Here is a 71410-nt window from a genome sequence, read left to right as displayed (position 1 = left end):
AATACTGGTCTCATAGAATGAGTTGAGACGTGTTCCTTTCCTTTTCAATTTTTTGGAATAGTTTGAGAAGGATGAGCATTTAATTCTTCTTCAAATGTTTGGCAGAATTCACCAGTGAAGCCATCTAATCCTGGACTTTTGTTTGTTGGGAGGTTTTTTTCTTTTATTACTAATTCAATTTCATTACTGATAATTGGTCCACTCATATTTTCTATTTCTTCCTGATTCAGTCTTGGGAGATTGTACATTTCTAGGAATTTATCTGTTTCTTCTTGGTTGTCCATTTTATTGGCATATAATTATTCATAGTAATCTCTTATGATACTTTGTATTTCTATGGTGTCAATTATATCTTCTCCTTTTTCATTTCTGATTTTATTTGGGCCCTCTCTCCTTTTCTTTTTTTTTTTTTTTTTTTTTTTGGCAGTATGCGGGCCTCTCACTGTTGTGGCCTCTCCCGTTGTGCAACACAGGCTCTGGACGTGCAGGCTCAGTGGCCATGGCTCATGGGCCCAGCTGCTCCATGGCATGTGGGATCTTCCCGGACCGGGGCACAAACCCGTGTCCCCTGCATCAACAGGCGGACCCTCAACCACTGCGCCACCAGGGAAGCCCTCTCTTCTTTTCTTGATGCGTCCAGCTATAGGTTTATCAATTTTGTTTATCTCTCCTACTGTATTATTTCTTTTCTTCTACTACCTTTGGGTTTTGTTTGTTCTTCTTTTCCTAGTTCCTCTAGGTGTGAGGCTGGGTTATTATTTGAGAGTTTTCCTGTTCCCTGAGGTAGGCTTGTATCACTATAAACTTCCCTATTAGAACTGCTTTTGCTGTGTCCCACAGATTTTGCTGGGTTTTTTTTAAATATTTATTTATTTGGCTGCACCAGGTCTTAGTTGCAGCACGCAGGATCTTCATTGTGGCATGTGGGATCTTTAGTTGCGGCATGCGGGATCTAGTTCCCTGACCAGGGATCGAACCTGGGCCCCCTGCATTCGGAGCAGAGTCTTAACCACTGGACAACCAGGGAAGTCCCTTTGTCCCATACCTTTTGGATCCTTGTGTTTCCATTTTCATCTTTTCATTTGTCTCCAGATAGTTTTTTATTTCCTCTTTGATGTTTTACTTTTTAATCCAACAATTTTAACCCTTTGGGGGGGGGGGGAATTTGTTTCTCTCCATGTTAAATCACAATCTAAAAATAGTTCTTTTGTAGGGGGGGAAGGGGGTGGGATGAATTGGGAGATTGGGACTGACATATACATGCCACTGGGTACGACATTAACTAGTGAGGATCTGCTGTATAGCATGGGGAACTCTACTCAGTGCTCTGTGGTGACCTGGATGGGAGGAAAATCCAAAAGGAGGGGATACGCGTATACACATGGCTGATTCACTTTGCTGTGCAGCAGGAGCTAGCACAACATTGTAAAGCAAGTGTACCCCGTTAAAAAAGTAAATTTTTAAAAAATAGTTCTTTTGAAACACCAGATTATGATTTAGTTTCTTCACTCTATTTGTGAATATATAATGTAGTTCGAAGGTACTGCATGCATTTGTACTAGTTGTTGAGAAAGAAAAACAGAATTTTCAAATTTGTTCTTTTAAAAAAGGATTATTTTCTGACTTGTTTTCCCTTGGTCAGAGTGACAGAGCAGCAAGGATGATGGGATTGGGCAGAGGCAGGAAATGGAGATCTTGTAGGACAGGATAACCACGCTATGGAGAAGCTGACAATCAGGACCACAGTAGCACACTGGTCAGTGTTAACAGTGAAGAAAGAAAATGGTGCTGGATGGACAATCCTGTTGGGACTTGTAGTTCTGACGTCAGTCCTAAGTACCTTCTCTTCAAAACTCTATGTACCAAGAACTTACAGTACTTTGTTTCCACAAAGAATGCTTTCTAAGCATGACAATTACAAACACACATACACACACACACACACACACACACATCACTGTTAAAATACTATATATTTTTATAAGGACTCAATAATCCATTTTATGGCTTTCTTCAAATTAGTTTAGTTTTTAAAATCTCATTTTAAAATGTGTGAAAATAGAGCATACAACAAAGTTAAAAGGAATATAACTATTTTAAATAGCTGTTCCCTTTACCTTACTTACTTTTGTTTTTCTTTAAGGATAAATTTGCTTCAGGGAGGACGAAGTATTGGTTCTTCTGATGAAATGCAAGAAGATGGGAATAGGAATGCAAAGCAACGTTTCTTTTTTTTACATTTTTATTGGAGTATAGTTGTTTTACAATAGTGTGTTAGTTTCTACTGTAGAGCAAAGTCAATCAGCTATATGTATACATATATCCCCTATTTTTGGATTTCCTTCCCATTTAGGTCACCATAGAGCATTGAGTAGAGTTCCCTGCAAGGTTGCTGTAAGTTTTCTGTCTTAAAAATCTTTTAACTATCTTCTTATCAAGCAAGAGGAATGTGGTAAGCTTCACAAAAAGTTCACTGTTTCAGGAAGCAAACTCCATTTTGTAGGAAGGATGTGAAAAAAAAAAAGGCAGCTTTAGAGAATTATAATTCAGTCAAGGAAAAAAATAAAGGGTATTTTATGTTATGTGAACTATATTTCAGTAAAGCTATTTTTAATGTAAATTGTATCATCTCATTCTCCAGCTTACAAATAATAGTTTCTCAGTGTTTAGAATAAAAATCAAATTCCTTACCAAAAAAAAAAAAAAAAGGAGGAGGGGAGAAAAGATGAATCCACAAACTCAGATTCTAGTCCAAGCTGCTCAACTAACAGATTGAGTGTCACTCAAGGTCTCTGTGCCTCAGTTTCCCCTGCTCTAAGGGACATTTTATGGGTATGTGCTTCCCTGGATGGGTTCATCAGCTAGTGGGTGTGTGCGTTCAGAGAATACAGCCAGGGAGTCATTTGTCACTCTGTTCCCCCGACACCTGGCTCTAACATGAACTCTGTTCTGAGCTGGGTTCCTTTTAAATCCACTCATCAAGCTGAGGCTGTCATGGGCTCAAAGCCCTGCAAGCTAAGCCTGCATGGAGACCACTGAAAACACAGCCAGGACCCAATGACTGAACCATCAGTCCTTGTCATGCTCATCAGAAAGGGCCTTTGGGCATTTCCTGGAGTTTTCTTCCTTTTCCCATCAAACTGGCAAAGACTCCAGGAGATTACTGCTTATTAACCTGTGGTCCACTAATTCCACTCCCATCCTTCCACCAACTTATCCATCAAAATCAGGTAGGAGGAAGAAGACTCACTTTCCCAGAGGCCTTGTCAAAGGCCTGGTCCACCTGCCTCTCCTTTCCCTCCCTACAGACCTCTGGACACAGCATTCCAGAAGCTACCATGCCTTCCCTGACCACTGACCATGACTATCTGGGTCAGGATTGAACAGAGAACTGCAATAGCAGCCACTGACGATAGGCACTTGCTATATAACAGGGACTTCTCAAACATGATCTCATTCAAGCTATTAGCCCTATCGTTATCCTCATTTTGCAGATGAGAAAACTGGGGTTCACAGATTGTTAAAATCAGGTGACCAAAGTCTTACAGCTCTTAACAGTGAACTTCACTGTCTCAGGCGAAGTCTAGAAGGACAGCAGCCCAGAGGGACCCTCCTTGGAGACAGCCCCATGAGGATCCCAGGGTACATCCTTGCCAGGATCCTCTGCCCAAAGCAGGAAGGCACTGAGACTCCTGCAAATCCCTCCCTGGAGAGCATCAGGCAGTGATGAGGGGCAGTGAAGGGCAGCACTCAGAGGAGAGAACTGGTGTACACTTTGCAGAAAGCTTTTATGGCTGGGAAGGAGTAAGTCATAGGCACACAGACTCTGGAACAATACAAGAAACTAGCCATCATATTTCCTTGAGCTGCATGACTCTGTGCAAATCCATCCCCCTCTATGGACCTCACTATCCCCATCTGTCAAATGGGCAGGTGTCAGACTAGATCTCCAAGGGCCCTCCCAGCTCTATCCCTTGAGGCTGAAGCTGGGAAACATCCGTGACACGCCAGAGTAGAGGGTGAAGAATGCATGGGAAAGAGCAAAAGGGGTAGGAGAAGTGGAAAGAAAAGCAATGCCCCCTGACAAACTCCTTCTCAGCCTGACACTCCCAGGAAGCCTTCCCCGAACCCCACCCCCGTGGCCTTCTTCCAGACTCCCCTTTAGCCCTCAGCCTGGACATAAAGCAAGGCCCGGCCCTGACTGAGGGCAGGTTGGCGAACTGAAGAAGCAAACTCCTGAGAGAGAGAATATGTGAACAAGGTGAGCCGTCTCCCCTGTGGGGCCAGCAGGTGCAGGAAAGCCCCGCAGAAATGAGCTGACATGGGATGTGAACCAAAGACGTGTGAGTACATCAGAGAGTGAGTTGGTGAAAGAAGGACCAAGACTGGGCAGCTGCCTCCCCAGAAGGGGGCTTGGGAAGGGACGGACCAGCTGGCTGGTTCTGAGCATGATACCAGGAACTGAGGCCCAGAGGCAGTTTGCAGAAATGGAGTTTTAAACACATGCTAAACGCCCCTGGGGCCTGAGTCAGGAGCTCAGTTTTGGAGGGAGGCATGAAGAAGGTGAACAGCCAAAGCGAGTGGAGGAATTCGTGAAGACACTCCTTGATTCCCCAGCTCTGCACCTTGCTAATAACTCCGCTCAGCCTCCAGCGGTCAGCTTCCTGGCCTCTGCCTGCCAGCCTCCAACGGTCAGCTTCCTAGCCTCTGCCTGCCAGCACAAACCGCATCCTCCCATTAAACACTCCCAACCCGCAACGTGGCCCTCGCCTTCCTTCCATCACAGCTTTACCTAAATGACTATTCAGCATCTGACTGGTCTCTCCGCAGGGTCTATTAGCTCTGTAAGGGCACGGACAGTGCCCTGTTCACCACTAAATGGCCGGCCCCAGCCCCGAGGTACTCGTGAGAGGTACTCAGGAAGTACGTGTTGAATGCAAGGATGAGTGAAAGAGAGCAGGGGCTCAGGGGGAGGGGGGGGGGGGCTCTGGAAGGCCTCGAGAGACTAGACAGTCCTCTCGGGGCCCCGGTGGCAGCCAGCCTGCTCGGGACGGATGGGTGAGGAGGGGCGCGCAGGCTGGCACTCACTGCCACACTGGCCGTGTAGTTTGGCCTCACATCCACTGAGAGAGGGTGAAACCAGGCTGACAGACAGCTGTCTGCAACCATTCAGTGTGTCACTGATTCCTTACCCTGGCTTGAGGGCCGCGTTAAAGGAAGCTCAGGAAATTGTTTCAACCAGCTTGCCTCTCTGGGGCCTGACATCATGCGGCCTGACATCATGCGGCCCTCTACTGTGGTTTGGTGATTAGGGAGCTTGCCTGTCGCCCATTCTGCATCACACAAGCCCAAATCAGGCATGTCTTCCTCTAGTTCACGCATGGAACCAAAACATCCTGGCCCTGGTTTTACTTTCCCTCGTAAGCCCTTGTGCTTCCCTGACTGAGGGTCCTTCTGAAATCCTAGAGGTTTGTTCCCAAGTGGTGTATTCCATACATAGCCTGAAGTGGGATTACAGTAGAGATAAATAAAAGATTAGTTTCCGAGTTTCGGGACTAAATAAAGGATCAGATTCTTAGTGATTGGGAGATAAAAGGAATTTCGGGGTTTGTTCATGGATGAACCGATTCAGAAGCAGTTTGGGGCAGTGGGTGGGACCTGGAGCTCAGTTTTCCCTGGGGTTTTTTTGTGGATCTCCCTCACTACCCATCCTAGCCATCTGGTTTCACTTCTGAGACAGGCTGAGGCAGCTAGGGCAGCAGGAAGCCCAAGCGAGGAGGCTGATCAGAGCCTCTGCCCGGGCTGGGTGTCGAATTAGGAATGGCTGAGCATAACTGGCCCTTATGCTGGGTTTGGAGTCTTCCTGGTCCCACTGGAGTATAATGTCCAGGTAACACTTGGCGTCTCTGGAAGATATTCTGCATGACAACCATAACTCTCTAGAACATCACTAACAACTTAAGATTAAGCAAAAGCGGCCCTCAGGCATTGGATATCTTTACTCTTTTCTGTCTTGCTTGTTTCTCTTCAGGGCCTGACAGATTTGGTGCAGCAAGTTAGAAGGGAGAGTAGAGAAGACTCCTGGAAGCAGAGACAGATGAATATCTGAATGGGGAGGGTGCACCACAAAAAAAAGAAAGAGAAAAAGAGAGCAACTCAAGAAGCACTTGCCCTGTACCATGCTGTGGCCTGACAATCACCAGCTGGTGTTCTGAATTCTGAGCCCAGGAGACCAGAGGAAAACCAGGCTGTGTCCGTCGAGCTTTATTTATAAAAGCAAAGGAGTCCAGCATGGCCTCCATGTCCCAGTGACTAAAGGTACAAAGATCTCCTCTTTTAAAGTATAAGAGTTCAGTTAGCTGAGAATTTAATGACTGTAGGACAGAGAATTCCCCACTGGCTTGAAATAATTAAGGGGTTGCTCCTGAAGGATTTATGTTAACAGGATATATCTGTAGTAGTAGTAGTAGTAGTAAAGAAAAATGGGCATCATTTTATGAGAATTTATGGCACAGTTGTAAGCCCATTTCATGTGTTAACTTGTTTAAGCCTTATAAGAAGCACATGAAGTTAACCGAACTTGTTAGCTGTGGGAAGAAGACCCTGGGAGGAAAAGCAAAGGATCATTATTTTTTTTTAACTGGATTTATTTTGAATGTTTAACAAGGGCTCAAAAATCCAACTATCTCTTTATAATTCATGAATTTGGCCTGAATGATCATGATGACGGGGATGAATGTGACTGTGAAGTAAAGTAGTATCATCCAAAGATACGCTGTAACCAGTCACCTACTTGCAAGCGAACTTATCACACCCGGAAACATCAGGATGAAACATTTCAATTTCCATCTAATACATGGGTGTTTGCAAAGATCTCTATGTTTACTAACATGGAGGAAAAAATCCCAAATATCTGATAGTTTTTCACTTTCCACTCAGTTGTTTTGGGAACCATGTAGTGTCTCTCTCTCTCTCTCTCTCTCTCTCTCTCCCCCCACACACACCCCCCTCCCACTTCCCTCTCTCTCCCTCTCTCACTCACACACAAACACACACACACACACACACACACACCACCACCACCACAACCGGGGCACCCTGGCTGAGCCCCAGCCAACCTGCCTCCTGGCTGCCCTTCCTCAAGGATCCTGGCCTGAGGCTTGTGGACAGAGCTGGGTAAAGCGACACATGATCTGAACGGGATACCTGGTGATGAGCAGCCTTGGCAACCTAGACCCCCAACACTCCCACTGTACTTGAGATAAAAGGAGAAGTGCCCCTGACCTGGCTGCTTTCTACGTGGGCCTCGCAGGTCAGAGCGTAGAAGCCTAAAAGCATCATCCAGCTGGGGACTGGGCCTCGCACGGAGGCAGTCAATGAGGAGAGGAGGGAGCCATCCTTCCAGGTGACCCCCTCACAGATGCAGTGGCTCTGGGAACTCCAAAGTGGGGACTCAAATCCCAGAGAACAACTGGCAACAAACTGAGCCCTCTCTATTTACAAATTCTACTCTGAGCCTCTCAGTTCTGGAGGTACATTTCCCACAGAGTGAACGCTGGACCACCTGCAGCAGAATTCCCAGGAAAGCTTGTTGAACCTGTGGATTCCTAGGTCCCACCCCAGGCATCCTGGATCAGCTCCCGGCACTAGGATTCAGGAATCTGCATGTTGAAAGGGCTCCCTAATCAGCCTTATGCTCCATAAAGACTGGGAACCACTTCTTTAGAGATGTATTTCACCATTTCTACAGGTTTCATATTTTACTCTGCTTCAATTCAACAAAAATTCACGGAGAGCCTGCTAACCAGACCCTGTTCCAGGTACAGAGGGTGCAGCACTGACAGGGACCCAGACCCTGCCTTCAGGGAGGCTGCAGTGATTTCGGTCTCACAGCATACCAACAGCCACAGCACATTAGGACTCTTTTTTCACAAATGAGAAAGCAGGACTCAGAGAGTGTAAACAACTTACCCAAGGTCACACAACTGCTAGGTGATATTTCTAGAGCTAGAATCCACTCCCCTCGTTTCAGACCCACATTCTTTGCACTGCCCCTCAGAACGTTAAAGGCTCCGTTGGTAGAGTGAAAGCTGGAAGGACCCTTAGCAGATAACTAACTGTTCCAGGAATATCCAAGAGGTTTTGTCGTTTCAACTCTAACCAGTTGACAGTGATTGCCTCTACTTGTAAGGGAGGGCTCTGCAGCTACATCCAGGATCAGTGACAAAGATGCTGCAATTGACTAATCACGTCTATCACGTCTACAGTGGGTAAAGAACCAGGGAGTGGCTGCACACGGACTACATATGCACATTGGTCCTGTATATGGACAAATCCTCCATTTTATTGATGGGGAAATTGAGGTCCAGAGAGACAAAAGTCATCCAAGTCTCAGACCTGGTACTAGACTAGAACCAAGGTCTCTAAAATTCTAGTCGAGGGCTCTTTACATTATCTAGTGCTGCCTTTCCCATGCAGCCAAGATGACTAAACTGAGAAATGGACCAAAGTGTCAGGAATCAAAGACTTTCTGGTGTTGGTACAAAGGGTCCTGTGGAGCCCAGGGGAAGGAAAGGAGGCTGAAACGGTAGGAGGACTGACTAGGGAGACGGCCCCTCCCATTTCTCCCCTCCCAATGGTGTAAGGAAGAAACCCACATTACTGAGCCCTCATCTGTGCCAGCCACTGTGCTAATTACATCAATTACCCCATTTAATCCTTTCAATCACCCCATGAGGAAGCTTCACGCAGAGGAGGAAACAGGGTGGGAGAGGTTAAGTGACTGAGCCAAGCTCACATAACCCAAGTGGCTGAGCCAGGACAGGCTCCAAGGTCGTTGTGGCTCTACAGCCCACCCATGATCACACAGCGGGGCTTAGAGCACATGCTTTGGGTCAGAAAGACCTTATTTTGAGTCCCAAATTTACCACACGCTGGCTCTGTAACCTTGGGCAAGTGCCTTAACCTCTCCATGCCTTAGTTTTTTCATCTGTAAAATGGAGATAGCAGGGCTTAGCTCAGAGAGTTGTTGTTATAGTATTAAAAGAAATAATATATGGGAAGCACTAAGCCATAGTATATAGTAAATGCTCAATAAATGGTAGCTCTTACTGTTGCCCTCTCCGCTGCCCTGGGCATATCACCTGGACACCTGCCACCCAGTGCTGGCCTGGACATCCCTCTTGGACAAGGTTCCATCCTGAGATCATCATGTTCATTTTTCCTACAGCTGGAGTTAGGACCCCAGAGCCCCATTTGCAAGTATATGCAAGTACTATATAAATCACAGGGAAGCAGATCTTTGGAGAAGTTAGGAAGCCTGTTACCCACAGACAGACTCACCTCAGAACAACTGCCACAAGATGGCAGCCTAAGAAGTAGCCACAAATCAGCAGCGCTCTTCTAAGCCAGGCCACAGCCTGTCAGATGGGGTCTCCCCAGCTGTGTTCACAGTGACCAGAGGGCCTGGCTGTGCGCAAGAACCTCCTTAGGGCACTTCCTGAGGTGGTCACTGCTTTCCTGACCTCATTAGGGACTGTTAGCACACCAAAGAAGGGTGGTTGGAGTTTTAACCTAAGAAAGTGAGGCGTTGTGCTTTTATTTACTCTTAGGTGCCCAAGAACAAGTGACGAGTTTCTTTTAAGCTTTTTTTTTTTTTTGACTGTGTTGGGTCTTCATTGCTACACACAGGCTTTCTCTAGCTGCGGCGTGTGTGGGCTACTCTTCGTTGTGGTGCACGGACTTCTCATTGCGGTGGCTTCTCTTGTTTCGGAGCATGGGCTCTGGTGCGCGGGCTTCAGTAGTTGTGGCGCGCAGCCTCAGTAGTTGTGGTGCGCAGGCTCAGTAGTTGTGGTACATGGGCTTAGTTGCTCCATGGAACATGGGATCTCCCCGGAGCAGGGCTCGAACCCGTGTCCCCTGCGTTGGCAGGCAGATTTTTAACCACTGCGCCACCAGGGAAGCCCCGAGTTTCTTTCAAATGCCTTTTTTCGACAAACTTATGGTCACCAGGGAGGAAAGCGGGAGGGGGGGGGACTAAATTGGGAGATTGGGATTGATATATACACACTGCTATATATAAAATAGATGACTAATAAGGACCTACTGTACAGCACAGGGAACTCTTCTCAATACTCTGTAATGACCTATATGGGAAAAGAATCTGAAAAAGAGTGGATATATGTATAACTGATTCACTTTGCTGTACACCTGAAACTAACACAGCCTTGTAAATCAACTATTGTATACTCCAATTAAAACTTTTTTTTAAGATATAAAGAAAGAAAGAAATATGAGCTTCCTTGGTGGTTAAGAAGCTGCCTTCCAATACAGGGGACATGGGTTCCTGGTCCAGGAAGATCCCACATGCCACGGAGCAACTAAGCCCGTGTGCTACAACTACTGAGCCTGCGTGCCACAACTACTGAAGCCCGCGCACCTAGAGCCCATGCTCTGCAACAAGAGAAGCACTACAATGAGAAGCCCGCACACCACCACGAAGAGAAGCCCCCGCTCGCCACAACTAGAGAAAGCCCGCACACAGCAATGAAGACCCAACACAGCCAAAAATAAATATAAATAAAATAAATTTTAAAATATATGTTTAAAAAAGAAAGAAAGAAATGCCTTTTTTAAATTAAGGGCTCCAAACAATATATCTAAATAAATATGTTACTAAAAGGCACTGGTTTCTATTTTCTATGTTTGGAGGTCAGATCCAAAGGAGTGGTGGACTTAGAGGGCCTGGAGCCCCTGCAATGGGTCCCAGTATGTGCCAGCATCTCCTCTGACTCCCTCATCCAAGGAGGAGGAGCACCCCCAGCTTCATTCATTCCACACACTGGCATTTGTTGTGCTTTATATGCATTATCTGATTGAGTCCTCCTCACAAAACCTTACGTAAGTAAGATAACTACTATTATGGTCCCCATGTTATAGGTGAGAAAACTGAGGCTCAGTGATGTTAAGTGACATGCCCGAAGTTCTCAGCCAGAAAGTGGTAGGTCCAGGAGGCAGACTTAGTCTCTCCTACTCCAGTACTTAATTTCTAACACCTCCAAGGTCAGACCTCTCCTGCTGCTCAAAGAATTCCTAAGCACCCATAAAGGCCCAGACACTGAAGGTGGGGAGTGGAAAAACTATGGTCTCTGCTCTTAAGGGCCGTCCATCTATTTGGGGCAGGAACAACAGAGTTGTCACCGTGTGGCTGGGATAGTTTTCTTGGAGAAGAATCTCAGAAGAGGAGGTTCTGAAACCAAAGCCTGCACCAAAAGCCCAGGTCCTGGGGCTTCTTCCCACGGCCCACTTCCACCAGTATCCCCCAAACTCACCAATTTGACTAGTATTTCACTGGAACAGGCAATGGGGGAGGGCTGGGCCATGCTCTGATGACAGAGCCGGCATGGTGTAACCTTGACTTGACCTTGCTGTCTACCCACGGATGTCCTGGTCCAGAGGTAACACAATCTGTCACCTTAGGCAGGAGCCAATATCAAGAATGGGGTTGAAATCATCGTGTTTCCCCCTGTGAACTGCTGTGACCAAGAGAAGCACTTTCAAAGGGCAGCTGATAAAATTGCTGGTTTGACCCTCCTTTTAGCTGAAAACCAGACACCATCAAAATAGCTTTTCTTTTTATTAGCTACATTATTGGAGAAATAGTGAGGGATTGATTACATAATTGATTCTCCAAATAAAGATAATGTCTGTGGAGTAACAGGCAAGAGCTGACCAAGGATGGATACAGTGTGTGTGTGTGTGTGTGTGTGTGTGTGTGTATTCGCCTGTCCTATTGTATGGCTGTGTCTCATCTCAGAGCATGTGATCCCCTCAGACCCTCTGTTTAGTCTCCATAGACAAGACCTCTTTGCCCCCAGACCTCATAGAATGCAAAGTCATCCAAGCACATCATCCCTGATTTCAGCCTGAAAAGTAGCAAGCTCTAATGGAGCAGCCATTATATCAACAGCCTCCAGAATGAATTAAAAGTTTAAAATAAAAGTTATTCACTTAAGTATTCAACAAATATTCACTGAGGCCAAGGTGCTGGGCACACAAAAGTCATCAAAAAAGCTAGTCCCCCAGCCGCATAGCACAGGGAGATCAGCTCAGTGCTTTGTGACCACCTAGAGGGGTGGGATAGGGAGGGTGGGAGGGAGGGAGACCCAAGAGGGAAGAGATATGGGAACACACGTATATGTATAACTGATTCACTTTGTTATAAAGCAGAAACTAACACACCATTGTAAAGCAATTATACTCCAATAAAGATGTTAAAAAAAAAAAGCTAGTCCCCACCTCTGTATAAGCTAGTGAAGGAGGCAGACATAAAACAAATAATTGCGTAAGCAAAAATAAATTACCAATAAGTTAAAAATTAAAAGAATAAATTACCATAGATGATGGGAGCTTGCCTAAAGGGGTGGCAATGGAGATGAAAGGAGAGGACAGGATGGACGGGTACTAAGAAGGTTCGACCAAGAATGTTGCTACTGCACAGGGCCAGTGGGGGAGGGAGGAGTCCAGCATGACTGCCGCTGCCATTCGCTGGGCTTGGGCCCCTGCAGAAGGACCAGGCTGCGGGTAGAGGTGGTTGTGAGTTTAGTCTTGGGCATGTGAAACCCTGAGTGCCATGGAGTCATCCAAGGCAGATGTCAGATGACTCACTGCAGTATAGGTTTGAGGCTCCAAGAAACAGTCTGGTCTGAAAATAGAAATTCGCAAGTCAGGTGATGATGGAAGCCCTGGGCGTGGATAAGGCTGACTGGGTAGAAAGGATGGATTGAGAAGAGAATCGGATGCAGAATTAGGTCTTGAGAAGCTCTACCACTGAGCTACCCTTGGGGCCTCCGCAGTAACAAGAGATTCCAATCACATTGCCACCACTTCAGTGGCATGACTTCCAGCTCTGCCAGGTACCTCGTGTGCACCCTGAATCCAGTTACTTAACCTGTCTGAGCCTCCGTGTCCCACACCCCACACATTCTGTGTCAGTCTTTAATCACTCCCCTTTTACTGCTTCCCCACCTATGCCCCATCCCTGCCTCAAAACCTCCTCCACTCCCAGCCCTCGGCCCCAGCCCCTCAGTGGAAGGGAACGAGAGCTACAAGACTAGCTGTTTCCCTTTGGAGAGGTTCTCAGGCCTGGATGTTCTTTGGAGTCACTGGGGAACTTCACAGGATACCAATGCCCAGTCCAACCCAGAGACGCTGATGTCATTGATCTGGGTGGTCTGCGCAGTGTGGACTTTTCAAAGCTCCCCAGGTGGTATTAATGTGCAGCCAGGGTTGAGAATCACTAGTTTAGAACCAAGAAAGCTGGACTGCCAGCACTTGCGAAATCATCCCCTTGCCTTGTACACAACACATGACAGCAAGGGTTTCTCAAGCATCGCAATTGGCAGCTCTGGTTGGGCTCCTGTGTTTCAAGACCACGACCATCTTTGACTTAGGAGGCGGGCACTCCTCACCTCAGCATCAGTGATCTGTGACCCTTAGGGACTAAGAGCCCAGACTTGGGCATCAGACAGCCTGAGCCCCAGCTCCTTCTCTTACAGGCTGTTTCAGTCCATTCAGGCTATAACATAGTATCATAGACTGGGTGGTTTATAAACAACAAACATTTCTTTCTCACAGTTCTGGAGGCTGGGAAGATCAAGGTGCCGGCAGATCTGGTGTCTGATGAGAGCCGGCTTCCTGGTATACAGCCTGTGCCCTCTTGCTGTGTCTTCACATGGTGGGATGGGCAAGGGAGCTTTCTCGGGGCACTTTTATAAGAGCACTAATTCCACTCATGAAAGCTCTGCCCTCATGACCTAACCACCTCCCAAAGGCCCCTCCTAATATCGTCACATTGGGCATTATGTTTTCAACATATGAATTTTGAGAGGACACGAAGATTCAACCTATAGCACAGGCCTTGGGACTGGGCAATCAGCAAAGCTTTCTGAGCTTCAGTTTCCTCCCCTGTAAGACAAGGAACATAGTTATGTGCAGTGTGGGGCTGTCACAGCAGGACTATAACCTCTACACACAGTACCCACTCACAGAAAGCTCTCACTACATTGCTACAGATGGAACTTTTATCAGCAGCAAAGTTCCTCCTACCTTCCGTGGGCTCTCTCTCTTCCTTCTCCCCTCCTTTATTCTCTGGATACCTCCTTGTTTCCCCAAAATGTCGAACAGAGCCAGGGACATAGGACACATCCAATAAATAACAATAGTTACCACTTATTAAATATCAACTCTGTGTTGACCTCTTTACTAGCTCAGACTTTAGCACAGATGCTCCAGGCAACTGCTCTACCCCCTCTCCATGAGGTTCTGGGAATTTAGGCAATGAAGCTGCCCACAGTGACAGGCAGGCGGTGGCAGTACAGGCCTGTCTGACTATAGAGACACAGTTCTCTCCTGTCCCTGTCCTAGAACTGCGACATACTGTGCTTCACAACTTCCTTATTGGTCCACTTGTATATTCAGATTATTTTAAAATCATAGAATCTTAATTTAAATACCTGCAACCTAGGGCTTCCCTGGGGGTGCAGTGGTTAGGAATCCGCCTGCCAATGCAGGGGACACGGGTTCAAGCCCTGGTCCGGGAAGATCCCACATGCCGCGGAGCAGCTAAGCCCATGTGCCACAACTACTGTGCCTGCGCTCTAGAGCCCGTGAGCCAGAACTACCGAGCCTGTGTGCCACAACTACTGAGCCCACGCACCGCATCTACTGAAGCCCCTGTGCTCTAGAACCTGTGCTCCACAACAAGAGAAGCCACCGCAATGAGAAGCCCGCGCACCGCAACAAAGAGTAGCCCCCGCTCACCGCAACTAGAGAAAGCCCGCGCTCAACAATGAAGACCCAATGCAGCCAAAAATAATAAATAAATAAAAACAAATTCTAAAAAATAAATAAATAAATACCTGCAATCTTTAAAATCATGGAATGTTAGTTTAAATGTTAAACTGTGCTCCACAGGGCCTTAGAGTTCCATGGGGTATCGTGCCATGCTTTGGGAATCACGGGGACCAGCTCTGAGACCTCCAGTCCCCACTTTCACGTGTGTAACCCCTCTCCCATCTAAGAGGGAAATCACCAGTTTTACAGATGAGGAAACTCCCAGTTACTCGGGCCGAGGCCCCACTGCCCCCAGAAGGCACATGACTTCCCTAGTCCAGGGCTCACTCCCCCGGCCTACGCCACCATCTTTGCAACCGCAGGGCCCTTCCTCTGCCTGGTGGGCTGCCATTAGGACATGGGGGGTGGGGCCCACCGCATAGGCCATGAGGCCTCACTGCCCTGCTTGTACTCGGTTCCCGGGTCATCCCTATCAACCCCGCTGGCTGTGTTGTCAGAAAGTGCAGGCCTGCACTGAGAGCCGGGTCACCCTGAGCTGCAGGGCCGCCCGCTGGAGCCCCCTGTTTATTTTCCTTCATGAACACATTGGTGACTCAGTGTTTGAAAAGCTCCAATGAGGCTGGAATGAGAGTCCACAGGAGAATGGACAGTCACCTCACAGAGGCCTGCTGGTGATTTGGAATGTCCTTCAGAAGGCTTTTTAATAAACTTTGTTTGTATCTGCCTTGATGAGGAACACATTTGCCTGGGACCGAGCAGGGATGTTTGGTTTCGAGGCTTCCCTTTCTTGGCCTTAGAAGTTCTTGGTGGCAGTGGCTGCCTGCAGGCCCTTGGGACTCCCCTGTGGAGGGGTGACCTGCCTCCGGCTTTGTCCCAGTAACTTTAGTCGTGCTACACTCCTGGCCCCTGGTGTCCCTGATAAACTCCAGAGCTCAAAGTGCAGGGTCAGAAAGGTTTGAAAGTTCAACAGGAAAAAAGGTCCCATCACCTTTTCTAAGGAGCTTCCAGACTCAGCACTGGAATTTGTTTTTTTAATCCATCAAGTAATGTCTCTCTGCCTCCTGCCTCTCTCAGTCCCCTGCTTTTCCAGCCTACATCAATTGTGAGAATTAGTTTCAGTAGCTTACACACACAGCAGTTCCTGGCCAAGAACCCTCACTAGAAAGAGGAAAACATTTAGGGGCCTGTTCCTCCCACTGGGTTTATCTCCTAGGCAGGAGTAGGCAGTGACCAGCTGCTTTCCCAGGCTCCCCACATGTGGTAAGTGCCCTGAAACGCTGTGCTGACCTGTTCTATTTGGCCAGAAAGGGATGAGCATTCAGCCCTAGGTGCTCTGTGGTCTGAGATACATGCACATTGGTCAACCGTCTGGAGAAAGCGTGGCAATGCCACCCTTGCTGGTACTTCTTATTCCCGTTTGACCCTGGTGTGTACAAAGCAGAAAACGGTCCAGGTGAGACAATTAGGTTGGTGCAGTAATTCCAGGTCAGGGGACAGGAAGGAAGCAGCAGGGCCAAGCTCCTGCCCCATTTATTCAGGGTGACCTCCCACCATGTAACAAATACCCACCCTGACTGACCCAACTGGCAAAAATAATAACAGCATGGAGGAGGGGCAGCAAGAAAGAGACCAGGTAAGAAGCACACTACAGTTGACAAAGACCAAAGTCTGTGACCTGCTGGGGGTCAGGGCGGTGCCAAGGAAAAGGGTTTCCTGTCAGTCTCTGGAGTCACACACTACAAACAGTGGGTTTAAAACCCAGCTCTGCTCCTTCCCGGCTGTGTGCCCTGAGGCAAGTTGCTTAGCCTCTCTTGGCTTCAGTTTTCTTCTCTGTGAAATGGGGATCACAGTACTTTCCTTGAAGGGTTGTTTTTATGGTTAGAAAATAATATATGATGTATATGTATATAAACGCATAGAAAAGAATCTGGAAGGATAAAACTCAAAGTTGGGAGATGGGTTAGAGAGTGGGAAGGGGATTGAAGGTGGGAGAGAGAGGGAGGGCCTTCCACTTTCACCAGGCAGATAAAGATAACGGTGAGGGAAGAGAGAGAGAGAGAAGAAAAACTATGTGTGTGATTTATTTTATAATATGCTTAGCACATTGCACACAGTAAATGTTTAATAAATAGTAACTACTGTTACTCATTTTTTTCTCAAAAGTCTTAGATACTTATGGATACTTAAGGACCTGTGACCATCAAAAGTCCCTTGTCGAAGTCCCTTTTGATTCTGATCTAGGACAGAGGAAGGAGTGTCAGTCAAAGGGCCCCTAATCCTTTCTTTATTTTGGTTCAAAACGACCAACAGGAGAGGAAGCTAGATGTGTGGACACTCCGTGGGTCACTTTCTTGTTATGAAATCCAAGTGTGAGCAGTTCCCGCCTGGCTAGCAAGCCTATGGCCTCTCTTCCGGCCTCAGCTGGAGCCCCTCTTGGGCTGTGCTCTCGCCCGGCCCAGGCAGCCTCCCTCCCAATGCCATCCTGGAGGGGCAGCCCAGATATGCAGTACAAAAACACCCCAGCAGCGGCCTATTCCATAACATCACGTGTCCAAATAAATGGAGCTGTTGACTCAGGCTAATTAGATGAGGGGCCTTTCCTAAAGAGCAATCTGTGTGAGGCTAAGAAAAACAGGATTCTCGGCAGACTTAGGCTCCTAATCCCTGGCTTCCCCAGCAGAGCCATGGCCTGGAAGAGCTGGGGGGCCTCCCAGAGATGCCCTGTCAGGAGCCGGCCAGAAGGCTGCATTCTTGTTCTGCTGGCTGCCTCCAGCCTGGTTCATCCCCCTTGGGCAGGAGCATGGGGACCTCAGGGTCTCAGTGGGGCCAGGGCCCAGGCTGAGGGCGTCCCTGGGGCTGCACACCTGAGCTGTGGGCAGCTGGGGTTGCTGAAGGAGCCCCACAATCCCCTCATCGTCACCCCAGATGGGCTTACTGCGACCTCAAGAGGCGGGTACCATTCAAGCTGTGGCCACCCAGGCTCACTTTCCAAGTGGAAATTGATTAAAGGCAGAGATGGGTTTATGGGGAACCCCCCCCTCACACACACACGCACACGTTCACACGCACACACACCACCAGCACACAAAAGAAAAAGCAGAAAAATAAAAGGGGGTGTGTTATAAGGCATCTGCAAAGGGGCCAGCCACCTCGCCAGGCCCATACTATTTTGCATTCACATCTCTTTTGTGAGTGCCTGTGAGCAGGGACCTTGTTCAAGTCACCTCTCCAAGTCACCTTAGGGATAGCCTCACAGGGCTCACCGTGAGGACTAAATCTGGAAATTTGTGCGAAGGGCTTGGCCCCTTGCCCAGCCTATAGCAAATGCTTTATCAGCGGTCTACCACTGTCCGTGAGGCTTGTGGGGCAAGGAGTGGGTTGGAGCTGGGGCTCCTGCCTGAACGTGGGGAGCTTAATGAGACAGACATTAGAAAGGGGCCCAGGACCCCTCAGCTAAAAGCCAGGAGAACTGGAGTTCAGAGGACAGAGAGCAACTACAGCAAAGGTCAGAGAAGGCTTTCCCAGAGGAGCCGAAATTCCCAGCAGGCCATGAAGGGACAGGCAGGATTTGGGTAGGTGGAGAAAAGAGAGGATGACGTTCAGGTGGGGGAACAGCAAATGCCAATGTGGGAAACCAGAAAGGAGCCCAGCAGAAGCAGAATGTCTGCAGGGGGGCAGCGGAAGAGGAGCTTAGCTTGTCAGAGCAGACAGCTGGGCCTCGAGTGGTCAAACAAGGCCCTTGATGGAGGCATGGGGCCCGAAAAGGAAGTTCTGCAAGTTTCACCTCACTGGCTGCCACACAGGGCCAGCCTGGTCCTTCCCGCTTGCCTCTACTCACGAAGTTCCACCACCTCTCATGCCTCCTAGGCTTATCCTCCCATCTGCCCTCATACATACCCAAAACTTGCCTTCCCCAAGAAGCCTTCTGTATGGGTTTGGGAGTCAGACTGGGCTTGAGCAAGTCACTTAACTTCAACAGACCTCCTCTTTATACTCACACCTGCTTATGTGTGAAATGGGAAAAGTATCTACCTCTGTGGCTATACTGAGATGAAATTCGATAAGGTATGTAGAGTGCCTAGTAGGTGTCTGACACACAGTGAGGAGGTTCTCAGTAAACATTTGTGGTATGAACGGATTCAAAGCCATGGAACCTGCAAACCTTCCTCCACTCTACAAAGAAAGGTCTTCTCTCCATGCTGTGAAACCCTAATCCCTTCTTTCCTCCCCACACTTGCTGGTGTAGGCTCCCCACTGGAACGCTTTCCCTTCTCTCAGCCTAACCCGATCCCACGTGGAGGCCCAGCTCGAGGCTCAGCTCAGCATCCTCAGGCCTGCCACCACATGGCCTCCTAAGGGTATACTAGCATTATTCACTATTCTCTCAGAGGGCAGATCTGGCCACCCGCTCCTTGGGGGCAGAGGACAGTCCACCTTCTCACCACAGCACCCAGGACAAAGCTGGGGACAGGCTGCATGCTGCGCAGGGGCTGCCACTCAAATATCTTCAAGGACCGGGAAGGTAACATACGTGAGAGACACAAGCATGGTGACGTACAGCAGGGCATGGCGGGGCGTGTGGCAAGCTGGAGAGCCTTGCTGGGTGCTGAGCGGTCGATCAAGCTGCACAGGGAAGAGGCTCTTTAGAGACAGTCCTAGATCCCTTGGTTGCCAGGTGACTGTAAGCCAGGTGGCTTCCCCCTCTCTGGACCACAGGGACATTGTCTGTCCAAAGAGGCCAATAAACTCTTTCAGGCAGTTCCTAAGCTGTGAAAAAGATCAAATGAGTTGGTGCTTCTGAGAACACTTTGAAAGCCTGAGGCCCTGTGGCGACCTGAGGGACCATGTTTAGAAGTCCTAACGTTTTCCCCAGACCAGGCCCCAAATCTCAGATGATCAGGAACAGGTGTATGGTTAGGGGAGCTTAAAAGGCCCCTGCTGCCCTGCTGGGAGCCGCCTCCTATCTCCCCAGGATCTCTGGCGGCCCTGGCTCCACAAGGGGGTGGTAATTGGGTCCCTCTGGAAAACAGCAGAGGCGGCTTAGGGCAGCTGGAGGCGGCAGAAACCCTATCCCCTCCAGAGCCCTGACATTCTCATCAGCTCCTTTCCCGCCCACCAGCCAGGGCTGCAGCTTCCTGGGGCCACCTGGCTTCCCGCCTGTCCCTGTCCCCACGGCTCCATGCTGCTCCCCTCCACTGCCCTGGCAGAGGCCAGCGACTGGAGATGCCCCATAGCTGTCTTCACTCCAAGGTCTAGCTCCATGCTGCTCCCCTCCACTGCCCTGGCAGAGGCCAGCGACTGGAGATGCCCCATAGCTGTCTTCACTCCAAGGTCTTGGTGGCAGCTGCCAAATAGCACAGTGACCTCCTCAACCCCAGTTCCAGCGTCACTCACCTCCTGAGGCGGGGGGACTGAGCCCCAACCTGTGGCCCAGCCTGACCCCAGGCACTGAGGCCAGCTGTCGCTGGTCACCAGGAGCACAAGCTGCTCGTGAACAAGTATGCTCCTGGCTTTGCATCGAAGATGCTACTATGATAGTTACCAGGGCTCAAGCATCAGCTATTTGCCCAGCACTTTCAAAGTCCTTCCAACAGCTCCAAGAGGCAGTGTTATTGTACCCATTTTTCAGATGGGAAAACTTCAGCTCATAGAGATTAGGTAACTTGCCAAGGTGCAGAAATAAAATTCACCCCAAGTTCTGACAACAAGCTACATGCTTGTGCTATCAAAATGCCACATGTGTTCACTTCACAACCTTTTATTGAGCACCTACTATGTGCCAATCTCAGAGCACAGAGAATATAAGGTTGCACAAAACAGACATGCTCCCTGCTTGCATGACACATAGAGTAAGAGGAGAAATAGACACTAAGGATCAAATCGGAGAAATATATAAGCATAAATAATGATAAATGCTGTAGGAGAACTGTGTGGGGATCAGTCCTGAACGATGAATCAGTGTTAACTAGGAGAAACCAGGGTGCTGAGTGGCAGGTGGGCGGAGGGAGTCTTCCAGATGCAGAGAACAGCATGAGCTGGGAAGGAGAAACACCAGGTGGCTGGAGTGCAGGTAGCCCAGGGAGAGCTCCTCAGAGGAGGCTGGGTGGTCGGCAGGGCCAGACCACTCTGGACTTTATAGGTGAAGGTAAGGATTTACTGCTGCCCCCAAGAATTCCCCCAACAAGTCATGGTGGGAGCAAGAGAATCTGGTTGGCATAATTCAAGACCCACCAGGGCTGCAGCGTGGGTATGGACTGTTCACACACACACACACACACACACACACACACAGACACACACACACACACACACACACACACACACACACACACACACACGCCTCCTGCCCATCCAATCCAATCATCCTCCCTTCTAGAGTCAAGGCTCCTGTGGGCCAAGCTCATCATCAGACGCAATCCAGGACAGGGCCCTTGGCGCGTTCATCTCAGGTCAGGAGCCCAGCAAACTTCTCTGAGCAGAAGCGTCCTAAACGCCAAGCCCCACCTAGGTGGAGCCAAGACTATCACGTCCCAGCAAGGGAGTGCAGCAGGTCCCAAAGACACTGTGATTGAAAGCAGGCTCACTAGAGATTCACAAAGTGTGAAGCTGAAAACCCACAGTGTCAGCAAAGTAACAATCTTGGTTACTGGTTTACTTTTTTCCACAGACTGAAATAAATGTCTCTATCTTCTTCAAATCAATCAACTTTCATCACCATCCAACGTCTGTACTAAACGAGTGCTCATTATCCTATTCTTTTCACTTTTCTCTGTGTTTAAATCTTTCAGAAACTTTTTTTTAAGTTGGGGAGACTTGTATTACCTCTGTGGAGAGCAACTTGGCAATATCTGTCAAAATTACATGTGCATGAACCCTCTAATCTGGCAATTCCACTTCAAAGGCTATACTCACACACGCAAAATTAGATATATATTTTTTTGAAGGACCAGAGGAAGATGCCACTGCCTGCCGTACACACATCTGTTTCTAAATGCATAAAATAGCTCAAAAAGATATACAAGAAGCTGGTATTATTGGATGCCTGTGAAAAGGAACTGACTGGTTACGCAGTGGAGCGCGAAAGACTTGTGTACTTGTTAAATTTTGAACCGTGTGTCTATAATACCTGTTCAGTGAATTAGGATATATATGCACAATGGAATACTACTCAGAAATAAACAGGAGTGAACTATGGATTCACCCAACAACATGGATGAATCTACCAAATATTATGCTGTGTATACAGAAGCCAGATACAAAAGACCACACACAGTATAATTCCACTTATATGAAACTCCAGAAGGACAAATCTAATCTCTAGTGACAGAAAGAAAATCAGTGGTTTGCTGGGGCTGGGAGTGGGGTGGGGGATCGACTAAACGGGGACACAAAGGAACTTTTTAAGGTGATGTAAGTGTTCTATACCTTGACTGAGGTGTTCATTACATGGGTGTTTAAATGTGTCAAAATTCCTCAAAATATACATTTAAAATGGGTGCATTTTATTGTATGAAAATTATACCTCAGCGGAGTTGATTTTTCAAAGAGGAAAATACATGCACGTGGGGACTTCCCTGGTGGTCCAGTGGGTTAAGAATTGGTCTTGCAGTGCAGGGGATACCGGTTCGATCCTTGGTCGGGAAACTAAGATCCCACATGCCGCGGGGCAACTTAGCCCGCGTGCCACAACTAGAGAGCCCACGCGCTCTGGAGCCCGCGAGCCACAACTGGAGAGAAGCCCACACACCGCCACAAAGAGCCTGCCTGCTGCAACTAAAACCCGACGCAGCCAAAGATAAATAAACAAATATTTTTTAAAAAAAGAAAATACATGCGTGTGATATAAACAAATAAAGAGTTCTGAAAGCAACAAAAAGCTAATATTGAGAACCTAATGGTGAAAGCACTTCATAACAAGCCTGGGCACACCCAGAAAGGGGTTAGAAGAATAACTGCAAGAACCCCCGGTCCAATCTGCCTGCCCGCACTCAATTAGGCCCGAGTTAGACTTTCTTCTATCAGTCCAAACAATAATCTTGATAACCAAACACGGACAGAAGCGAATCTGTGAGTTGGCCCCCGCGGGTGACTGCTGTACGTCTGTCAGCAGGTGATCTCTGGCCCAGCAGCTTGAATCAGCAACTGCTCACAAGGGAGGGGTCACCCTTCCCCCCAAGTCACAGTTCCTCAGGCCTGGAAGGAATCTTAGCGGTTCTCCCATGGCAAGGTCCATGCAGGCATCACCACAAGAAGTGGCCCAATTATTCTGAGCAGATTCTTCCCCACTGCCCAAAGCCACATCCCACCTCTCACTGGCACTTGCTGTCCCCCCCCAGAGCATGAAGAGCCTGAGCAAACGGCCAAGACAGAGTTCTGCTGTCCCTTCAATGGTCAGAACTGCTGATGCCATCAGGACCCAAGACTCCACCAAGGGAAGCCAGGGAACAACCATAAGGACCATGGGCTCTGCCCAGAATCTGAGACCCAGGGCCAAAATGAGGGCAGCCACGGGCTGTCCCCAGAAGCCAAGATTCCCATCCCTTCCCTCCCATCCCGTTCCTCTCCCCATGTGAAAACATGTGTGTATTATTCCCACTAACAGAAAAACATATATTTATACTTGTATATACATATGTATGTTTAATTTATATATGTATATATTATATATAAATATATTATTATATTTACTTTATACTAATTATTATGTATTTATACTTTAATGTGTTATACATATTAACCATGCATTTAACTCAAATATATGGTGTATAGATAGATAGATATAGATATAGATATACCATCCCTGACCCATGAACATCCCTCTAGCTACTGCTTTCTCTCCCGACTTTTCATCTACTCACCTTAAGAAAATTATCTGGGGATTTCCCCAGTGGTCCAGTGGTTAGGACTCAGAGCTTTCACTGCCATGGCTCAGGCTCAATTCCTGGTCAGGGAACTAAGATCCCGCAAGCAGCGCAGCACAGCCACAAAAAAGAAAAAGAAAATTGTGCTCATTCTCTGCACTCCCTCATCTCCCTCAACTAACTGCAATCTAGCTGCTACACTGCTCTCTCACCCCCATGTAATAAAATAACAATATTTGTAAAAATGTTCATAGTGGGGCAATATAAACGTAGGGGATTCAGAGGTACAAACTATTATGTATAAAATAAGCTACAAGGATGTATTGTACAACACACAGAATACAACCAGTATTTTATAATAACTATAAGTGGAGTACAAATTTAAAAATTGTAAATCACTTTACTGTACACCTGTAACTTATGTAGTAGTGTACATCAACTACACTTCAATTAAAATAATAATATAAATAAATAAACATTAAAATAACAATAATTTTTAAATGTTCATATCAGCTTCATTGTGATACCTAAAAACTGTATACAGCTCACGTTTCTAACAATAGGAGAATGGATAAACTGTGTTATAGCCAAACAATGAAATACTACTCAGCAATAAAAATGAACAAACTACTGATACACATACCAGCAAAACATGAATGAATCTCAAGATCATTTTGCTGAATGAAAGAATAATTACCCAAAGGAATACACCTGGAAAGAATTTCTAGAACAGGCAAAACTAGTTCATGGGGGAAAACATCAAAAGAGTTGCCTCGGGGCTTCCCTGGTGGCGCAGTGGTTGAGAGTCCGCCTGCCGATGCAGGGGACACAGGTTCGTGCCCCGGTCCGGGAAAATCCCACATGCCGCAGAGCGGCTGGGCCCGTGAGCCATGGCTGCTGAGCCTGCGCGTCCGGAGCCTGTGCTCCGCAACGGGAGAGGCCACAACAGTGAGAGGCCCGCGTACTAAAAAAAAAAAAAAAGAGTTGCCTCTGGGCAGGTACAGGGACTGACTGGGAAGGGGCAGGAGGGAACTTCCTGCAGAGATGATGATGCTCTATATGTTGATATGGATTTGCATTACACAGGTGTGCACATTAGTCAAAACTCATAGATGGTAGAGTTAATACTGGCTCATTTGTATCTAGGGGGGAAAAAGAACCATAAATAAATATTTAACTCTAGCTAATAATATGCATGCTGAACTGTCTAGGGATGAAGTATACTGATGTCTGCAACTTATTTTGAAACGTATCAAAATACAAGATGAATAGATGGATGACTAGAAGGATGGGTAATGGATAGATACAGAATAAAGCAAATATAGCAAAATGACAATTGTAGAATCTGGGTGGATAGGATGTATATGCATTATGTTTGAAGATTTTCATAATGAAGTGATGGGGGTAGGAGATCATTATCAATAACCTCCTAAAGGCTACATTAAATGGAACCAGAGAAAGCTGGGTTCAAATCTTAACAAAGCCATTTCCTACCTGTCTGATCTAGGACAAGACTTAAACTTGCCAAGTTTCAATATCGTAATGCATAAATAGAAGTTGATAAATAACGTCTGTGTCACACAGTTCTTGTGAGAATGATATGAGAGAACATACACAAAGGGCCTGGAAAGGTTCATTGTGACCTGAAGCTATTTAAAAAGAAGAGTCTCCCATTACAAACTCACAGAAACTCTAGATTTTAAAATAACTAATAAAAAAAGATCCATTTTTTTCAACTTCTTGTTCTCAAGAAAGAAAAATCCCTAGACACCAGAAATATAGAGGGAACTGAAAGCCAGAAGAGTAGCACATGAGAAAACATTGAAGAAGTCCTAGATAAGGGGCGGTGGGCTTACAGACTATAAAATATCTCTGAAGGTGGAGTGCTTCAGTTCTAACCTTCTTACAGGTACAGGAGACAGAGCTTTGAGATCACTCAAGTTAAATTAGGAGTTAGAATCCTACAGAAGGTCAGGACTTTTGAAGAGCTGCACCCTAAGCAAAAAGAAGGTTAGAAAATCTTCCCCACCAACCCAGAGACATAGCAATAAAGCTTGTCTCTTCCTGATCTCTCCACGTGATGGTTTAGAGTTGAACTTATACCACCCACATTGTACAGCAATTCCAAGTCAAAAAATTAATAAATAAATAAATAATAGATCCCAAGCTGCTGATGCCTCCAGGGCACCTGGCAAAACCAAAATAAAACCTCTCTGTGGGGTCATTCCTACAACTCAGGCAGTACAGGATTCCCACTGGGAAGGAAATCACCAGTGAAAATGGCAGACCATACAAAGAAAAATTTACCATGAGCAAGTTTTCAGACACAACAAACAGGATAAATGGCATCCCAAGAGCTTCCGATAGACAAACATTCTGAAAGACTATAAAATAAGTATGTTTAAAATAATAAAAGAGAAAAAGATAACAGAAACCATAATGAAATACCAGGCATTTTTTTAAAGAACCAAACAAAACTTCTAGAAATGAAAAAATATAGTCATCAAAACTAAAATTTAAAAAAAAAAAAAACCTAAAATTTTAATGGATGAGTAAAATCTCTTTTCAGGAGCTGAAAAGAAAATTACTGAATTGGAAAATAGCTATGAGGAGATCACCCATAATATTGTACAGAGAGATAAAGCAACAGAAAGTATGAATGATAATTAAGGGAAAAAGAAAAGAGAATGAGAAGGTCCAACAAATTTGTAATGGGAAAGAATAAAAAGAATAGGGAAAAGGTAATATTAAAAGATATAACAGGGACTTCCCTGGTGGTGCAGTGGTTAAGAATCTGCCTGCCAATGCAGGGGACATGGGTTCAATCCCTGGCCCGGGAAGATGCCACATGCTGCAGAGCAACTAAGCCCATGAGCCACAACTACTGAAGGCCACGCGCCTAGAGCCCATGCTCTGCAACAAGAGAAGCCACCTCAATGAGAAGCCCACGCACTGCAACGAAGAGTAGCCCCTGCTCGCCACAACTAGAGAAAGCCCATGTGCAGCAACAAAGACCCAACGCAACAAAAAATTAAATAATTTTTTTAAAAAAAAGATGTAACAGCCAGGAATTCTCAAAATTGATGAAAAATATGAATCTTCATAAGGAAGAATCACTCCAGTCCCCAAGCAGAATATATAAAACTAATTCCACACCTAGACACATCATACTAAAATTGCAAAACATCAAAGTAAAATCTTAAAAGCAACTAGAGAGACTAGACACATTACCTACAAAGGAACAATTAGGCTCACCTCAGACTTCTCAACAGACACCACAGATGCCAGAAAGTAATAGAATATTCCAAGTATCTCCCATGTGCTGAGGAAAAATAACTGTCACCTTTGATGTTCTATATCCAATGATATCAACATTTAAGAGGGAAAATGAAATTCTTAAATTTCATCAAGACTTACTACACACAAACTTTTGGTGAAAGCACTATGAAACCATATGCTGGACTTCCCTGGTGGTACAGTGGTTAGAAATCCTCCTGCCAATGCAGAGAACATGGGTTCGAACCCTGGTCCAGGAGGATCCCACATGCCGCGGAGCAACTAAGCCTGTGCACCACAACTACTGAGCCTGAGCTCCATAGCCCACGAGCCACAACTACTGAACCCATATGCCATAACTACTGAGGCCCGTGTGCTTAGAGCCCGTGCTCTGGAATAAGAGAAGCCACCGCAATGAGGAGCCCGTGCACAGCAATGAAGAGTAGCCCCCGCTTGCCGGAATTAGGGAATGCCCACGCACACCAACGAAGACCCAAGGCAGCCAAAAATAAATAAACGCATAAATAAATTTATTTTTTTAAAAAAGAAAGAAACTATATGCTTCAGGAAGAAGGAAATTAAACTCAAAAGGAAGAAATGGGTGAGCAAAGAAAATGTAAACATGTAAGTGACTCTAAACAAGCATTAACTGTAAAAATACACAGATAAGTGACAAAGCCTTAGCACATAAGTGCTTAACTAATGTTTATTGGTTGGTGATTCTTGATTGCATGCACCTCTTCTGAGACATAATTCTGCATATGTTTTGGGCACAAACTCAGAAGCACTTCAGCTTATGGCTGTCATATCCTAGTCACTTCCTCATTCCAGGAATGTTTTATCCCTTCATAATTTAAGTGCAACTCTGTATTTATTATCTTTTTAATTTTTTCCATATTTTGTTGGTGAGGGAGGGAATTCCAGTTTGATTTCAGTATACCATTTTGAAACTCCACTCAATAAGTATTTATTGAACTGGAAAAACTATTCCCACCCCTCTGGTAGTTCACCCAACAAGAACAATCCTCACTGCCTGCCAAACTCCAGAGTACTTAGATTCTTACCTGGCGACTCAGGGCTCCAAGTACAGATCTTTATCGACTTACAATGGGGTTACCTCCCAATAAACCCATCGTTAAGTTGAAATTTTCAAAAGCCGAAAATGCATTTAATATACCTAATCTACCAAACATCACAGCTTAGCCTAGTCTACCTTAAACACACTCAGAAGACTTAAATTAGCCTACAGTTGGGCAAAATCATCTAACACAAAGCCTATTTTATAAAAAAGGGTTGAACATCTCATGTAATTTATTGAATACTGTACTGAAAGTGGAAACTAGAATGGTTGTATGGGTACAGAATGGTTGTAAGTGTATCAGTTGTTTAATCTCATGGTAGCTGACTGGGAGCTACAGCTTGTTGCCACTGCCCAGCATCATAAGAGTATTGTATCACCAAGAAAAGATCAAAATTCAAAATTCAGTTTGTACTGAATTTGCATCACTTTCACACCATCATAAAGTCGAAAAATCAGAAGTCAGGGACCACCTGTATGTGTTCCGGCAGCCAAAACAAAGCCTGTGAAGTCACAGTGTCACTTCCGCCCTACCATACTGGCCAAGGTAGTCACACGAACACCCAGATGCAAGGGGAGGAGACACAGACCCTACCCCTTAAAAGGAGGAACGCCACAAAATTTGGAGGCCATATTCTAAAACCGTCACCTGCAGCTGGAACACAGCTGAAATTCAGGGCAACTAAAAGTGGGAAGTAAAGAACAAGTAACGACGGGATCTGTAAGTTACTGGGTACATAGTGTGTTCCAGACACTTCCATATTTCACTTACCTTTACACAGAAACTGTGAGATAAATAGGACTGCTACTCCCCATCTTACAGAGGAGGAAGCTGCCCTCACAGGGTCAGCGTGAATGCCCAAGGCCATACAGCTAAAGAGTGGCCAGATTCAAGTCCAGGGTAGCCACACCGCAAGGCCATGCTTCTACCCACTCTGCTGTACTAATTCTCAAAGTGACTGAGCAGGGATAACGTACTCTAGTCCTCCCTCACTGAGGCTGCCTGTGAGGAATTTGAGCTTGGAGCCAGCCATCAGGGGAGGGAGGTGGCACCCCAGAGCAGGGGCTTCCTGTATAAACAGGAGGCGCATGGGAAGCGGCACTGTGGTGCAGGGACAATGGGCAGTGAGCAGGCAGGGCCTCCTGTCTCCGGTGGGCGCTCAGGGCTGCGGGCGGCCGGGCAGGAACAGCTGGGGCCCTGACTCCCTGACGCCTGGCCCAGGAGAGGAACTGCCCCTCTCATGGCTTTCCCAGGAGGAAGTTCCCCACTGATTCTCGGGAAGCCCTTCCCATCCCAGGCCTCGGCTGTGCCTAGACCTCCTCTTTCTTCTTCAGGAGCATGTTGTCTTTAGGGCTAATCTAGGATACAAGCCTCCTCTGAAGTCCCCGTGGCCTGGAGGCTTGGAGGGTGTGGGCAAGCCAGGCCAGGCTCAGATGCCAATCTAGGAGGCAGCCACCTCTGAAACATGCGCTAAGGAAAGCAATTAAAAAAAAAAAAAACTTGGAATATGGAAAGCAAAAAGACCTGACTCTACATCCCAGCTACAGTTCTAACAGCTGTGTGACCTTGGGCAAGACACTTAACCTCTCTGAGCCACAGTTTCCTCACTTGTCAAGGGGTGGGGGAATAATATCTGCCTGAAAAGAGTTGTTTGAAGATTAAATGCGATAATTTGTGTAAAGTTACCAACACCTGTAAGAGCTGCATAAACAGTATCCATGAGTATTTAAAGCACACAAGAGGCCCCCTCCCCAACCTTTGTCCCACAACCAGTCTACTGTAGCATCTAAATTTTCACCATCAGAGAGACTGTGTCACCACTAAAATACCAATCACCCCATAAGGGGCAAGGCACCCCAGGCGTAGGAAGCCAGAGAAGGTGGGTTTGAGGGAGGGTCCTCACCAGGGCCTTCCCAAGGCTCCCATTACACCACACACTCTTCGTCACCCCCACTTCTCTGTCTACTCCCGCTCAGTCATTTTACTGGCTCCCCAACTCTACCCATCTCTTTTCTTTAACGCCCTTCTCTCTCTCTCAATCTCTCTCTCTCAATCTCTCTCTCTCCACACCCTCCTTGGGTGAATTCATCCTGTCCCATCTATAGGTTAGTGACTCCCAAACCTCTCTCAGGAGGCCAGATTCGCACATCCAACTGCCTCCCAGACACCTCCACCTGAACGCCCGTTGGGCACCTCAAATGCAGCGTGTGCCTCACAGATAATCATCTCACCCACCTGTGGGCCCTTCCGGCCATCCTCCTGCTCCTTCCTTGGCGCAGGCCCATCACCCCTCACCTGTGTGCTTCACCCTTGGCACCTCCGGCCATCCTCCACACTGCAGCCAGGATCAGCTTCCTAACAGGCAAACCTTCCCTTTCACTCCCATTTGACAGCCAAACGGCCTCAGGATAAAGTCCAAGTCCCTCAGGAAGGCATCCTTGGCCCTCAGTGATGTGACTTTATCAACCTGTGCGGCTTCATGGCCCACTACCCGCAACCCCTCCCCCACACTGGACACTGCCAAACCCAGATACTGGTGGTCCCCTGAGAGCACCATTGCCTCCCTCAGCTCTGGCCTTTACACACATGCTTATTCTTACTGGAATGCCTTCCCTACATGTCCCCTCAAGACTTAGCCCCAGCGAGAAGACTTCCTCCACCTCCCCCCATCACCGTACTTATCATATTATATTGCATTTGTCTGTTTACCTACTCAACTCACCACTAAACTGCACTTCCCCAAGGTCAAGAACAAGGCCTTCCTCCCCAGATCCCCAGGCCCAGCACAGGGCCAGTATAGACCCAGTGTCTGGATGTGTTCATCTGAATGCAAGAATCAATGAATGACAAATTCTGCCAACCAGGGAGTGCCACCTAAAGGTAGTCCTTGGGGGGCAGCCAGTCGCAAGCAAACCCACATATGCAATAGAAGCTTGCTCCTCCCTGATGGCTCACGTAATTTAAAGTTTGCAAACAATTTTGCCCCACAGTCCCAGAAGCCAAAGAAAATCTGGTGGGATCTTAACAGAAATGCCCTTCCCAGACCTGAAAAATGGAGAAAGCAGACTGCCATATATAATAGGCATTCTATACGGACAGTTTTTTTAAGACACAAACTGGAGAGAAAAGGGGTGGGGTGGGGCACTGTGTGGGTGCAGGGGTGTGCGCGGCCACGCACACACACACCAGTGAGGACACAGGTGAACTACGTGTCATGTGTGGACACACAAAGTGCAGAATGTTTGTGGAGCTGTGAGGGCACACACTCAGCCTCTGTGATTTGTTCTCGATTTACACTCTTTGGATGAAGGACCACCCCGTGACATATAAATAATGTCCCAGAACCTGTGGGCACCCGTTTCTCACAGAAAATTAGAGTCAAGGCAGTCCTGGCTGTCCCGAACGAAACGCCAGCCTCCCCACACAGGTGTTCCCTCCAGCTGGACTTTACCTTGTCTCCAGGGTCGCCCCTACCTAGAGAATGTCTTAGCTACGCCTTCTTGCGGCCACAGGAAGCTGCAGTCGGTCCCGCCGTCTCGGGGCGTATCTTTTATTCCTTTCCCGGGACGGGGCCTCCGAGGCAGGGCTTAGCAGAGGCGGGAGGTGGCGAGGCCAGCGTCTCTGAGGACGTCAAAGAGACATGAAGATGGCAAGGCGGCCGCAGTGCACGACCCCGGCCGACCCCGCCTCCCTGGGCGAGCGCGTCTGCGCTGAGAGCCGAGGGCCACGTACCACGCCCGGGCGGAGGCCCGGCGCCGGGGGCTCGGGTGCGCTCCCCAGGGGCTTCCTGCACCGCCGCGGGGTGGGATAACACGGTACGGCCCCGGCACGGCTCTGAGCCCCACAGCCGGCTGCCGCTTCCGGCGCTACAAACCGAGGAAGACCCCCACGTCGGGCCAGCCCGACTTCCGACTTCCGGCCCGTTGGACGCACCGTGCACCGTCAACGTCCTGCACCCAAGACACGCGGCGGGCCTGGCACACCCGGAAGCTGCCCTTTCTTTCCTCCACTTGAGCGCCTGATGATACCGCCGGCAGCCTTTGCCTTCGAGCCCTCCGGGACCCTCTCCCATCCTGAATTCCCCTCCTCTTCACCCTGGCACCTCACTATCCGAGAACATAACACGTGCGGACCCCTAACTCTTGTCCTAGAGTTCCTCCCATTCCCAGTTTCTACCTCTCACAGAACTATAATGAAACACTGGAATGATTCATACTAAAGTGTCAGTGACTAATAACATTTGAATGCCTCATCTTTTCCCAGACTGAATCTGCGCCTAAGAGAAAGAAGCGCTAAACGTGGAGTCTCAGACATTCATTCAACGAACATTTTCTGCACTACAGATATGTCAGGCACTAAGAATACAAAGATGATGAGAAAACAGCCCCTGTTCTCAGGGGGTTCACGGTCTAGGAGAAGGAGATAAACAAATGAACAAATAATTTACAGCAGAGAGTAATAATTGCTGAGAGAGAAGAAAGCACAGACAGCGTGCCACAGGACCCCAAACACCCAGCCCAGCCTGCTGATGTATCAATAGATTATTGGGCCAGGGAATACCTCCAAGAGGAGATGATCCTTGAGTAGACTTAAAGGATGACCAGCAAGCAACTGAGAAGACACTGATAGGTAAGTCAACTTTACCAAGGCCCACATGACCAAGGATGCACCCCGAGTTTGGGGTGAGAGGAGGGGTGGACAGGAACACAGAGCACCCAAAACACGGACATGCCGAGAAGGCCATACAGCCTGCTGAAGGCAGGAGGCCCTCCTTCTGGCATACCGTAAACACTTCAGAAAAGTTTGTTGAATTACAACCAACGCTTGCTGATCTGTTGTGGATCGAGTGTGTGTTGTTTTTCTTCCCAATCAGACTGAAGAGAACTCTTCATGGGTAGAAACTAGGTCTTTTCTTATGTCCACCATAACACTTGGCACATACCTTGGCACCTGACAGGTACAAAGGTGAAAGCACTCCTTGATTAAGGCAGTAACGTGCTGTCCTCTGGCCCATGCAATGGCATGGCGGGGGGCGGGGCATGGGGGTGAGAAGGGCAGCTCAGCCTCTCCTGGGGGACGAGGCCTTTACCTGCCAGGCCTTCCCAGATTACCCAGCCAGAAATCTCTCCTCTCTTCCTCTTGCCTCCTATGGCACCTGCGTCTTGGGCTGGGGAGATGTGTACAGGCTGTGTACTTGTCACCTGGGGCTCCCTGTGAGCAGAAATCACACATTGCTCCTCACTGCATCCCCACACCTGGAACAGCCAATGCACAGAAAAGGGGTTCAACACCTGTGTGAAGAAACAAATTATGTGATTGGGGGGTTTGTGAATTTGTTCATTCATTCTTTTCTTCCTTTCTTCTTTTGGGTGGAAGACACTCCTAATATCTTTCAGGACCCACAAAATCAGCTATTTCCTAAATGACCACTTACAGCCCCATTGTCACTGTCTTTAAACATAAGAAAAATCCATCATTCATCCTGCCTATCCTTCACAGACATTACCTGCGGGCAATCAAATGGTTGATAAGGAGGAGTTTCTCTTTACGGAAGAATCTCATTAATTATTGAAGAAGGAATGACAGGATTAGAATAAAACCATTTTGCTAATGAACCCTAATGAATAATGGCTCTGGACAGTGATAATCAATGGCTGCTAAAATCCAAAAGAGGAAAAACTAAACATTAGTGTGTCCTGATTGAACTATGCAACACTATTGGTAAAGTGTTCTTGCCAAAATATCAAACCTGATCTAACCAAGCCTCTAGATCTACCAGCACACAGGAAATACAGAGGACAGAGGAGCATGTTAAAGGATGCCATCAGCAAAATCCAGGCTGTGAGAAGCCTGGTCCTAGAGGATGAGTGGCCCACTATCTTACAGATATAATGCAAGAAGGGAAAAAAAGAGGAGCAATATTTATAGGTTAAGAGACTTAAGAGACATCTAAACCAAATGTAATATATGGATCTTGTTTGGATCGTGGCTCAAACCAACTGTAAAGTCCTTTTGAGATTATTGAGAAATTTTCAACATTAACTGTGTATTTGATATACCAAAAAATAATCACCCTCGGGCTTCCCTGGTGGTGCAGTGGTTAAGAATCTGCCTGCCAGGACAGGAATAAAGACGCAGATGTACAGAATGGACTTGAGGACACGGGGAGGGGGAAGGATAAGCTGGGACGAAGTGAAAGAGTGGCATGGACATATATACACTACCAAACGTAAGGTAGATAGCTAGTGGGAAGCAGCCGCATAGCACAGCGAGATCATCTCGGTGCTTTGTGACCACCTAGAGGGGTGAGATAGGGAGGGTGGGAGGGAGATGCAAGAGGGAGGAGATATGGGGATATAGGTATATGTATAACTGATTCACTTTGCTATAAAGCAGAAACTAACACACCATTGTAAAGCAATTATACTCCAATAAAAATGTTTTAAAAAAAAAAAGAATCCGCCTGCCAATGCAGGGGACATGGGTTTGATCCCTGGTCCAGGAAGATCCCACATGCCGTGGAACAACTAAGCCCGTGCGCCACAACTACTGAACCTGCACTCTAGAGCCCGCGAGCCACAACTACTGAAGCCCATGTGCCTAGAGCCCATGCTCTGCAACGAGAGAAGCCACTGCAATGAGAAGCCCGCGCACCACGATGAAGAATAGCCTCCGCTCGCCACAACTAGAGAAAGCCCGTGCGCAGCAACAAAGACCCAACGCAGACAAAAATAAATAAAATAAATACTTTTTTTAAATCACCCTCAATTTTTAGATATGATGATGGTATTGTAGCTATGTTTTTTAAGTGCTTATATTTTAGGAATATGAACTGACATATATACAAATGAAGTAATAGATATGATGCCTGGAATTGACTTCAGAAGAATCTGGTGGGGAAAGGGTGAAGAAACGGGTGGGGATATAGAGGAAACCAGATGGAGGTTCATTGTACTATTCTCTCTCTTAGTTTATAGGCCTGAAATGTGCCACAATAACAGGCTAAAAACAAAGAGATCAAAGACATTATTATTGTTGGTATTATTATCATCATCATCATCACCACTGGGATTTTTTAGTGCTTCCTCTGTGCCAGACCCAGTGCTAAATACTTTTCACACAGTATCTTATTTAGTCTTCTCCAGAATTCTGTAACCTAGATACTATTATCACTGTTTGCAGATGTAGGAACTGAGGCACAGAGAGGCTGGATAACGGCCCAAAGCCACACAGCAAGTAGATCAAAGAGCCAGGATTTAAGTATAGATCTATTGAAATTCAAGCCCACGTTCTCTCCCACTCTACCATCTCACTCACTGATACTGACTTCCCAGGGCACAGGGATCACTCTCTGTTTGACAGATGAAGAAGCTGAGGCTGTGTTCAGCAGTAACTAGTAAAGTTGAAGATATCTGAATCCTTTGATACAGCAGTCTCACTTCTTGGTAAACTGTAGCACATGTGCACTAGCAGACATATACAGGAACGTCCATAGCAGGCCAGTTGGTAACCTTAAAGAATAGGAAATAACCCAACATCCCTCAACAGGAACATGAATAAATAAACCGTGCTGTGTCCATACAATGGAATGGTGCAACCAAGTGAAAATGAATGGAGTTTGTCTTTGTGTATCAACCAGGAGCTTTTCTCAAACATAAGGTTGAATGAAAAAGCAAGCACATGTCTTTCTGCCACAGCAGGATACCATTTATATAAAGTTATGAAACACAAAGCAATACTAAGTATTGCCTAGGAATGGATACCTGTCACACAAGTATTAAAACACCTATGGGAATATTTACCATGGTAATCACCTCAGGTGAGAGGGACAGAGAGGGATCAAGGAAGGATACAGAGGGGTCCTCGACTATATCTGCAAGATTTATTTCATAAAAAGAAATATGTGTGTTAGTGAGACTGTGGAGAAACAGGAATCCCATACACTTTTGGTGGGAGTGTACACTGCTTCAATCTATAAGGAGGGTGATTTGGTAACATCTATCAAAGTTACAAATGCATATACCCTTTGACCCACCTCTATACTTCTAGAAATTTTTGTACAGATACATGCACACGCCTACAAAATTAGGTGTATACAAGATTTTACATTACAGTATTAGTTATAAAAGCAAAGGATTGGAAACAAGCTAATGCTATGCAGCTCTAAAAAGTGAAGGCATTGATATGGAAAGATTTCTAAGGTGCAGAACACTGTGCATTAGATGCTGCCATGTGCAAAAAGTGAGGGAGGGCAGGGAAACAAATGTGGTATGCTTGCATATGTATAAAATATGTCCAGGAGGATATAGAAGAGACTAGGGTCTCTGGCTGCCTGTGAGAAGGGTGACTTGGGGACAGAAGTGGGAGACTTTTCACTGTAAGCCTTCTGTATATTTTTTTAAACACCTTTATTGGAGTATAATCACTTTACAATGGTGTGTTAGTTTCTGCTTTATGTCGAAGTGAATCAGCTATACAAAAATATGGAACGCTTCACGAATTTGCGTGTCATCCTTGCGCAGGGGCCATGCTAATCTCCTCTGTATCGTTCCAATTTTAGTGAATGTGCTGCCGAAGCGAGCACCTTCTATATTTTTTTAAATGTTGGTATATGCAAGTATATTGCCTGTTCAAAGAATGACGAAATGTTAAAACTCTGAAGCTCAGGAAGGTTCCATGATCTCCAAGGCTGATGTAAGAACTGGGACAGAGGTCTGTGTTAACCACTCCCCCACGGTGCCTCCCAGACTGTGGTGGGTGTGCATCGGTGACAGTACCGGGCACCAGCACCTCCATTCCACCTGCACTACCTCTGTGGCCTAGAGCAGGCCTTGTATATTTCTGGACCTGAGTTCCCATCGTCCACGTGAGGGGGCCCTTCCTGTTCGGACGTGCTACTAGTTCCCATTCCTCAGAAGTGCTGCCTCCGAGCAAAAGGCTAGGGCCAGGAGGTACCTGGAACAGAACACACAGGAATCCTGGAAAGGATTCCCACCCAAAGCTCCAAAATCCTGACCACAGTTTCCCCCAACAAAAGCCTTCTTGTACCACCACAGCAGCCTGCCAGCAATTACCCCCAATTACAAACCCAGAGCCCAGCAAGACCTCAATTAGTCTGAAAAGGAGCCTGAGGAGGGGCCCGGTACGCAGTATTGTGCCCACGTATTGTCTCCACCCACAGGGTAGCACACTCCTCTCAGTGAAGCCCAGGGCCTTGGATACCTGGGAACCATGTCCTCAGGATATGGTCCTGAGGAGAAGGCTGTTGGCTCTCCTTCCCAGAGTGACCATTCCCTGCAAGGCTCAGTCAAGTGCTATGTCCTGAAATGCAGCCTTCTCCCTGCACACACCACACACACCCTTCCCACTTACCACTTTTCCAGGCAAGGTGTGACATTTCCAGGCTATCATCCCCATCAACCCCAGACGAAAACATCCCTGGGCGAACCTGCAGAGAGAGGGATGCCCCAGGCTGATGCCTTTAAATCACCACTGTTATGGACTTGGCTCAACGTGTTGGGAAGAGGACAAAATGCCCACCTCTTCCCAGGGAAGGATGGTCTCTGAATTCTTCTCAGAAGCATCCAAAAGCAGACTTGTCCCTAATCTTCTTTGCAGGCCTAATCTTCTCTGCAGGTCTAATCTTCTCCTGCAAATTCCCTGAGAGGAACACCATCAGGTTGCAGAAGCCTGGGTTTGGCAAGCTTTGAGGTTTTCATGAATTGGCCCCCATGCCCGTCTTCTTCACAGTGGGTGCGCATGGCTGTGACGAAGACTGTGTGCATATGTGTGTGTACAGAGATCTCAAGTGGGTGTGACCATGTATGCGGGGAGGACCAGAGGTTATAGGAAATGGGCCTCATAAATAATAGCTTAGATTTGGTCAGATGGAAGGAAGGAGTTCCTGACCTGGAAGCAACAGAGGCACACACTCAGAGGTGAAACTCGGGGTTCCAAAGTCAAACTGCCACTTAGTGGCTGGGGGCCTTCAGCAAGTTACTTAACATCTGTGAGCCTCAGTTTCTTTATCTATCAAATGGGAATAGCACCAACCCCTCAGCTTACCACTGGACCACCAGGGAATTCAGTTGTCATAAAAACGAAATGAGAGGGCTTCCCTGGTGGCGCAGTGGTTGAGAGTCCGCCTGCCGATGCAGGGGACACGGGTTCGTGTCCTGGTCCGGGAAGATCCCACATGCCGCGGAGCGGCTGGGCCCGTGAGCCATGGACGCTGAGCCTGCGCGTCCGGAGCCTGTGCTCCGCAACGGGAGAGGCCACAGCAGTGAGAGGCCTGCGTACTGCAAAAAAAAAAAAAAAAAAAATGAAATGAGACACAGCTTTGGGAAAGATCCCTAGTGTTCTCCTTACTTGCTGCAAGTAATAAATCCTTCCTTCTCTCGAAAAAAAAAAAATGAAATGAGAAAATGCATGTAAAATCCCTGGTTCAAAATAAGCATTTAATAAAGGATAGCTATCTTAACCCTTTATAATGATGACAATAATAATAATAGCTGGAGGTACACAGCGGTCTTTAGAGAATGCTTTCTAGAAGGAAAAGGCCTGTTACAGCATGTCTGTCTGTCTGTATAACACTGTAATTTGTTCTTCCACTTTGGAAAACTGGCAATTTCTACTAAAACTAAACAGATGCCTACTCTCCTACGTAGTCATTCACGAGTAATGAAATGCCCTTCACAAAAAGACATGTAGAAAACGTTGACAGTAGCTTTATTTATGATATCCCAAAACCGGAAACAACACAAATGTCCATCACTAGGTGAACGGATAAGCAAATTGTGGAATATTACACGGCAATAATATCTGATACATGCAACAAGATGCATGGATATCAAAAACATATTACGCAGAAGGAACCACAGTAAAAAGAGTACATGTGGTATGCCCCATTTATATGAAGCTCAAAGCACGCCAAGTTCATCTATGGTGACAGAAATCAGAATACCTGTTACCTTTGGGAGTAAGTATGGATGAGGAAATGATAGGAGGGAACCTTCTGACGTGACAGAAACGTTAAAGCTCTGTATCTTGATCAGAGTGGTGGTTACATGCTATATTATATGTAAAAATACATCAAGCTGTACACTTGAGGTGCATATCGTTTACCATATGTAAGTTAAACGGCACACACACATACACACACCATTTTGGCGTGATGGAAATCTTCTTCGGAAGCCCAGTAATAGGGAACATAAAACTCAGCCCTTCTCCCTTCCTCTGGACTTCATCTAAGCTAGGCATCTAAAACTGCCGTCCTACATGGACGCTCTTTAGATGGTGCCCATTTTTGGAGAGAAATATGAATGAGAACCACGAGGAAGAGCTCTTTCAGGCATCGCCTCATGGGCCTGCTTAGGCTCCAGACAGCAGGCCTTACCTTGCAAGCTAGCTGCCACAGATGCAGAGGCCTCTCTCTTTCTAGTAAAGTTAAGTCTGACTGTTTCAGACACATCCTCGCCGTGATCGGGGGTGGGGGAGGGGTGGGGGAACCAGGAAGATGCCTAAGGTTCAGCAGCACGGCTGTACCACCATAATGAGCAGATAGCCCCAGACGACAGAGGACTCTCAGATCCTGAGCTGGCCCTCTATGGTCCAGCCACTCTTCCCCACCTGCAGCCCCTTTCTTAGAAATTCCAGCTTCATAATAAGGAAAGTGGCATCTCTCAATTCTCTGTGGAGCACAGCCATGTTCCCATTCCACTACAATGCATTAAGCCCACCCTGGTGCGAAGCACTGAGTGAGAGAAGTGGAGGACACAGTCTCTGCCCATCAAGGCTTACAGTTTGGATGTGGAAAAAGGCAACTTTAAACAAGAATACATCACGCTCTCAAGCATGTGTTTGGGCCTACTGTCAGGGTACTCACTGTTCAGAGCTGAAGAAAATGGCTTTGGGCCATGGGAGTCAGAGCCATAGGATACCAGAGGAAGCTGGCCAGCAGCTCCTGCCACCCTAGGCTTCTCTCTCTGAGAGCATTCCAGAGGTCTTTGGAAGGGAGAGGTCCTGACATGGCCCAGGAACCACTCCCTCTGCCTTTTCTTTCTGAATTAGGCTCAACCAGGAAAAAGGTCTGCAACTGCACTGCAGTCTGCCTGCTATAGGGTAGGGCGTACACTCCTTGGGGCAAAGAGGTGCTGATGGACTTGAAGCCCAACACCAGTAAGGTAAGGAGGAACCCAGAACTCTGGCCTGCTGCCTCCCAGCCCAGCCACCCACAGGCCCGGGGGGGGGGGGGGGGGCAGGGGAATTCAGCAAGATACTTACCAACTGGAAACAGCTCTCAGCTCTGGTCTGTGAGTTCTTCCCCAGAATGGGTAATAGCGTCCTCTCTCCCTCTCTCCCTTTATCTCTCCTCTCTCTCTCTCTCTCTCTCTCTCTCTCTCTCTCTCTCTCTCACTACTTCCCTACTCTTTCTCACTCTCTCTCCCAAGCACATATTTGGGTAAGTGACTCTGCTAATCCTAACCAGGCAGAATAATACCGGCTGGCCTGGGGCCTGGCGCCGTGTGGGTGTGTGCATGGGAGAGAACCGTGCAAACTTCTCTGCAGCCTGTCAGTTCGGGCAGCAAGCACAGCTACAAGACAGAGATGAAGCCTGTGTGAGTGGCCTGTGTGTGTTCAAGTGCATCAGGTATATGTTCTGTACCTGAGCTTCTCAAAAGAACTCTGAACAGCAACCTCGCCATGGTGACGTCCAGGTGGCAGCCCAGTCACCCTAACCGCAGGCCAAGGACATCAGAGAATCAGCAGGCTTCTGGGAGTCAGACTTGCAGACATGGAGCCAAGAGATCAGTCTTGAGATAGCTGGGTGTGGGAGTGTGTGAAGAGGCTTAGAGTCCCAGCATCAGACTGACAGGTTTTCCACCAAAATGTGCAGATCTGAACTAGTATATGTGACAGGTGAGTGTGAGAGAGTAGTGGGGGAAAGGAGAACTGGAGGGGATAACGGGGGTTGACTAAGAGAGAGAGGGATGGATGCAGGAATGTGACCTGGGTAGAGAGACCTGGAGTCCGTAGGGTGAGGTGGGCCGGGACGGTGCTGACAGCTGTTGAGGTGTGGAGTCGCGCGGGTATGTACTAATCACCACGCGTATTCAAGCTTCCCTTTTCCTGCCGTGGCGCCGCAGAGCTCCCTCTCGCCCCGCAGGAGCGGGGAGCGGTGGGTGTTCGGGGGCCTCCGCCGCCGGCGGCTCGGGGCCAGCTGAGCGGGGCCAGGGAAGCTCCTCTGCCTGCCTCGGGGCCGCCGGGCGGCTCACCTGGCGGGGGCCGGCCTCCAGGCTCCCAAGGCGCGGGCCGCTCCAGCGCTGTTGCAGGATTCCCGGCCGTGCGAAGAGGAGCGCCTCGCTCCATCAGAGCGGAGAGCACAGCTCGCTCCGGCTGTCGGGGCCTCCGCCGCGCGGGGCGGACGCGGGGCCGGCGGCCGCGCTAGGTCGTAGGGTCTCCACGGCGTCGGCCAGCGGTGCTCGGGCTGGAAGACCGGAGCCGCAGCTGCGGGCCGCCGGGAAACCCGGGCCAAAGAGGCTGGGAGCTCCGCCCGGCCCTTGGACGTGGGCACCGCCCCAAGGTCACTGAGCCGGAGCCCTGCGCGCCGCAACGCCCTGGGGCCCCACACAAGCCTCGGCGCGGTCTGTCTTGCCGGCGGGATCCCGACCTCGCCCAGAAGCAGGGCCCTACCCAGCCTGCCCAAGAGGGCTGAGAAGTAAACCAAGGCGCGCTCCACCGTTTCCTGGAGAGATCGATACCTGGGAGCAGGAACTCCTCTTCCTTCCTACTCAGAAAATCCTTGAGAGCAACCCCTTCCTTTACCCCCAACCCCTACACACACACAGACACAGACACAGACACACACACACACACACACACACACACACACAGAGTCCTTAAAGGCTGAAAAGGGAGCCAAGTTAGGAATTCAGGGAAGTGATGACACACACAACAATGCTGTCACACCTGGCTGCTGCAGGCCAGCAGCGGAAATGCCTGCAAGGGGGAGAGAGGGAGAGGGAGAGGGAGAGAGAGGGGGCGCCAGCCTGGGTGGTCAGAAAAAAACAGAGGAGAGAGCAGCCCCCCACCCCCCAGCTGTATTTTCCCCTGCCAAGGCCCTGGGGGAGGATGGACAGTGAGGTCAATCTGCAGCAGCCCCAAACCCAACTCACACCACTCCCACCCATAGCCTGGGCACTAAGGGGGGTGAGGAAGAAGAAAACACCTTCGCTCTTGCTCAGGAAGCAACCACAGAAGTTTTGAACAAGAGCTGCTTGCCCCAGTGTATGTTGGAAGCAGTGAAAGAAAACAATCAAGCCACTTGGGACCTTTTCCCTCTTACTGTGGTGCTCAGGCCAGGCTGCCCTGCTGAGCTCTCTGGAGTCATCTTCAAGATGCTGAATTCCAAAGAGCCTGATCACCCTGTCCTCCTTTCCTTTAATCTCAGAATGCAGATCAGGGGCCTGAGTGGGAAGAGGCCGCACATGAGGGTGCGGCCTGTGGATGCTGGGGAAAAGGCCCATAGGCCACCAGTGGCCCTTCAGGCTTCCTCAGAGACTGGGCAGCTTGGGAGGAAGAGGTAGTGACAGGCATTGGGCCAGCCACTCCAGACATGCCAACCACTACACACACCCGCGTGACATCCATTCAGTTCACCTTCCTCCACAAAGTACCCTGGCCCCATCAGCGACAAGGGGTGTGGGGCATGAAGACTCAAAACACCGGCCATCTCTCTCACACTTTATGATTGCAGACTTTTTGTTAAGGCTGAGTTAACTGTTAAAAGACACACCTGACTATTTTGCCAACACTGATTTTCCCTGAGACAACCTCCCTGCATGCAACTGGGTCCCAATCAGACTTCTGCTGAAAGTAGGTGAGAATTCACCCCTCAGCCCTGGAGAAAGATTGAACAAATGTCTTGTCAGGAGAGAGATTTGAACAAGTATCTCCCTTACAGCCTGTTGTTTTTCTTCCTAGGCTGTGATAAATTATATACACCAGCAGCGAGAGAGGCAGGAAGAATTGAGAAAGAAAGAAAAGGGGAAATGGGGAAGGGAAGGAAAGAATAAATAAAGGAGAGAGAGGACAGAGAAAAGAGGAAAAAGAAAGAAGATGCGATATTCATGAGCCACATTTACTCTGCTACATGATACACACATACCATTACATATCTATAAGTATAAATGTGTTTTACCCCATAAATATAAATATCACACCTTGTATATGTGCATACCTGTGTTTCTGCACCAGCACACGCACACCCGGACAGCTGGTATCTCACGTGTCACAAGGACAGACCCTCCCCATGACTTCTATTTGTGATGCGGTGCACATACATATACAGTCCCCCAAAGCCCCACGGCAACATCTGCGCCTGTGTCGGCGCAGGGAGCACAGTGGGGTCTACTTGGTTAAAGGGAGTCTCTGTGTGTTAAAGCACACATCCAACCCGTAGGATTACGACGCGGTTACTAAGTAGGGGTCTGGTCCCTAGGTCCAGGAGCGGCGCAAGGAAGGGTGCAGGGGCTTCAGGCGGAGCCCCCGGGCCCCTCTTCCCAGCGATCTTCTTTCCCGGCTCCGTCCCGGCCCAGTCACTCTGAGAGCGCAAGGGACAGGACAGGCCGAGGTTTCTTCGTTCAGTGACACGCGTTTCTGGGCTGAATTTCCCAAAGCCAACGCGCAGCTCTCTGCACCCCACCCTCGTCCGGCCCCCTCGCCGTCCCGCCCCTCCCCCGGACCGGAGCTAGAAGTTTAGCCCCCAGCCAGCAGCGAAGGGCAGAGCAAAGGAGTCGTTTTCTTTCACCTGGAAGCTGCGAGGAGGCTTGGCGCGCCTCTCCCCGCTAGGGCCCGAGCCTCCAGGGCACGGGCCAAATGCGGACGGACCCCGCCGAGGCCCTCGGCATCTCCCGGCCCAGTCCGCAGAGCGAGCACCGGCAGATTCAAGGGCTTGTGAGAGCGTGAGCGCGGCTGTCCGCCGGGCCCCCTAAGCTCGCTGGGAGGGGGCAGGCTGGTCCGGGCTGTGCGGGGCGTTTACAAAAAGTGACTTGGAGATGAACTCTCCCATGCGCTGCTGGCCGCCCCGCTATAGGGGCGAAGGCGCCTGACGCAAGCGGAACTCGGCGGAGCCCATACGAATCAGAACAGAGCGAGGCTCCTGGCGCACTAGGGACTCCAGGAGGCAGCTCCGCCAGAGACGCGGGTCTTGCCTCGGGAAACCGGAGGGTGGGGGGAGGGGAAGAGCGCAGAAAAGAAAACCCACCGAGGCGGGGACTGGCCTGGGCGGGGAGGGGCGGCGGAGCCGGAGCCCCTCTCTGTTGGGCGGACTGCCCATGGCCAGAGGCTGAGTTCCACTCCCGCCGACCTCTCCCTAGGGGAAGGGAAAGAAGAGAGAGGCGCGAGAGGCCGCCAGCGAGAGCGCGGGCGGCATCAGCAGTCTCCAGAAGTTTGAGACTCGGCCGTGAGCGAACTTGTGCGCCGGGACTCTTTGCCGCGCCAGCGCCAGCGGAAAAGAGCAGGGACTACCCGGCCGCGGCGTGCCGGCTTTGTCATGATGGCTAGCTATCCCGAGCCCGAGGACGCCGCGGGGGCCCTGCTGGCCCCGGAGACCGGCCGCGCAGCCAAGGAGCCCGAGGCGCCGCCGCCGCCGAGCCCGGGCAAGGGTGGCGGCGGCGGCGCCGGGACAGCCCCAGAGAAACCGGACCCGGCGCAGAAGCCCCCATACTCGTACGTGGCGCTCATCGCCATGGCGATCCGTGAGAGCGCCGAGAAGAGGCTCACGCTGTCCGGCATCTACCAGTACATTATCGCCAAGTTCCCGTTCTACGAGAAGAACAAGAAGGGCTGGCAGAATAGCATTCGCCACAACCTCAGCCTCAACGAGTGCTTCATCAAGGTGCCGCGCGAGGGCGGCGGCGAGCGCAAGGGCAACTACTGGACGCTGGACCCGGCCTGCGAGGACATGTTCGAGAAGGGCAACTACCGGCGCCGCCGCCGCATGAAACGACCCTTCAGGCCGCCGCCCGCGCATTTCCAGCCGGGCAAGGGGCTCTTTGGGGCCGGAGGTGCCGCGGGTGGCTGCGGCGTGGCAGGCGCGGGGACCGACGGCTACGGCTACCTGGCGCCCCCCAAGTACCTGCAGTCCGGCTTCCTCAACAACTCGTGGCCGCTACCGCAGCCGCCCTCGCCCATGCCCTACGCCTCGTGCCAGATGGCGGCGGCCGCTGCGGCGGCGGCCGCAGCAGCGGCGGCCGCAGGCCCGGGCAGCCCAGGCGCGGCCGCTGTGGTCAAGGGGCTGGCGGGCCCGGCTGCCTCGTACGGGCCGTACTCACGCGTGCAGAGCATGGCGCTGCCTCCCGGCGTAGTGAACTCGTACAACGGCCTGGGAGGCCCGCCCGCCGCGCCCCCGCCGCCGCCGCCTCACCCCCACTCACACCCGCACGCACACCATCTGCACGCGGCTGCCGCACCCCCGCCGGCCCCGCCGCACCACGGGGCCGCCGCACCGCCCCCCGGCCAGCTCAGCCCCGCCAGCCCGGCTACTGCCGCGCCCCCGGCGCCCGCGCCCACCAACGCACCCGGCCTGCAGTTCGCCTGCGCCCGGCAGCCCGAGCTCGCCATGATGCATTGCTCTTACTGGGACCACGACAGCAAGACCGGCGCGCTGCACTCGCGCCTCGATCTCTGAAAGGCCAGGGCCCGCCGGCTGCGAGGATGCAGGAACGCGCGACGCCGGCCTTGGACGCAGCCACCGCCGCCAGCCAGACCGCGCGCCCGCTGGGGCCGCCCCCTGAGCCAGCGCCCACGGCCCCTCTGCGCCTCCGCGCTCCCCTCGGCTCCCCTCGCTCCTCTTTGTCTCCGCTTCTCCTCCTGTGCTCGCCTCCCTGCCCTCTATGCCCTTTCGCTCCTCCGGCCTACAGGCCGCCTCTCCACGCGTTTTCTACAGGCCTAGTCTTCTCCGGGCGCCCCAGCGTCCAAGCTGGACACCGGTTGCCAAAATTCACGGCGGAGAGGAAGTGCCCGGGGCCGAGGTGCAGCCGGGCGTCGGCGGCGCAGACCTCCTGGCCTTCTCTCACAGGTCGGTGCGCTCGCGCTCGGCTCTCTCCGTCCGGCTGCCGCGCCATCCTTGGCTAGAAGCGCCGGCCTGGGCGGGCAACGAGACCCGTGCCGACCGAGGAAGGGACGAAAGTGTATTTGCTCCGCGTACCCTCTTGGAGCTGTTCAGAAGCCCCTTGCTGGGGCCCACTGGGCCGGGCGGGGGTTGGGCCGGAGCAGGGAGCCGGGGCCGCCTCGCTCGGCCGCCTGCGCCCGGGTTTACACCGCATCCGGGCTCGGAGGGAGGCTGCGTTTCCCCTGCTCTCCATCCCGGCGCTTCGGGCCCCTTCAGGCCCGGGCGGCTGGCTAATATTTTGCTAAAAAGATGGGGAGGGCTATTTTAGATGATATCAAAAAATATATTTTTTAAAAGAAAAATCTCACCGGAAAACCGGCGAAGTATTGTGGCCTTGGAGTTTGCTAAAGTAAAACATGAAAATCTTCTCTACAGGAGATTTGAAGTAGAATTCCTGTCGGCCCTTCAAAAAGCTGTGTTCACAGAGGTAGGAGAATATGCCCAGTAACAGACGGTTTCCTCGGCAAACTAGAGGATTTCCCCCCCTCAACCTATCTTTTAAAAAAATACCAAAAAATTTCCCCTATCTTCCGATGCAAACCCCCGAGCGCCGGGAGATCACTGCCTGCCTGGCGGAAGCTGCAGGGACAACTCATCCCCTCCCTGATTTTTGTTTTTCAAACGTCTTGCTTCTCCCACCTTGGGCAGGAGAAATGTGAAACCCGGCAGCAGTCGGACCAGGCGGGCTTGTGGCCCCGAGCCTGCTGGCCCAAAACTCTAGACCTGGTTGTTCTGTAGTGTGTCGTTTGGAGGACCAAATTTTTCTAGAAAGAACTAGAGCACTTTTGTTGTTCGTTTGTTGTTGTTTTGTCTTGTCGATTCCCGAATAAATTTTTTTGTTCTTTCTTTTCACACGGACTTATATTATTTACGTCGCGTCTAAGTTTGTTCAGCAGCTAGTTAAAAGAGGGAGATTTTTAGCAAAAAGTTATCCTTTTTCAGATAAACAAGGGTTGAGGGCAGCCGGAGTGGGGGGCCTTTGTGGTTGTCGCTGCTGCTCTGTTTTCTCGGGGATTGTTTGTTTTCTGTGTCATCGCTGGTCTGTTGAGGCTGTTTCACGTCATCGCAGAGACATTATTTGCCGTGGTTCTTTCACAAGGCGTGACTGTACGTAGGATTTGTTCTATTTTTGCATCCATGCAAGTTTGAACTTTACCTCCTCCACAGCCGTGCTAGGTGTATGGGCTGTGTTTTTATTATATTGTCTTCATGCTTTTCAATTTTTCTAGTTAAATCTAACAGCCAGAAGAGTTTATTCCAAATAGATAAAATCCTGGTTGCGGAAATGCTCTGTAAGCTGAAAACCTCCGTACAAACGTAACGAGTGACTGATTGCCTTATTTTTAATGGTCAGAATTCATTTACCTTGAGATATGTGTAAGAGATTTGGCAATATCAGAGATAGGTGAACATACGGCCTGGCTGTAGAAATGTAATCTTTTCTCTCTCTTTTTCTTTAATGAGACTCTTCGAATAACGAATTCAGACTGGTGCTTCCGCGCAGGCACACGGGAGTTCGACCGGATTACAGGCCGGGGCTGAGAGGAGGATTAGAGGTGGTCAGCTTTCAGTCGTTCGGTGGGATGACAAGTATCAACCAACTCTTGCTGCCACTGCAGCGGCGCAGCTTGAGCTGGACCCCGCTCCCAGCCACGTGTTGCTCACTGCCCCCCACCCAGCCTGTACAGCAGTGGCCACAGGTCCAGGCCGACCAGTAAGCCGGGAGGAGCTGCCCGCGGCAAGGAATGAGCCTGCAGGCCTCCCACTTCAGCCTATACTGGTGGTTACGCCTCGGCAATGTTAGAGTGGGAGCCCTGTTATGTGTGGTTGGCCCCAAGGGGAAGTGGCTCAGGCTCAGAAATCCCACTTCTTCCTCGGGCATCCCGGGGAGGCTGGAAGGTGGAGATTGAAGCCGTGCGGGTTCTGAGGAGCATCACCCCGAGACCGGGACTGGAGCCTGCCAGGGCCAGGGGAACCAGAGCGGGCTGCAGATGAGCTTCAGCCCTGGCAGGCGAGAAACCCAAGAGGCTGGTCAGGCTTGGTGTCTGGGTGCTTCTGGCAACCTGTCGCACCTTTGTCTGGCTGACTAAGGTGAGGTGGGGAAAAGAAAGTAGATGGCTGCGTGCTTGCCCGTGCTTTCTGTGATGTGAACGTGTATCTCATTGGTAGTTGTGTAGTCTATGCCTGCTGCAAATGTGTGTGTACAGTGTAAGTCATGTCCTGGTGACAGGGAGAGAGGTGTGTATATCTGTCATTCACCCTCAGAGAGGGCATATATTTTAGGCATTGTACTAATCATATGGCTAATATTCAGGGAATGGTTACTGGGACCACAGCGTGTGTTGCATTCATAAGTCATTGGTAACATATGCAGTTATGTTCTGGGTATATAATTTTGGTTTGTTGAATGAAAACAGAGAATACATACAGAGCCTTTGCTTCAGCTGGTCGAGGCTCTCTGTTCCAAGCCTGGCTCTCAGCACCCCACAACTGCTATTCCAAGCAGAGGAAGAAGAGAAGGGAAGTCTTCTGGGCAGAGCCTCCGGTGAGGTGGGGAAGTTGGCGTAGGCCAGCGCTGAAGGACAGAGCCTTTCTCTGTCCCCCAAGAACTGAAAGGCGAGAGGCACCCACGACTGGGGAAAGAGCAGTAGCCTCACCCAGTTCGGAGGATGAGATGGAGGAATCGGGGAGGGATTCCTGGTCTACACAGGGATTAGAGGAGTTGAGAGAAGGGAGCCAAGTCATACCCCACTTCCCCATGGATGCCCGCAGAAAGACATCTGTCTCTAATTCCAGCCCCAGGAGGTTCTCCAAATCTCTACAGTTTGGTCATTTCCCCCCAGTGTTACAAGTTCGGGCACTGGTTGATTTTCTTCATCTTTCATTTCCTTTCTTTCCTCTCCCTCTTTGCACTTTTGAGTTTCTGTTAGAGAAGATGGTTTAAGGAATTCCCTAAGCAAGGACAAAAGTATTTAAGAGAGTTCCTGCTATGTAGCAATTATGCCTTAGCGTATACAGTCTGGTCTAGATGGCCAGACCATGTGGGTATATGTATATATGTTTGCCAGAGTGTACTGTAAATACAACGTAAATAGCTTGATATAAATACGTTGCCACTTTCTGCATGTCCTGGGTAATGAGTTGCTACACATGGCGTTGAATGAGGAGTATGTGCGCACTTGGATGCATGTAAACATCCTCACACTCAGCACTGACAAGATGAGCCCCTCTCCTCACGTTTACACACAAATTCTTGGTCATCCCCACCCCCTAGAACTGCCCAGCCAGAGTACTTGGGTTCTGGTGGGGGAGAGTGTCCAGTTCGCAGGGGGACCTGGGAGAAGTCTTTGCCGGTGCAGTACATGCACCAAGGAAGGGACTGTAAAATGGGGACCTAGGAGGTTCTCTGGGATGGCTCTGCACCCTACTCCAGAGGGTGTTCGGGCCTGTTTCCCCCTTGCCTAAGTAAAGCGTTCACTGCCCTCCCTCCTGGCTTTGGGCAGGCAGGAAGCCCAAGACCTTTCGCCTGAGGTTATGTGTCCTTCTGCCCTTGCCTGGGCCTCTCGCTAGCCAAGGCTGGAGCTCCAGGCTGGGAAGAGCCCCCTGGTGGTGGGTGGAAACCAGGGGTGGACCAGGGCTTCTTGCAGCCAGATGGGCAGGAGAGGATGGGCCAGGAAACTGGGTCAGACCCAAGACAATCGGCCCATGAATAAACTCTTCCCTTAATGGAGGTCTGGTGCACCAGAACCGCTGAGCCAGGCTCCTGGTCTCCAGGAGTGGGTCAGGCTCCAGGAAGAGCGGCTTGGTCAGGCTGAGGTTTCCTGCGATGCTCCCACTCTGTGGAGATAAGCCAGCGGTGACTATGCCTTGTCAGTCCCGCTGCCTCTGGAGGGCAGCCCCTGCTTCTGGGAGTAGCCTGTGGAACCTGTATGAAGGGATGGGCCCAGGAGCCCACACCTCTCCTCTGTGGTGGGGACTGGAGGCCTGGAGTGGTTGGGAGCGACCTTCATGCCCCAGAACCACAACCAGAAGTGAAAGATTCTTCACTTCACTTCTGAAGGATTCTTGAAACCAAGTGATCTGATTGGCTTTCTGCTTTCTGGAGAGAGGGCTCCATTCTGTCACAAGAGTGTCTGGGCCCCAGGAACCCCAAATCTTGTTTGGGGTCCTGAGAAGAGAAGGAGCCAGACAGAGGTCACCCAGCTGTCTGTCAGTCAAACAGCCTCAGAAATTTTAAGGAGAGACCTGAGAGTACTGAGCCCAGCTACCCACCTGCCAACTGATGTTCGATGTTGGGGAGCTCAGTGGGTGAAGGGGGAGCCATCCAGAGGAGAAGGAAGCACAGGGCTGGGTCTGAGCTGTGGGCGGATTTTACTCTGGAAACATCTGCTATGCCAGCTGTTTGCTGCTCCCTCCTCGGTGGTAAGCTCTCACAAACTTGTTCTGGGACCATGTCACCCCAGGGAGATGGTTTGTGCAGGAGGGGGCAAGGACAGGGACTGTTCAGCCTGGAAGGACTAGTGTGGAGGCTGGTGACCTCCTTTAATAACTGTGGGACCTTGGGGGGAAAAAAACCCTTCTGAATTTCAGTTTTCTCATCTGTAAAATAGAATTACATATACCTTGCCAGGGTTATTAAAATAATTAAATGTTCTCATGTCAAAATGCCCAGTTTATAATAGATAGTCAATATGGTTTTCCTTCCCCTATTGAAAGAGGAAAGTAAGAAAGAAGGGAGGAAGGGAGGGAGGGATGAAGAGAAGGGGGAGAATGGGGAAAGGAGGGAAAGAGGAAGAAAGGAAAAGCCTTTGATAGTAACTCTGTAGGGTATGACATCCAAATGCAGCGGCTGTGGCCACCCCTGCACGGCCCATGAGCCCAGGCCACTGATCACCTTGGCCGTCCGGGCTCTGGCGATTGCATCCCCCCTGCCTCAGCCCCTTGACCCTGGGGGTGAGGCGCGTTCTGTTGCTGGGAATACCCGATTCGTGGGGGCACAGACGGAGAGCCTGGTCCGGGGCTCCTCCAACGGCCCTCTCGCTTCTCCTAAGCCAGTCTTCACCAATACATGAGGTTTTCCCTGAGAAAGGCCCACTGACCTGCGAAGTGACACCGACTCAGGCGCTTGGGACCAGCAGCAGCCGCCACTCTCAAGCTCTTGGGCCGACGCCCCCACGCCCTCAGGTGCCTCCCTCTGGAACGCGGGGCTGTTAGAACTTTTTCCCCCTTTTTCAGAAAAGCAGTAGGTAGCCCCGAGGTGGGAAGTGGCGGAGGTCAGCTTGTGGGAGAGGCTCTCCCCGGTCTTTGTGGAGAAACGGGAAACCTGAGGGGTAAACGCAGGAAACGGGTTGGCCGAGCTGCGGCGGGCAGAGGCGCAGCCCGCGGGTGACAGCGGAGACCGCATGGGGCCGTGGCTCCGCACAGCCGGGCCCGGGCGCCAGAGCCTCCAGTCCGCGGGCCTGGTGACGGCGCTGCAAGCGCGGATCCCCAGGCGCGGACCCGGTGCCTCCTGGCGGCTCTAAAACTTCGGTGAGAACGACTGGGCCCGTCTGAGCTCAGGGTGCTCCGGACAGCAGGGCGAGCAGGGGAAGCGCAGGAGACCCTGACCGTCCCCGGAGGTGGCGGAGCGCACCGAGCATTGGCCGCCCGAGCCCCCCCCACGCCGGGAGACTGACTCCGCTTCTCCGCGTTGGGAGCTCAACCTGACCTCGTTGTCCTTAGTAATAGCACTATCAAGCTGAATAAAATAAAACCTTTTCTGGATTCTCCACGGAAAGTTTTCTTTAGGCAGGCGAAGCAAAGGAAAGGACAGGATCCCGGGAAACTTCAATCCCTATGGATGAGGAGGGAAGGTGAATGTGCTTTTTGCTTTTTTTTTGTTTGTTTCTAGGGAGAAAGAAGGAAATTCGACACATATTTTTAAAAATCTACCCCCAACAAGTCCCAAAGGCTGTGAGTGTGAGCAGAGTCAGGAAACCGAGCCCCCGCCCGCAGTGACATCGGGCCTTTGTCTTCTTTCCTGAAGCCCCCATGACTGCTGACCGCGCCAAGATAAAGGCCGGGTCAGAGCCCTGTGGAATCCCGAGGGAGGGGGCAGCGGGGCTGTCCATTGGCCGCTTCCAACAGGCCGGCCTTGCCGGAACGGGGCTACCCAGCCAGAGGCTGCTCCCCCAGCCCCAGGCCCAACTGAGGCACGGATCCGCGTTTCTCGACTTGCCCTGAGTCTTCTGCCACTAAGTTCCCTGGACCCAGTCCCCACCAGCGTTACGTTTTCCTATTTAAAGACTCCAGGAGGGGTGAGGGGCCATGCCCGCCGTCTCCCCCCACCTCCCACCCCCGGGACGGACGTCGCCTGATTTGGTCCTCTAGAGTGGAATCGTGAGCAACTTCTGATGCGTCTCTGGCGTTTGCGGCCGCTGGGCTCGGTTGGCCAACAGGATCCGAACCCGTGCCGTGACTTCGCCGCTGCGCCTCTGTGCCTTCTCGCGGCCCTGGAGACCCCTCCAGCTCTTGGCCTCAAATTTTCGGCGTAACGCCCTCCTGTCGGCCGAACGGGTCTGCGGAGGTGGCAGGAGAGCGTTTGTGACCCTATCCTACCGCTTTTTGTGATTTAGAAACGCGCGTCGCCGCGGAGCTCAAGCCTCCGTGCTGTTGCCTTTGCACGGCGGTGTGGAGACCCCAGGGTACGCGTAGGGTCCGTTTCTCCGCAGACACACGCAGGTGATGCGAGTGCTGCGCAGCTCAGACTTCTTCCGAAGAAAGAAGGGGAAGACGAGCCCGGCGACCTGCGCGTGCGGAGATGGAGGGATCTTCAGCAGTCAGGCTGCGCGCCTCCCGCGTACACCAACAAGGTTGTGCGCTGGGGCCCCCAGCCGGCGCTGCAGCCGCACATTTTCCCAAGCCGAGGGCGAATCCTCGGTTCCCTTCCCTTCATGATGGCTTGTGGGGGTAGGGGCCCGGGCCGTTCTCCCTGAGCCTACTGGGAGATCCGGGCCCCTCTTTTATCTTCCATGGGGACGCGACCTGGGGAGGAAAAGGAAAGGCGACAGACCAGGGAAGTGAGGCCCTGCAGCCTCGCGTGCCGGGAGCGCCCTCCACCTCTTCCTCTCTCGCCCCTGGCCCCCACCCGCTGACTCGGGGATCTTGGTCCCCACTGAAACTGGAGCTGCCCACCGGCCATCAGATGAGAGATAAAGGAGCCTGGCGGCGCCGAGGCGCTGACCGGATCCGGGCTTTGCCGCACCCTGGAGCGGCACCTGAGATCCTACTTCCCCAGGTGGCACTGACTCAGTTGGAGAGAAACGGGTCGGCTGAGCAGTGTGCACATTCTGCCTCCAGGCACCAACAGTCGCGTCCGCGTGCGCAGTGTGCCTAGACACCTCTGCACGAGGGTAGCCCGTATCCGTGTGCGTGTACACGCATACGTGTGTGCATCTGTTATCAGTCTAGAAAGACAGGCAGACACATTTACACACGCGTGATACACCTGTGCACACGTTTGAACTCTGTTCTTGCATCTGCCCTGTTCGCGCGCTGCGCAGACGCTGATGGAGCCGGCTGCTCGTGAGTAGTAATTATGCCTCATATTTACATAGGCCTTTACAGTTTCTAATCACGATTTTTACAGCTACCCTGGAGATACTGTCCTTTCGAATTTTAAGTGGGGAAACGAGCCAAGACAAGTTAATGGGTGCCCGTTTGCGTGCAGACTGTGAGAGAGCGGGGCCAGCCAAAGACCTCGCCCGCTGTTGAACGTGGATGTGTTTGCTAGACGCGCTCCGAGGTTGGCCCGTTTACCGCCCTAAGCTACCTCCAGGCCCGGCGGGCCTTGGCCTTTCGCCAGGCTTCCCGGGAAACCCACCGCGCCGGGTGTCTAGTCTCAACTCGTTCGCTGATAAAGTGCGCACTGCTAGAGCTCGGTGACCCTGGTGCCCAGAGCAGGGGAGCTCGGGGCTCGCCGGACTGCCGCGAAAGAGAACCCTAAGAGTCCAGGGCCGTGACCGCCCACGCGCAGCTGGGTCCCAAAAGTCTGGCTGGCCTGCATCCCCAAGGCAGCCACGACAGGCAAATGCGCGATCCTTTCACCCCAGCCGCAAAACCAGGAGCCCTGAGTTGTGCCAGAGCAGAAGCAGTGACGAACGAATTCTGCTGTCTTGAATCTCTAATGACCCTGCAAGAGCCGGAGCTCACCATGCCCATTTTACAGAAGTGATTAGTCAGAGGCAAGAGAGGTACAGTAAGTTGCCCCAAATTCAACAGCCGGGAAGTGACCAGGGTCGGGGTTGGAATCCCCAATTAGCTGAGTCTGGATCCCTAGACCGCGGCTCCGATGCCCCCAGCCGGGATCGCCAGGTCCTTCCTTGCGCCACGTCTCCTGCGCGCGGCTCGAGACATCCGGCTCTTAGCCTCCGACTTCCCTCGCCAAGGACGCGAAAACTATTCTAGCTCTCACCAACATAATTTAAAAAGGTTCCTACACGCTTGGAACCTGTTTCTTATATATATATTCCCTGTGTGTTGGGCTTTGCTTCGTGCTTTTTCTCCTGGGGCATTTGGTTTCCCCCCGCCGCCCCCCCGCCGCTTCCCCGCCCCAAGCCTTCGCACTCGGAGACTAAGGTTGCCCGAGGGCTGCAGCCTGACCACATCTCGCCGGGTGCCCTTGGGTCTCGGCGCCCGGCTCCCGCAGACTGAGGTCGCTGGTCCCCGGGCTCCAAGGCCGCCCCCATCCCGCCGAGCAAGGGCACTGGAAGGGAGCCCGCGGCACGGCGAGGTCGCCTTGCGGCCTCGCTGCCTCCAGGCTGCCCTCTGCTGGCATTAAGCGACATCATCGCAGACTCCCTCAGCGGCCCAGGAGCTGAGCCCACGAGAGGGGCTCGCGCAAGGCAAGGCTACCCCACAGCGCAGAGAGGCTAACACCACTCTTGCTGGATCCCGGGAGTGGCCGACGCGCCTTCAACCACTGCCGATACCCTCTGATATCTCTCAGTTTCTGGTCCCTGCTCCCCGCCGGCCCCGGACTCCGGGTGCTCCAACCAGGGGCTGCTCAGAAAGCCGAAGCTCTGCTCTGGCAGTCCAGCTGCTCTGGGGCTTCCGCCCGGATCACCGTCCCTCGGGGGAAGCGGGGGAAGGGTGGGAAGCCGCAACCCGCTGGCGTCCACCGGTCACGTCACGGCAGGCCATTTGGCGGACTCTGGGGAACCCGAGGAGAACCCCAGTCTGTGCTCAGGCCCCTTTATTTTCAGCACCATGGCACTAGCACCCCTGGGTCAAGACCCAGAAAACCCTGCCCTCCCACTCCGTTCGACTTACAACTCCACTACATAGTCTCCTTGTCGCTTGGCTGCCTCTATTTCTTGCAGAGCACTTGTCTCCTCAACCAAATTAAGGAAGCCCCAAGGATCCGAAAGGACCGGTTCCCGACCCGCACAGTTCCCGACCCGCACGGCACACTCGCTCAGAGTCGGCCTAGTGGCGACCGCGCCTCCGTCGTCACTCTTGAAACAAGCCTTGGGCCATGATGGGAGAAGATGCTTCCGCCTGCTGGAATCCAAGGTGGGATAAAAATTATTCAGTAATCATACCTGTGCCCTTCCAGTGCTACATATTAGGACTTTGCACGTTTTCCCTTTTCCTCTTATTTACAAAGATAATTCAAATTGAAGAAAATTGAGAAAATAGAAAATTGAGAAAAGAAAACAAAAATTACAGGTGATCCCACCCCTCCTCCATGAGGTAACCACGGTGAACATTTTGGTGACTTTCCTCTGATCTTTTATTTATCTATTTTAATAAGTCTAATTTCCACAATTACAAGAATATATTTTATATAGAATTTGCCATTTTGTATCCTGCTTCTTTTAACCTCTCACTATGGGGGTTTCTCCATATCTGATTCTTTGAAAGATGATTTGGAATGACTGCTTAATAATTCATCATATAGGTGAGCCATAATTTTTTAATATAAAAGCACTAATCATATTTTTTTTTTTTTTTTTTTTTTGCGGTATGCGGGCCTCTCCCTGTTGTGGCCTCTCCCGTTGCAGAGCAGAGGCTCCGGACGTGCAGGCTCAGCGGCCATGGCTCACGGGCCCAGCCGCTCTGCGGCATGTGGGATCTTCCTGGACCGGGGCACAAACCCGTGTCCCCTGCATCTGCAGGCGGACTCTCAACCACTGCGCCACCAGGGGAGCCCACTAATCAGCTTTGTTTCAGGTCTAGGAATCACACTCTCCTGGTCATTAAATATGGAATCAGTAGTTGATCAAAAAAGCTTGAGTCCCTTGCTGGCCCAAAAAGGAGTGTTGTGGTCCCACTCTCAGGGCACAAAGGATCCACCCAGAAATTGGGAATTGCCTTGAGCTGGGAGAGGGCCTTCCAGACTCTGCTGACAGCTATTATTTCTCTTTGCTGGAGACCAGTGGAGCTGGGGTGCTGGAAGAAATGTCCTGAAAGAGAGCAGGGACCAGCAACGTGCCTGAAGAGCTGCCCTGGCCTGCCTCTAGGACCAAGCCCTGTATCCCCAGCTGGCACTCAAGACGGTATCTGCAGCCTGGGTTTCTGCATGCAGTATCTTGTAATAGGAGTCAAACATGCATTTATTTGGATCCTGGAGCTTCCCTCAGAGGCTGTGTGACCTCGGAAAAGCTGCTCAACGTCTCTGAACCTCATTCTAAAACTTGGAATAATAATGCTATCACACTGAGCCTTTTTAAAGTATTCAACTTTTATCACACTGAGCCTTTTTAAAGTATTCAGTATTATTACATCACTTAGCCTAGTGCCTGAACAAAGAAATTCTCAATACATGGTAACTACTGCTCCTACTGCCTCTGCAGCTGCTATTGCTATTGCTTCTGGCATTAGCTATGGTCTTGGGGATCACTGCAGTTGCCCTCTCCCTCAACTCCTGACCCCATTGCTACTGTTAAACACAAGCCTGAATCCTGGCACTATGCCGGGTCCAGGTTCTCAGGGCTGAAGGAGTCATTTCCAGCACTCTGGTTGGGCTGCTCAGGACCTACTGACAATCAGGCCTGGGCTTGGGTTGTTTATACTAGAACCGTTAAAACAGGAAAATATGCAAACCCTTCATTCACAGGGATCCGGCTATTGTTGGGTCAGAAATGATATTTTTGTTTCTAAAATAAAAAGTACATTTGCTGCTTTACTCGCACACACATACAAACACTGTTTTGGGGGTGGGGGTTGGATGGGGAGGAGTTGAGTCTATAGGCAAAGTAAATGATCTAATTCATTTGACCAGTTCAACAAGCCTGAACTTCACGGGGCTCTTCTGTATATGTCCACAGACTAGGCTCTTATCCATCTCTCGAACAAAATGCCTTCAAAATCCATCTCCCAGGGACTTCCCTGGTGGTCCAGTGGTTGAGACTCCACGCTTCCAATGCAGGGGGCGTGGGAACTAAGATCCTACATGCTACACGGGGCAGCCAAAAAAAAAAAAGAATCCATCTCCCAGACATGATGGGGGGACACCACCTCCAACTAGAAAAGAGGCTAAAGGGGAATTTCATAAGTTACACTAATTCAGCCAGCCTGATCCCAGTAGACTCAAATGCACATCAAAATCTCAGAGAGAGGACTTCCCTGGTGGTCCAGTGGTTAAGATTCCGTGCTCCCAATGCAGGGGGCACAGGTTTGATCCCTGGTCAGGGAGTTAACATGGTGTGGCCCCCCAAAAAAAGTGTCACAAAGAAAGTTTTTAAAGTGTGGATTTCATGATCCTCTTCATACTGGATAGCTTTTGCCTCTCTGGGGCTAGTGCTTGGCGATCCTTGTATGTGTATCTGTAAGTCAGTTCCTCCAGGTGATTCTGATGAAGCTCATGGAGGCACATTTAGGGAACCACTGCTGTTCCCAATTGAATTGAAAGCTGAGGTTTCTCCAAGTGGACTCCGGAAAATACAGATTCCAAAGAGTCTTCCATTGGGACCACATGGAGTTACAAAAAGCCTGGTTCAAACACCGGATGTGTGTATGAGTGTATGTGTGTCTGTGTGGGGTGGTGAATACACGCTTGTTTTTGTGTGCTTTTGTTGTACTGTTGCCTTTGCATGTGTCAGGCCTCTTCGGTCACAAGTAACGTAAACCCACTAGAGCTGGCTTAAGCCGAACAGTAGGGGCAGGGGGAGATTGTTATAAGGATTTGTGGGTGACCTCTGGCGCTCCTGGCAGGGTGGCAGCCACACTTCCTGAAGGACTGGGACAACAGGGGCTGAGGTGATGGCAGGAACAGAGGTAGCTTCTCTCTGCAGACCAACTTTTTTCTTTTTAATATATATATTTTTCACTTTGTCAATCTTTTTTAAATTTATTTTTGGCTGTGTTGGGTCTTTGTTGCTGCGGGCAGGCTTTCTCTAGTTGCGGCGAGCGGGGGCTACTCTTCAGTGCAGTGTGCGGGTTTCTCATTGCAGTGGCTTCTCTTGTTGCAGAGCACGGGCTCTAGGTGCATGGGCTTCAGTAGTTGTGGCATGTAGGCTCAGTAGTTTTGGCTCACGGGCTCAGTAGTTGTGGCTCACGGGCTCTAGAGCACAGGCTCAGTAGTTGTGGTGCACGGGCTTAGTTGCTCCATGGCATGTGGGATCTTCCCGGACCAGGGCTGAAACCTGTGACCCCTGCACTGGCAGGCTGATTCTTAACCACTGCACCACCAAGGAAGCCCCAGATCAACTTTTCTTGCTGCTCTGACCAGGCCTCTCCTCTGCTCTGTTCCAGGGAAGAGCCCAGTTATAGCTCAAATCTCTGAGTCCCAATTCAATTTTCCTGTGAGAGAGAAACTGACCCACCTGGGTTGGGTCTTGTCAACTGGAGCTGTTGGTGATGGGGAGGGTCTTGTAGTAGTTTCTGACGGTTCCTTCCTGCAGGGAGAGAGCAGTCGTGGCACTCATTGAAGGCTAAGCAGACACCCCAAAAGTCTGATTTGCTTCAGAATGGCCCCTTCAACCACTCAATCAGTAGCTCAGGGGTTCATGATACTAGCTGCACTCCAAAAATCACCCAGGGATCCTCAAAAACTGTTGTGTCCAGGTTCCATATATGGGGTATAACCAGGGCATCAGGATTTTTCAAAGCAACGCTGGTGATCCCAACATACAATAGCAATAACTAAATAGGGAACCTAGAGCAAATTTAGCCATTTCCTCAATATGCAGTGTCAAAGTACAACCAATTAAAAGAAAAAGTTTGAAAACCTAATGGGTTGCACATGGCTTATCTTCATCTTAATTGGAGACTGACATCCTAATCCCAATGTTAAATGCCACGATTTTTCACATTTGACGTTTTCTAAACCTCCTGGTGTAAATGTTCATTTACATTCCTAAAGAAACTTGCCTTTTCTGGAGACCCTGAGCTACTAAAAACAAAGGATGCCTCCCTGTGGCTTTGGTTGACCCCAGCCCACGAAGGACCACCTGCCCCTTCTTTTCCTCGGTCTCCAGCTTGCTGAGACAGTCCCAAAGCTCCCAGCACTGAAGCACGCTGACCTTGCTGGCTCCCACTCCAGGCTGGTGCTTCAAGGTTCCCACCCAGGGGCCTCTGACACAGGAGACCAAAGAGGAGAGACCCTGCCTCCTTAGCCAAGCTGGCAAACGCCTATCAAAACTTTGTCCTAGTCCATGGCAGGCTTGAGGAGAATCTTCATTTTATTCTATTTCCCCTCCTGGCAAGTTTCCCCAAACAGCTAATCAGCCGATCAGCAAGTATCTCATAAATAGCTATGATGTGCAAAGAAGGGAAAAAAAAAAAAAAAGCATCACGCCCAGGACATCCTGTCGCTGGCAGAAGTGCAACAGCGACCCCTCTAGGCCTGGCCTTGCATGAATCTAAAGGAGCACATGAAAGGGATCCCTTCCTCAGGCCTATTCCAACCTGGCCCAGGGCTAGGTCTCAAGCACACCTAGAGGGTGAGGGATGGCAGGAAGGAGAAGGTAGCTATCAGCTGTTCCCTGCCCCAAGAACCAGACAGCACAGACAGCAAGATCAAATTGCCTCTGAAAGCTGGGAAAGGCAGTCAACACAAAGGCCAGTGACCGATGGAGAATGTACAGAGGGTGGGGCTGGGCACACACACCATGACCACTTTGCAGCTACAGTAAGGGCTTAGAGATGCCAAAAAAAGCCTAGGGTAGTGGTTTTCAAAGTGTGGAATCCAGATCATCAGCGTCACCTGGGACCTTACTGAAATGCAAATTCTCAAATGATTCAAACCCACTGAATTAGCAACTCTGGGGGTGGGGACTGCAATTCAAGTCCTCAAGTTGGAGAACCAATGGTCTACTCTAGAGAATGCAGGGAGAGGAGGCACTCTTTCCAGACGTGGTAAGTCTAACTCTTCCAGGTTCTTAGATCTCTAAATGGGTTCCATGAAGCCAAGCAGGACCTCAGAGATGTCACCCCAGCAAGAATTACTGCCCCTGTCTTCCCTAGTACCAAACCACTCACCCACCCAACACACACACGCACGCACACACACACACACACACACAATCACCCACTCACTCCCTGCCAGGAACTTCTGGCACAGGCAGGGCGACACAGAGCCAGGAGACTCTCTAGAGCCAGGGAAGTTGGAACAGAAACATCACCCAGATGCGTTGCCTGGAGTCTTAGAGCTGTTACCAGTTCTTTTCCAAAGGCCTTTGGCAGTCGCCAGCTTACCTGCACAGGCTGCTGGGAAATTCCAGTCCTTGAGCTTCGGAGTGGGACTTGATTGGTTCACTTTTGGACAGAGGTCTTTTAAGCAGTTACTGGATAGTTGACCCCCTGTAGACTGCTGCGAGACTCAGCCCTCTGAATGCCAGGGCCATGTTTGTCAGATGGTTCTCAAAGTGCTGTCCGTAGACCAGCAGTACCAGCAGTACCTGGGACGTGCAAATTCTCAGACCCCACCCTACCTCACCTACAAATCCGAAATTCTGGGGGTGGGGCTCAGCAATGCGCACTTCAACAAGGCCTCCAGGAGCTTCTGAGACTCTCTAGCCCAAGTCTGAGGACCACTGGCCTGGGGGTGATTTCGGCTCAACCGGGAACCAGCCCAGAAGCAGGGTGTTCAAATGACTTAAAGGATTCGGACCCCCGAGGGTCAGGGATCGCCTCTCCCCGCTGTAGCGCAGTGGGCGAGCAGCCCCCCAGTGCTCGGTCCCTGCGAAGCTTCGCGGGGTCGGCAGGTCCCGGGGCCGCCGGTAGTGGCCTTGCGGATTGGAATGACGGCCGTGAGACTCCACTCTGACTTGTTTTGTTCCATTCCGGGAGGAATAATTTGTTTCGTATTGGAATCAAAGCGCCTCTCGCGGCGCTTCCGTTTTATCTCAGAGGCTCTCCGGCCGGGGCGCGGCGGCTGCTTCCCATTAGGACGGGCATGGTCCCCATTACGTGCTGAGCCCGTCCCGCCGACGGGACTGCAGCTGACCCGCCTCTGCGCCGCGATATCCAGAGACCCACCCCTCCCCCCCCCACCCCCCCACCCCCAGTTACAGTTGGCCCCAGAGAGAAGCTGGAGCGGCCCTGGCCGTCCCAAGAGCTGGCCTCCGCTGCTTGGCTGTCCCGTGCCTGCCAATACACCATCAGGGCGCTCCTTGGGGTCAGGCACCGCCCTCCAAAAGGGCACTTACAGGCCGCTAGCTCTTCGGTGGAAGTAAGTTCAAAGAGCGCTCGGATTTAGGACTTGGGCCTACCAAAAACGGCCCCTAAAGAGGAAGGCATCACAGGGATTTTCTAGCCGGAGAAGAAAATGTTTCCAGTTTACCTGTTTACCCAGTACCTGAGCCCAGACCCTTTACAGCTGCTCAGGGAAATCAGGCCGACCTGGTTTTCTCCTACTTTGGTATCCATTTTACAAACAATATAGACAATCAAGGAAGAGAAGATTAAGAAAGAAAAGCCACACCCAGTCCCCCTGACTTAATGCCCCCTGCAGATAAGGGGGACACTGAAGGCTCTCCACCACCTACTGAAGGAGGGGTCTCCACACATGCCAGCCAGATCAAGGAGCTGTGCCTGCCGCATCCTGGCTTCCCCAGGATGGCGAAACGTCTGTGCTGGGGACCTGCCGGGGCTTGGGAACACAGCCAGATATCCCAACAACCCCCAGAGCAAAGCGTAACAAGTGGCCCTCAGGTTCCCGTCAAACTTCACACTTATTTTCTTTGATTTCATTTATTTTTTTATTGCACAAACAATACTCTAATAATCACGACAACTTTAAATTAGGATGGAAAGCCAATAATCATCCTAAGTCTGACCACTAACAAAGCAATTATTTTCATTTTTCCATTTTGCTACACAGTTCACAATATTTAACGAGTGTGTGAGGTTCAGCCATGTGGATGTGGCCTAATTTATTTAACTCTGCCGTTTAGGATGCTCGCAAGTTTTTCACCGTTATAAAATGGAAACATTTGTTGAGGCGTGTGTACTGTATCTTAATCACTTTTATGGGATTAGGCAATGGATTTTTTTGCAGGGAATTTGAAAAATTCATAACATTATAAAAATTAACTATAGGGCTTTCCTGGTGGCTCAGTGGTTGAAAGTCTGCCTGCCGATGCAGGGGACGCGGGTTCATGCCCCAGTCTGGGAAGATCCCACATGCCGCGGAGCGGCTGGGCCCGTGAGCCATGGCCGCTGAGCCTGCGCGTCCGGAGCCTGTGCTCCGCAACGGGAGAGGCCACAACAGTGAGAGGCCCGCGTACCGCAAAAAAAAAAATTAACTATAATCCCAACTCCCCTTTTGTCCATCAGGCTTTCCTCACCTCTGTACTCCTACAGCACGTGTCTCTATACTCTTACGACTTTACTCCCTTTCATCCGTCAGGTTTTGCTTTGTATTTAATGGTGGTTTGTCTTTTCCATACTCTTTGATTAACATTATTGCTTAACATTATTGAAGCAAAGACCATACCCTTTTCATCTCTATAATAATCATAAGAGCTAGTTTTTATTGGGTGCCTAGTCTGTGCCAGACATAATACAACATTATCTCACTGAATTCCCACAGGCTATATTTTATTTCCTTTTACTATATGAGGAAGGTGAGGCTAAGCAAGATTAAATAACTTGTGTGGGGTCACCCAGCTTGTAAGTAGCAGCCAGGGGACAGAAACTGACTTCACATTCATGCCCTTTCCCCTATATGAACTTAGAGTAGAATCGCATTGATAGATGACTTCTAAAAGCTTTACTGGTTCAGAATTATATTAATCTAGTTGTAATTAATAACCTGCTGTATCTTTGCATCAATTACAATGCTTTTGGATTTTTTTAAAGAAAAATTTTAACGATGAGGTCTTCATTATCTCACAAAAGAGAAGACTCAGAGATTAATGGCTCCTGGCTTTGGTTAGTCATTCAAAGATTTGGGTATGAGCCCTCATCATCTTTCTCCTTGGTAGACTGTAGCCAGTCCAAGCATCACATTCAGTTTTTTAAATGTCCGATGGGAAGAGGAACCATTTCTTCCAGGCCCTTTCTTAGGAATCTGGACCACTTTCCCAGAAGCCCTCAGCACACCTCCCCACTCATCTCATGGGCCAGGACTGAGCCACCTGCTTGTTCCTATTTGCTGACAAAAAGATGAGAGCACCATAGCTGGCTCAGACTAACTGTGGTCTGCCCAGGAGAGGGGCCAGGGTCTCTGAAGCATTTGAGTTACCTGCATCACTGAAGAAAATTGGGGTTCTCTGAAGAAGGAAGAGAGGGGGAAAGGGCAGTTAGAGAGGCAGCTAACTCGGTAATCTTAAAGGGCAATGTACCAAAAAATTAATGCGTGTGAGCTAAAGTGAAAGCAATTCGAAAATTTCCTCCCCCAACTTGAAATACTATTATTTGTCTTTAAATCTGTCTATAGCTTTAAGTAAATCAGTTAAATGTAAACTGTCAAATGATTGTGTTTTAGTTAAACCATGAAGTGACGTTGGGGAAAGAAAAGGGGTTCAACTGTATGGCTTTGAGACTGAACTGCTGTTGGGATCCGAGATTGCTCTGCTGTCTGGCCCTGTCTTTCTCCTCAACTGCCTGGTCTCTCCCAGGGCCGCCCTGCTTCCCTTGCACATCCCCCTGCTTCCCCTGTTTTATCAAGTGCTCCCTCAGGCCACTGGCCCCCTCCAGGATTTGGTGGCCACCGAGGCCCCTCCCACCACCACTCCCACTGCAAATTAACAACCTCTCTTGGAAACTCCTAATTCCAGTCTCCAAGAGAGGTGGCTCTGTTTGGGGCTGCTCATCCTGTCAGTACAGCCACTTCAGAGGCTGCTGACCCGGCCAGCATCTGGAGTGGCTGCCCTGGGGTCATGAGCTACCCCAGATCCAACTGGCTGACCAAGGAAGGGAGCAGGTTCACTTGTCACAGAAACTGACTGCTGAGATCGGCCCCTTTGGGAAGGCGCTGGCGCTGGCGGCGGGGTGGTGAGGCTGGGCACCTCCCATTAGAAGGTCTGACACTTGGAGTTCATTTTGCTTTTCTATGGCTGAACTTCCACTCCAGATGAGTCTGCTCCTTATCTCGTTCAACTCTGAGCACACAGTATGGGCTCCATAAATGCAAGCTGGTTGGTCTAGTCATCCTAAGGGGCTGTTATAGGCCAGTGTTTATCCAACTTTAACATGCATGCAAATGACCTGGGTCTTATTAAAAATGCAGATTTTAATTCAGAAGGGATGGGGTGGGGCCTGAGGTCTGCATTTCTAACAGGCTCTGCATCAGGCTCATGGGAGCAGTTGCAGCACATGTGGGGCAAGGTTGTAGGTGACCTTGGGACCTTCTTCCAACCCAGGACATCTGTGGTTTTAAGATTCTATCAGCATGCACGCTCCCCTCCTGCCAGGCTGCCTATGACCTGCCCCCATCAACCAGACACTTCTTCCTCCTTCAGTTCCTCTGCTTAGAATGCCCTCCCTTGGTTCCATGCTCTCCAGACTGCCACGTTACTACTGACATTTTGAACCAGGACTTGGCTGTGAAGGGCTGTCCCGTTTGCTCGAGGATGTTTAGCAGCAACCCTGGTCTCCACCTATTAGATGCCAGGAGCCCCCTTCCTCAGGTGTGACAACCCAAAATGTCTCCACACACTGCCAAAAGTCTCCTGGGGGGGGGCGGGGGGGCTGGATGGAGGCAAAATTGTTCCTGGTTGAGAACTACTGCTCTAAGACCTTGAATCAGAATCTACATTTTAAGAGGGCCCCAAGTGATTCACATGCATATTAAAATTTGAGAAGCACCGCTCTATGACACAGCTCCAGTCCGAACATTCACTCCCTCCTCCGAGCTCTCACAGCCCTTGCTCTCTGTGCCTCACGTCTGATGGGTCCTCGCACCTCTTCTGTACCGGTATTTAGCAGGATGCAGATGGGCCTGGATGTAGCACACACCTGAGATTTTGGTCCTACCTGACATCTGTCCTCCTCTCTTCTTCTAAGAGAACCTTGATTTTCTAGGGGAACTGCCTCTCCCTCACTCTCATTCCAGTAGTTCAGATGGAGCCACACACACTCCTATCTCCACTCTCATGGGAGGGGATGTATATTTCACCCCCCTCTTCCACACGGATTGCCCCAATGGCAGGCAAGTGATTTAAGCCAAGAAGACCCAATTCCAGAACTTTTGTAGGGACTGAAGGCAAAGAGAAGCTCTCTTTCCACCAAGACTGATAGCTCTAGAGAAGACATAAGCCTGGAACTTTTTTTTTTTTTTTTTTTTTTTTTTTTGCGGTACGTGGGCCTCTCATTGCTGTGGCCTCTCCCGTTGCGGAGCACGGGCTCTGGACGCGCAGGCTCAGCGGCCATGGCTCACGGGCCTAGCCGCTCCGCGGCATGTGGGATCTTCCCGGACCGGGGCACGAACCTGCGTCCCCTGCACCGGCAGGCGGACTCTCAACCACTGCGCCACCAGGGAAGCCCAAGCCTGGAACTTTTTAGGGCACCCAAGTGGAGAAAGGCTGCCTGACAGTGAAGCAAACACAAAGGAAAGCAGAATAGACAGGAGAGACTGAGTTCCAACCACATTGTTTGAGCTCCTGGCTCCAGCCATACCTGAAAACTTGCCATGAGTTTTCAGTGATATAAACCAATAATTTTCTTTTTTAAAAAAAATTGTAAAAAAAAAATTGTAAGCAGCTTGAGTTGAGTTCGCATCAACTGCAGACAACAGACTCATGACTAATATGCAGGGCCTTTCTGAGGAGTTATGTCGTCATGGATGTATGGCAGGGTCCTATGGAACCACAGGCTGAGGCAGAAGTGTCCTCATCAGGAGGGTCCTCAGAGCCCCAGGACAACAGGCAGCACTACATCTGTGCCCAGGTCACCAGGTGCAACCCTGAGCAAGGGAGGGGGCATCCTCCCACTTCCGCTGAGGTCACTGCCTGGCTGCAGGGAGACCACAACCTTGTGGCCCCCTGGATCCTCAAGGACTGCAGCTTTGAGAGGCTGGCTGATGCCCCCTGGACAGGAGAAGAGCCTCCCAGCCATCAGAGGCCTGGACAGCTATGGCAGTGAGGAGTCACCACCCTCAAGTGGCGTCACAGGCAGCCACATTCCACCAGGGGGTGGGGCAGACCAGAGTAGAAGAAGGTGAGAGACATGTCTGAGCTCTCCTGAAACATCGCCAGGCAGCCCCAGAAGCACGGAAGGCCGGCAGTTTTGCAGCAAGTTGAGGCCTTGCATCCCGCAGGTGGAGATCAAAGCCACCCACGTCGGGGTTAGAAGTAGGTACCCTTAGCAGCCATACACAGAAAAGGCTCCATAGCTCTAAGTTTCAATAAGTTTTCCCGAAGATGCCCTGGGGAGGTGGCAGATACTCAGAGGGGATGACCACGGGCTACCTGTGACCTGGGCACTGGTGTTCCCAGCTCCACCAGCATGGCACTGAAACAGCAGAGGTGCCAGGCCCAAAGGGACCGCACAGTTTGGGACAGCAAATAACTTGGCAGTAACGTCTGAGGACTGATGTCCCAAGGCCCCTGATATCAGACAGGGTGGGTGATTAGAAAAAATTAGGATCATTTGAAGAGGACCACAGCTTGTGCTGTTTCTTTCACACCTGAGTTTGTAGAACAGCCTTCAGTCCTCTGTGTGTAGTCTCTGCCCTGTCCAGAGCAAGCTGTCAGGGAAGGGAAGGTCCCTGAGCGCCTGAGCAGACTTAGGAAGGGTATCCCAGCAGCAGAGACCCGTAGGAGCCCAGCTTTCCCATATCCCAGGGCCCCTGACCCTAGGAGCCTGGGTGTGAGGTCTGAAGCATCCTTTCCAGTCGGGAAAGGGCAGCCATGATTCAGCCACGCAGCCTCTCTCCTGAGCATAAATACAAGTGCCCCAACCTGCAACCACTTAGGAAGCAGAAACCAAACTCCAGCAATAAATAAACAGACTGGTGGGAAACCTGCTCTGCAAGTGGAAGCATCAGAGGAAATTCTAGATTCAGAGGCTCTGAGATGGAAACCTCCTCACACACATCACCCAGCCCAACCTGCTCAGGAAGCTAGAAACCAACGAAGGCAGGGGACTTGCCTAAGGTCACACAATGAGTTGGTGGCACAGCCAGGAGCCAAAACCAGGCCTCCCCACCCCAGGTCTGGGGCTCTGTGCCCTGGGCTTCAGACACCCCCTCCCCACCCCAGGGAATCTCCACGTTTCGGAGGAAGAAAGGGACAAGGATTTTTTTTTTTTTTTTTTTTGCGGTACGCTGGCCTCTCACTGTTGTGGCCTCTCCCATTGCGGAGCACAGGCTCCGGACGCGCAGGCTCAGTGGCCATGGCTCATGGGCCCAGCCGCTCCACGGCATGTGGGATCTTCCCGGACTGGGGCACGAACCCATGTCCCCTGCATCGGCAGGCAGACTCGCAACCACTGTGCCACCAGGGAAGCCCGGGACAAGGATTTCTATGCCATGTGTTTATCTTTGCGCTTGGACTTCACCCTCTGGAATTTTATAGTGGGAGCTCATAGCTGTCACTTCCTTGGGATAATGCCCATTGCCCTGACCTATGAAGCTGCAGCCTTATTTACTGCCTCAAACCAGCCTTAGCCAGAATTCAGTTATATGGTAACAACAGTTGTCACCACTGACTGAACACTGTATTAGGGTTCTCCAGATAAACAGAACCAATAGGGAGAGAGAAAAAGAGAGGGATTGATTTTAAGGAATTGGGGGCCGGCAAATCTGAAATCCTGAAATCTGCAAGGATGCCAGCAGGCTGGAAATTCCAGCAGGAATCCACATTGCAGTCTTGAGTCGAAAGGCAGTCTAAAGGCAGAATTGCTTCCCTGTGAGGGGACCTCAGTCTTTTCCCCTAAGGCCTTCAACTGTTTCAGGGCCACTCACACTCTGGAAGGTAATGTGCTTTACTCAGACTCTGCTGATTTAAGTGTTAACCACATCTAAAAAGTAACTTCATATCAACATCTAGATTGGGGGACTTCCTTGGTGGTGCAGTGGTTAAGAATCCACCTGCCAATGTAGGGGACAGGGGTTCGATTCCTGGTCCGGGAAGATTCCACATGCCGTGGAGCAACTAAGCCTGTGCCCCATGACTACTGAGCCTGCGCTCTGGAGCCCATGAGCCACAACTACTGAGGCCGCGTGCTGTAACTACTCAAGCCCACACGCCTAGAGCCCGTGCTCCGCAACAAGAGAAGCCACCACGATGAGAAGACCGCGCACCGCAAAGAAGAATAGCCCCCGCTCACCGCAACTAGAGAAAGCCCGCGCGCAGCAACGAAGACCAAACGCAGCCAAAAAAAAAAAGAACCTAGACCAGTGTTGGACCAAATAACTGGGAACCATCACCTAGGCAGTGACACGTAAAACCAACCATCACAAGTACTTACTCTGTGCCGGGTACTCAGATAATCTTGACAAGACGCTATGAGGGGGCTTCCCTGGTGGCACAGTGGTTAAGAATCCGCCTGCCAATGCAGGGGACACGGGTTTGATCCCTGGTCCAGGAAGACCCCACATGCCGTGGAGCAACAAAGCCCGTGCGCCACAACGAAGAGTAGCCCCTGCTCACCGCAACTAGAGAAAGCCCGCGTGCAGCAGTGAAGATCCAACTCAGCCAAAAATAAATAAATTAAATAAATAAATTAAAAAAAAAAAAAAAGAATGCTATGAGGTGGCCAGCATCATCCCCACCTCACAGAAGGAAAACCGAGGGCTTAAGCCCACAGGAAGTTGTGGACCAGGCCTGGAACCCCAGTCTCTCTTCCTTGTTCAGAACTTCCCCCTACCCCATCATTTCCTTTTGCTCAGTTGCTAGAGCACAAAAAGATGCTTCTAGTCTACAGGCTCTCAGTCACTGATGCAAATTAGAATCACTGGGGAAAACTACTTTAAAAAACAAAGATGGGGGGCTTCCCTGGTGGTGCAGTGGTTGAGAATCTGCCTGCTAATGCAGGGGACACGGGTTCGAGCCCTGGTCTGGGAGGATCCCACATGCCGCGGAGCAACTAAGCCCGTGCGCCACAACTACTGAGCCTGCGCGTCTGGAGCCTGTGCTCCGCAACAAGAGAGGGCGCGATAGTGAGAGGCCCGCACACCGCGACAAAGAGTGGCCCCCACTTGCCACAACTAGAGAAAGCCCTCACACTGAAACGAAGACCCAGCACAGCAAAAATAAATTAATTAATTAATAAACTCCTAACCCCAACATCTTCTTTAAAAAAAAAAAAAATAGGGGAATTCTCTGGCGGTCCAGTGGTTAGGACCCCACGCTTTCATAGCCAAGGGTATGGATTCCATCCTAGTTAGGGAACTAAGAGCCAACAAGCGGTGGGCCATGGCCTAAATAAATAAATAAAACTACATAAACTTCAAAAAAACTTTTTAAAAACAAAGACACACTATTATATATAAAATAAACAACAAGGACCTACTGTATAGCACAGGGAACTATATTCAATATCTTGTAATAACCTATAATGGAAAAGAATCTGAAAAAGAATTGATATATATATCATATATAACTGAATATACAACTGAATCACTTTGCTGTACACCTGAAACATTGTAAATTAACTATACTTCAATTTAAAAAAAAGAAAGCAGGGCTTCCCTGGTGGCGCAGTGGTTAAGAATCCGCCTGCCAATGCAGGGGACACGGGTTCGAGCCCCAGTCCGGGAAGATCCCACATGCCGCGGAGCAACTAAGCCCGTGAGCCACAACTACTGAGCCCGAAAACCACAACTACTGAATCCTGCATGCCTAGAGCCCATGCTCCACAACAAGAGAAGCCCGTGCACTGCAAGGAAGAGCAGTCCTTGCTCACCTCAACTAGAGAAGGTCTGCGCACAGCAACAAAGACCTAACGCAGCCAAAAAAAATTTTAAAAAGAAAAAAAGAAAGCAAAAATAAATATAATTTTTTAAAATTTATTTATTTATTTATTTTTGGTTGCGTTGGGTCTTCGTTGCTACCCACGGGCTTTCTCTAGTGGTGGAGAGCGGGGGCTACTCTTTGTTGTGGTGCGTGGGCTTCTCATTGCAGTAGCTTCTCTTGTTGTGGAGCACAGGCTCTAGGCACGTGGGCTTCAATAGTTGTGGCACATGGGCTCACTAGTTGTGGCTCACGGGCTTAGTTGCTCCGCGGCACGTGGGATCTTCCCAGACCAGGGATCGAACCTGTGTCCCCTGCATTGGCAGGCGGATTCTTATCCACTGCGCCACCAGGGAAGGCCAATATAATTTTAAAAACAAAAATTTAAAAACAAGACCAGAGGGCTTCCCTGGTGGCGCAGTGGTTGAGAGTCCGCCTGCCGATGCAGGGGACACGGGTTCGTTCCCCGGTCCAGGAAGATCTCACATGCCACGGAGCAAGCCATGGCCGCTGAGCCTGCGCTCCCGGAGCCTGTGCTCCGCAGTGGGAGAGGCCACAGCAGTGAGAGGCCCACGTACCACAAAAAAAAAAAAAAAAAAAACAAGACCAGAAAACAAACAAAAAAACAAAGCTCAGACCCCATCCCCAGAGATTCTTATTCCATTGGTCAGAGGTGGAGCCCAGAGCATCAGTATTTTAACCTCTCCCAATTGATTCTAATGTGCAGCGAGGCTGAGAACCCCTGTTCTAGAAGACGGAGCAGTGAAAGGCATGAGTTCCTCTCTTTTGTAGAGTGTACGTTGCCCAACAGAAAATATACATCCTAAAAGGAAATCAAATAGCTAT

At 50.1% G+C, this 71410-nt stretch overlaps 1 protein-coding gene, 1 long non-coding RNA gene and 1 other non-coding gene across 3 annotated transcripts; 1 reads left to right on the top strand and 2 right to left on the bottom strand.

Annotated features, from left to right (window-relative positions):
* Positions 1-32370: 32370 nt before the first annotated feature.
* LOC113612044 (uncharacterized) lies at positions 32371-41460 on the bottom strand. The gene is made up of 3 exons (XR_003429704.1): positions 40352-41460; positions 37442-37517; positions 32371-33360 (listed from the first exon to the last, which is right to left on the bottom strand). It is a non-coding gene; the product is annotated as an uncharacterized LOC113612044 (long non-coding RNA).
* LOC113612140 (U6 spliceosomal RNA) lies at positions 36547-36653 on the bottom strand. The gene has a single exon (XR_003429735.1). It is a non-coding gene; the product is annotated as a U6 spliceosomal RNA (small nuclear RNA).
* A 1650-nt stretch (positions 41461-43110) lies between the features above and the next one.
* Positions 43111-47093, top strand: FOXL2 (forkhead box L2). The gene has a single exon (XM_027091607.1). It carries the CDS (start codon positions 44622-44624, stop codon positions 45756-45758), a length of 1137 nt encoding a protein of 378 aa, XP_026947408.1. The 5' UTR covers positions 43111-44621; the 3' UTR covers positions 45759-47093.
* Positions 47094-71410: the final 24317 nt, after the last annotated feature.

This window comes from Aethalodelphis obliquidens, unplaced genomic scaffold (assembly GCF_003676395.1).
Source record: "Aethalodelphis obliquidens isolate GAN/ISIS:26980383/991018 unplaced genomic scaffold, ASM367639v1 scaffold72, whole genome shotgun sequence".
In the NCBI taxonomy this organism is placed as follows: domain Eukaryota; kingdom Metazoa; phylum Chordata; class Mammalia; order Artiodactyla; family Delphinidae; genus Aethalodelphis; species Aethalodelphis obliquidens.
Note: the sequence above shows the minus strand (reverse complement) of the source record. Positions and strands in the feature narration are given on the sequence as shown.

Excerpts from the sequence above, each read along its gene's own strand:
- FOXL2 (XM_027091607.1), top strand. The coding sequence starts at position 44,622 with ATGATGGCTAGCTATCCCGAGCCCGAGGACGCCGCGGGGGCCCTGCTG.